At 33.3% G+C, this 72,089-nt stretch overlaps 1 protein-coding gene across 1 annotated transcript; it reads left to right on the top strand.

Annotated features, from left to right (window-relative positions):
- The first annotated feature begins 15,344 nt into the window (after window positions 1–15,344).
- LOC143066469 (uncharacterized) lies at window positions 15,345–37,584 on the top strand. The gene is made up of 6 exons (XM_076239386.1): window positions 15,345–15,392; window positions 23,728–23,778; window positions 25,636–25,686; window positions 28,209–28,259; window positions 29,278–29,355; window positions 36,643–37,584. Exon 6 carries the CDS (start codon window positions 36,717–36,719, stop codon window positions 37,197–37,199), a length of 483 nt encoding a protein of 160 aa, XP_076095501.1. The 5' UTR covers window positions 15,345–15,392; window positions 23,728–23,778; window positions 25,636–25,686; window positions 28,209–28,259; window positions 29,278–29,355; window positions 36,643–36,716; the 3' UTR covers window positions 37,200–37,584.
- Window positions 37,585–72,089: the final 34,505 nt, after the last annotated feature.

Raw genomic sequence — 72,089 nt, 5'->3', positions numbered from 1 at the left:
AAATTCGACCGAGTCTGTCACGACTGCGTCCCGATTCTACCGAATGTAATCCGACAGAGATCAGATAGTGACAAGACAGTGAACCGACGCTGACGGAAGTTATCCGTTCGAAAACTGTCGGCATAATCGGGATGATCAGGTACTGTCGGAACGTAATCCTATCACGGTCCGCTCTATCGTATTGCAAACGGCTTTGTCTGGTCTCAGTCGTATTGTATTCTGTTATTGTCGGGACTTCTCCAGATCATTCCCGTTCCACAGGACACCGTCCTGAATACACAGAACATTGTTAGGAATTCGATCCGATACAGCAGAATCTGTCACGACATAGGCACGATTGTAATCCGACTAGACAAAATCGGCTGAGTTTCCCCGAATGTTACGGGACGCACCTAACTGTCGGGGTGCTTTGCCGAACCATTCGGACCCTTCCCGACCAGTAGGAATCTGTTACGAACTAAAACGACTGCGTTCAGACAATGATAGGACATTCCAGATAATTGAGGATACTAATCCGACTTTTTCACTTTTCGTGTCGTATCGCTGTCTGATCTCAAACGGGAGCAATAATCGGCAATGTGTGAACCCCGCATTAATCAAAATGTGAATATGAAAATGAAGGGGCAGTTGTTTTGCATTCACACCTGAAACTGTAAAAGGAAGAGGTAGAAATTAACTATTTATTGGTTACTTTTGATTTTGAAATATTTTATCGACAGGCATCTTCATTAATTGACCTACAATTAGAAATAATGATGCTTTGAACATCCAAGAAATTTGTTCATGACTCAGACACTTTTTACTGCAGTGAAATGTAGGACTAATTACCTACGAATGTCAAATTCATGGGAATTTATTTTCTACCCTTTTTTGTATGCAATCGGATATGACGTATTATTATTAGTCGGTATTAAAATATTGTTAAGTTATGAAACAAAATAGGTTTGATTGATATACAGAAAATCCCATGCATTATAACAACTAACATCCGCTAATAACCAATGCTTTTATAGATTGGTCAGGAAGTTCTTGACAAAACAACAAATCATCAGTTACATCCTGGTAGTTAGATATTCTGGACATTTTCTATTATTAAATTGAGGTTAATGCACACGGAACAAATCATGAAATACTTTTAACACTTTGTACTTGATCTTGAATTCAAATTGACAGTACTCACAAAAACTATAACAAATGACAAATGCACATTGTCAATACTATTTTTGAGGTTTTTCAATATAAATAAATATTGTAAATTTAAGTATCTCTTTGATGATGTTACAGACGCCATAAGTTGGTTGACAATTTTATAACATAAATGTGAGAGACAGCCACGGATAATTTTCAATTAAGCCGTCTTTACAAAAAATGTATTCTCGGCTGTGATATCATCGAACGAGAATTATGACCAAATTTATTATCATGAGGAACATGAAGGATGACGAATCTTGATCAGGATCTTCCTACTCTCAGAAAGGCACCTGAGCTCACCCCTGGTTTTTGTTTGGATTTGTGTTGCTTAATCTTTAGTGCTATATGTTATGTTATTACAGAAGAAAGGCGAAAGATACCAAAAGAACATTCAAACTCACCAGTCGAAAATAAAACTCACAACGCCATGGCTTAAAAAGTTAAAAGACCATATGACAATCAGATTGAGTAACACGAGCCACCCAAAAATATTGCGGTGTTCGCATGATCCTCAGAAGAGTAAACGAATCCTACTCTACATGTGGCAATTGTCGTTTTACTCTGTAATACGTCTAATTAGGTATAGACTGTTGTTCGTTTTGCTTTGTATATTTTCATTTTGTTTTGTCATGGTTTTGTCGGTCTCTTTTCGACTTACTAGTTTAGACTGTTGCTTTGGTATCTACCTCTATTTTTATACAAACATACTAGTACCTTTTTGATTTTCTCTCACACTGTAATTCTGCTTTTTTCGCAAATTTAGTTTTATTCACGCATCGATGTACATATAACGGAATCTGATAAGACTGTCGTACAAGTGAAACGTTTAGCACCAGTTTCAATTCACCATTTTTTTTACATTTGAAAATGCCTGTACCAAGACAAGAATATGATAGTTGTTGTCCATACATTTTTTTATGTCTTTTGTCATTTGATTTTGACATGTGATTAGGGACTTTACGATCGAATTTTCCTTGGAGTGCAGTATTTGTGATTTTACGTTTTAGATTTACACATGACAAATGAATATATGGGTTCGTCTAATGGGTTGGTCATTGGCCTATAAATTTGTTTTGTTATTTGTTTTATCCATGAAATGTTATGAATTATGTTGAATGCAATATACACATTTTGTGAGAAGAGATACTTTCATGATCCTCGATGCATTTACATTAATTTTATGCCGACAGTTGTAAATTATAAGATTGAAGCGCATTTTATTTTTAGTAGTTGTTCTTATATTGTCGTTAACTCATCAATGATCATTGTGCTTAATGTTACAAACATATCGAATAAAATTGTGTTTACCTTTTGAAATATATCAAAAAACTTGATTTAATCAAAATACGTTTTTTTTTTTTGGTTTACAGAAAATTCTGCTGTGCCCACTTTTATGAAAATACTGAGAAGAAATGTATAGGTGAGAAAACATGATACACATATAAATACTAGAAAGTTAGTACATATATAGCCGTTTCGACCAAAAGGTTTAAGGCATTATTGAAATGTGATACAATTATTTCAAGTTGAAGTAATGGATCTTTATTTGTATTGCAAACTGATCAAGAGCCCGTTTTAACTAGTCCATTCTCCAAAACATTTTATCAATTTCGTATAATAGTTTAAAAAACATTTTTAACTCGGTCAGTGTGTTTGTGAAAATATAGCAGCTTATTAATGGTCGTGTTTTTAAGCCGAGGTTTGCCGATTGTCACATTTGTAAACAATAAACAAAGCATCATGGATATTAAGACAAGCACGTGTATAACATGTACAACAAGGTATAGTTTTTTGAGGATCTAAAATTCCAAAAAATTCCATAAATTATAATCCTGGTACCTTTGATAACTATTTACACCACTGGGTCGATGCCACTGCTGGTGGACGTTTCGTCCCCGAGGGTATCACCAGCCCAGTAGTCAACACTTCTGTGTTGACATGAATATCAATAATGTGGTCATTTTTATAAATTTCCTGTTTACAAAAGTTTGAATTTTCGAAAAACTAAGGATTTTCTTATCCCAGGCATAGATTACCTTAGCCGTATTTGGCACAACTTTTTGGAATTTTAGATCCTCAATGCTCTTTAACTTTGTCCTTGTTTGGCTTTATAAATATTTTGATATGAGCGTCACTGATGAGTCTTATGTAGACGAAACGCGCGTCTGGCGTACTAAATTATAATCCTGGTACCTTTGATAACTATTTACACCACTGGGTCGATGCCACTGCTGGTGGACGTTTCGTCCCCGAGGGTATCACCAGCCCAGTAGTCAACACTTCTGTGTTGACATGAATATCAATAATGTGGTCATTTTTATAAATTTCCTGTTTACAAAAGTTTGAATTTTCGAAAAACTAAGGATTTTCTTATCCCAGGCATAGATTACCTTAGCCGTATTTGGCACAACTTTTTGGAATTTTAGATCCTCAATGCTCTTTAACTTTGTACTTGTTTGGCTTTATAAATATTTTGATATGAGCGTCACTGATGAGTCTTATGTAGACGAAACGCGCGTCTGGCGTACTAAATTATAATCCTGGTACCTTTGATAACTATTTACACCACTGGGTCGATGCCACTGCTGGTGGACGTTTCGTCCCCAAGGGTATCACCAGCCCAGTAGTCAACACTTCTGTGTTGACATGAATATCAATAATGTGGTCATTTTTATAAATTTCCTGTTTACAAAAGTTTGAATTTTTCGAAAAACTAAGGATTTTCTTATCCCAGGCATAGATTACCTTAGCCGTATTTGGCACAACTTTTTGGAATTTTAGATCCTCAATGCTCTTCAACTTTGTACTTGTTTGGCTTTATAAATATTTTGATATGAGCGTCACTGATGAGTCATATGTAGACGAAACGCGCGTCTGGCGTACTAAATTATAATCCTGGTACCTTTGATAACTATTTATCGCGATGACGGAGCGGTGTTTACTTTTGTTGATTTTTTCTGCTAATTTGGTTTTCCCCTTTGTAATTGTGTATTGTGAGCACTGGATTTTTTCGAAAAAATGTCACGCTGAGTTAACTGCAACGATCGATCTCTTTTTTTTTTTAAATATAGAACATAAGTAGTGTTTATAATGACTTTACTATAATACATTTTTTAAATCAACAGTTTGAAATATCAAAGCTGAGCAGGTTAAGGTTGGTGAGGGACCCGCTCCCTTTACGGGGAAACATAGTTGATTATTCAGGGAATACTGGAGCGGCCATCTTATAGCAGTCAGTACCCCTCTCTTTAATGACAATTTATGATTCTGCCACAGCCTTGTGACATAATACCATGATTCTAATAAAGAATTCAACAGCTCATGTATTTACGTTTATTTGACATCACAGTAATATACTTAATGACTCACATAACATATGCTTTATTTCCATTGACCAGGAAGTCGTTTTAATGCAATAATGCATCCGGATGAATTTTAGTCAATGCTAAAATATATAATAGTGCATATTGGGGTGTTTAGTGATACTTCATGTAGGGAATTTTATCTTATGATTTTACCTTCGTATTATTGTGTACACCTTTTGGATTTGAAGTTGATATGCAATGTCAGACCTTCAATTTGTATATTCAATATGTAAGGTGTATATTCCGTAACTCCAGATAGCTGGCCATTTCTCTATGACACATTTCTTAGCTATAACAAGGGGTTAAGCCGGTGATAAAATCCTAAGCCAAGCTTTTAAAAGCGTGCTTTTATGTTGTTTAGATGAGCCATTATTGAAGAGTTGTGACGCATTTGATGTCTCAACATCCTCAGAATAAGATACTTTGGATGAGTACGATTCATGTTTGTATGCCCTTGAAACGCAGTTCCCAAATTGTTGAACTGAATTGCAGCACGCACGAGTATATATACAAAAACATACATGAATTTGATAATTGAAAAATCACTCAAAATGCAATTCATAGTGTTTAAGGAATTTATTTAACTTTTGTTTGAAACTCACGAGAAAGACAAATGACACATGATATTGCAGCCACCTAAGAAAACAGATTGCAGCAATGATTGTCGGTAGTTTCAATCTTTGAATTAAACGGCAGTATCTACTAGTATATCAAATGAATTATTAGGGTTGAAAAGAAGTTGATTATTCGCAATGACTTTGTATTGTAGAGTGCAATATTGGATATACTTCCGAATATGGTTCAGCGTGTTTTAAATGCCCACAACCGTTCTATGGATTCCACTGTGCTCACAAATGCAGTTGTAATGATGATCAAATGTGAGTAAAGGGTTATACTCATAAAAGAGTAACTTCAAAGGAGAGGGTACATTTGTCATATTTTGAAAGTTTGTCAGCAACAATAAAACAACTGGTATAAATTGAACATTGGGAATGGCCAATGACCTTTCCTGCATGTATATCTTCAATAATACATGATATCATGGTAATATGCAAAACCATTGCATTATCAGAATGATAAACGACGGATGCTTTTTTTTTTGTATTTCTGTACATAAAACGTCGTAATATTGTTTGAAAATAATAATAGCTACTGCTTTACTTTTTATATTGTCAGTAAACGATCAGAATCAATTTTTACATCAGCTTTCTTCGTTTACAGATGTGCAAATGATTTATATTATTGATGACTCTAGGACACATGTAGCAAGCCTTGAGCCAAAAGATAAATTTTGAAAATGTTTTATATTTCCAACATTATTTTCTACTGTATATATATGCAAGTTTGACGTCTAATGTCCAAGAGAATGTTTTAAATGGAAACACTTATATGTTAAGTTCTAAGAATAAATCAAAATCTGATAACATTTTCTATTAACGCACAAGTCCACAATATGTGCTGCAGTGACAGAAAGAACGTTCTATTTATTAAGATTTTGGTAAGGCAACCTAATGTCAAGGTAATCCGATCATAACTTATTTTTTTACACAAAACTCAGTCTATGGAAGAAACGTATCGATAAAAAAAAATTCTTATATCAATGAGCGATATTGTCTAATATCAATTGTAAATATGCAGACATTCCATGCGGAAAATGTTGTTTTCGGCAACGCAAAATTATGAAAATACTAACTTTAAAACTTATTGTTCAAATATAAACAACAATTGAGTCTAGACATACATTCAGAAGTTAGTTAGAAGCTAAAGTTTATGTCTGTGAAAAATTTGAAGTGCTGTGTTTTTCTTATATACATAAATAAACAATGCGGTACTTTTAAAATATCAATGCGATACTTTCAAAATATCAATGCGATACTTTTAAAATATCATAGCGGTGTTTTTGTAATATCTATAATAGTAATTATTAGTATTAATATTTGACTGCTTTTTCCAAATTTTGACAATTTTACCTCTTATGTCTGTTTTGTTCATGCATCGTTGTAAATATGACAGAATTTGATGATACTGTCATACACGTGACAGGTTTAGCGCAATATAACCAGGTTCAATCCACCATTTTCAAAATTTGAAAACGCCAGTACCGATGGGGTTTAATAAACAATGTCGTAATCAAATAGCTAAGTATCAAAATCATTGTTCACATATATATAACATTTAGCAAATTTATAATGAACGCACCCAAATAATATATATCAGATATGCTCGTAACGCATGCATGGAAGACTTTCTTTATTGAAAACAATGAAACTAACTTTTGACACAGATGAATCATACTGTACTCGTTCAGATTGATTCGACAAAATTTGGCCTGTGCTTTTTTGAATCTCCTTTTTGTATACAAATTAGACTGTTGGTTTTCCTGTTAGAGTGGTTTAACACTAGTTATTTTTTGGTTCCTATATAGCGTGGTGTTCGCTGAGAGTCAAGGCTCCGTGTTTAAGGCCCTACTTTGATCTATAATGGTTTACTTAAAACAAACTATTACTTTGATGGAAAGTTCTCTCATTCGAACTCATACACCATCTTCTTAATATATCTATAAATCTTATATCAGATAAACCCCTTATAAATAACTGCTTTCCTGTCCTTCAAAACGTCATTTGGGTGCTGAATCTTTTGTTAAGTGCACACTTCTAAAGCTTTAAAGGCAACGACAGTTATGATGGTACAAGAACAATTACGTCAATAAAAATACCAAATAAACAGCACTGAACGATCTAAATGTATAAATATAGAAAAAATATTTACACATTTTTTACGTAAACAGACATTTACATCTTATTCATTTGTTTTCTAAACATTTTTTTTTTAGTATTCATTGAAGAAATGAATTTATAACAAGCGATACGGATTGTTATTTATACGATCGATTACTAGTCAAAAACGCAAGTCAGATTTCTGTGGTAACAAAGCAACGGAATGCCCTCACGGTCATCGCGATGTAAAAGAGCGTCCAGGCGGCGAGCTGATTATGTTCATAGTGATATCGATTTACCAACGGGGAAAGTCTTTGATATTAAAAAGGAACTGTTTTCCTTCTCAATATTTTTTCTATGTTAATAATAAATACATTTTCTGTTTGACAAGATTTTTGATTTTCGTTGTATCTGAAGTTGTTCAATTTATAGTCTGAGGCTACTCAGTTGGTATCTTCAAAGTTCGAAACATCAGCATTTGTACATTTTAATTTGTTTGGAATATTTATTTTACCATTTGAATATTTATTGTTATTTGGAGCTGTATTTGATTGGACTGTTTGAAAGAATGTTTTTTTAGATAATGATATGTATGGTCCACAACGAAGTTGTCGGTGCCATATAGCTTTATCCTTGTTAGAAATTCCGTAATTTCGAAATTCCGTCATTCTGAAATTCCGTAATTTAGAAATTCCGTCATTCCGTATCAAACCATTATACGGGGTTTTTTTTTAAACGCCTTCATATATTGGGCTGATTTTTGTTATGTGAGTTGACCATGTTGAGTTACAGATCAAGTTTAAGTTTTGTTCTGCTTGGCTAATTTTTGCTCAAATTACGGGCTACGGACTTTGATAAATTGTTGAAAATCTCAGTTATACAGACTTTTTTCCAAATGCTTTCAGATATTGGACTGATTTTTTTTTGAACGTGAACTAACTATGATGATTTGCAGATGAAATTTAAAATTGTTTTGCTCCGCTAATTTTGGCCAAAATTAAGGGTTAACAACTTCGAAAATTGTTGAAAATCACAGTTATACTGGCTCTTTTTCTATACACCTCTAGATTTTGAGCTGATTTTTGACATGTGAGACTACCATCATGTTTGTGTCCACATTTGTTATTGAAATTGCAGATTTTTCAACATTTTAAGACAGGACAATTCGTGTCGCTTTGACATATCTAGTTTTTGTCTGTTTCGATATTACCCATGTGGATAGGCTATAGCAGTGTGACCTCAAAGGCAGATCCAGCCGTTTTCAAAAGGGGTTCCAAACCTAGGATGAGGGGGTGGGGTCTAACCATATGTCCCAATTCAAATAGATATAGGAAGATGTAGTGTGAGTGCCAATGAGACAACTCTCCATCCAAGTAACAATTTAAAAAGTAAACCATTATAGGTTAAAGTACGGCCTTCAACACGGAGCCTTGGCTCACACCGAACAACAAGCTATAAAGAGCATTGATCGGCCACTGGACCTATATTAGAATCTAATAGGTTGGTAGTCTATTTACAACCGCATTTAAATTCCACCATTGCATTATCACTTCAATCAGAATTAGTCGGTTAAACCATGTGATTGAAAACAATAGACTGAACAGGTTGTTAACACTTTCAAATATCAATAGGGTCAAGCAACATTTTTAAAATGATAAGATCGTGTAAGCGTTAATTTTGTTACAGATACGAAATTTTAGTGATATTGATCCTCAAACATTAAGCCGGTCATGAACTAAGTTTGTGAATTATGTTTGCGGTTCTTTTGACATGCATTGTGATGTGTCATCGTATTAACTTTATATTAGAAAACTATAGCAGTTATATTAGAAAAGAATCGCATTCATAAAATTTTGATATTAAAAAAATATCGCTATGATATAAGACAAACATCGCATTGATATTTTAAAATATAGCAGTATCTTTGACTTATAGGCGATTTTGGCTTATCCAACAATTGAATTCATCTCAATTGCATTCTACATAATTTGCTACATGACATTCATTGAATTTGTACATCTACAAATGATAAATCGTGCATTTATGTCTCATTTATTCAACAATTAAATTTTCTCGTTTAAATACACCTTGCTTGGTATAACTTGAAATAATTCATAGAAATTATACAGCAGACGTAGGTCTTGTTAAATGTCAGCCTGTTTTAAGAAAAGAATCATTACTTTATACCGAGAAATCTTCGTTCCTTCATAAAAATGTAAACATTCGTCTGAGATTTCCCACAATGCAACTCGTTGATATAAGACAATATCGCGCATTGATATAAGAAAAGATTTTATCGTATCGCTCCTTCCATAGACTGAAACTGGTATTTATAAAAGGTACAAGAATTAAAAAAAACACCATCAAACTAACGTCAAAAGGGAATCAAAAGACTCCAATTGACGTCAGGTAATTTAATCTGATTGACGGTAAGAAAACATGGCGGACATAACATGGACAAAAAAATCATTTGAAATTTGATCAGGTAAATCGTCTTAACCACTGAATTTAATTATTCCTATCGATTGAACCAACATACTACAATCATAAATAAAAGTATTGAAAAACTCAAATCCTGTATTTCATTCAGACAAAATAAACAAAACAGAAAAAACAAAACGGAAAAGTTAAAAGAGATGCGATAGATATAAAAGAGACATTCAAACTTCGAAAATAAACTAACAAAGACATTGCTAAAAAAGGAAAAGACAAACAGACAAATAACAATACAAAATTACAACACAGGACACTAAAGTTGAGAAAACACGAATCTTATCAAGATCCGGGGCTGAACTCGGGTTCTCAGGAAGACTATACCACTTAGCTTTATTTTTATATTATAGACAGTATTAAGTTCTCCTTTAGAAGGGGCTGTCTTTGCTTCTTTGGCAAGCGACTCTAGGTTTATTGCCTTATCTGCTTTCCCGTTACGTTTGACTTCTTTGTCTTTGACTGAATATTCTTTTCTTAGAGAAGATTGAATTCGTTCTGATGTTGAGCTATTTAGTTTTGTCTTTATGTCTTTCCTCTGCTGAGTGCTATTCTAGGTGTTATCAGTTATCCATTTCTTTCTTTCACGTTTTCTGAGTACTATACTGTTTACTGTTTCTTGACGTTTCTTTAACCACACTTTTGATTTTACTCCACCCCTGTTTTAAGCTGTCTACGGTACTTGGCTCACTGCCTTGTCGATCTTCTAACACTTGAACTCTGTTTCTATGTCCGATCTTAAATATCTTAATAATTTCAGTTTGTTTTATAACAAGGGCATTATCTCCACAAAAATCAACCAAGTAATTTTCCATTTTTGTTTATAGTGCCAAGTCCATGTCTACCCATTACTCTATCTATCTAAGTTGTCATTTCCTACATCATTCATGTGTCCTAAGACAATAAAGATGCCGTAGTGTTTTGTAAGTTAAACTTTGAAATTTCTCATAAAAGGTTTTCTTTAGTTTTATCATCAGTATAATTTGTTGATGCATATCATTATATCATTGTCATCTTTGTATATTTGGAATGGAAATTTGCAACAGACCTGTGCACTATATCTTTCTAAAATAAATTACACAGATATATTTAGAAATACACTATGAGTGCATTTGGTTAAAGATAACTGTTCATATACATGCTCTCTTAATTCATAATAACCATGATTGAAACACATTAGTATTATTGTATCATATTAAAAAGTCAATTCCATTCCTTAACTAACGAAAAATTTAAGCATATGGCATATAATTGATATCGCTCTAGCCACATGTTTTAAAATAAACCGGTAAGATAAATTCGTTGCCTTGAGTGCTAATGACTTAATACGAAATATATTGGGTCATCGTCAGTAAATTCCATATAGAACTTTCCTTGGAGTTCGGTATTTTTGTAATTTTATTTTTGTGCTTCCTCTCCTACCAAATGAATACAACTCTTCTCGTCTACGGTTATATATTATAAGTAAGACCTTCAATCTCTTATCGTTCCCTCTCTGTGTTTTTATTTCTCTGTATTGGATAACTGTTCCTAATTTGCAATTTACAAAAAAAATATCGAAGGGATCTTGAACTTAGGTGTCTGATTATAAATAGATCGTACCAACTGAAAGAATGACTACTTCCTCCTCCCTGCCAGCTGCATAGCCATATTTCAACACCTTTTTATTATTGTTAACTGCTTTTCTAGCATTCTCTGCTGGTACGAAATGTTAGAGCTTTTTTGAAGACTGTTTTAGAAGAATCCATTTGGCATTTATTTCACGAATAGTCTTACTTTAAAAATTGATTTAAGTATTGTGATTTCTAGCATATTGATTTGTTCATGACTGACTAGCGTTTTTTTATTTCTTTTAAATATTTTTGTGTGTGAAAAGAGTCGATGTAATTTAGCATTATGAAATGTTTTTCCGTGACTAACTATAACGTATTTTCAATTAATTCATGGGATGTTGGATTTTGTACTGATTATTCATTTTGGTCTAAAATACATGATTTTTTTAATTAGTTGTCATTAGATTTGATATACCTTTCAGTAACACTGAGTACCCTCAGTATTCTAGTTTTTCTTTTGTGTTTCTGGTTTTGTATCGATCTTATGAGTTCAACACTTTTCAACTGATTTTATTATAAAACTGTGTAACTCCGCATCACTCTGTATGTACCTGTTCCAAGTCAGGAGCTAGTTATTTTGTATATATTTGTTAATCGTTTATATTTTGTTAATAGATGTGGTCGTAAGTTTTTTTGATATAATTGTTTATTTTTGCCATTTTAGAGGCTTTTATTGTTTGCTGTTCGGTATGAGTTTTGAATTATTAAAAGTTCGTACTATAATGACATGACAATTAAGTTTAACCGACGATTGAGGTCAGAAGATAAATTAATTTGACTGAATATGTGTTCAAAAGACTTAACAGAGATGCTAAACCCATAACTGTTTTGGACTTTTCTGACCTTACGCTATTGAATGATGCAAACTTAACATGACACCGAGTCTTACTTCGTCATTTGCAAATCCTTCTTATCGAACATTGTTGAATTGTGTATGTTGATGTCTTCTTTGGCACATTTTGTTTTAACAGACGGTGGACGTTCAGGGTCAACAAACACTACAAAAAAATCTAAAAAGAAAATTATGATTTTTAAGTTATTAAGGATAATGGGTTTATGTTTGGATTTTTTTTCAGATGCGACCATCAAATCGGTTGTTTGATACTAAAACATACATTTTCTTCGAGAAATGAAGAAGGTAATTACTCATATATTGACCCTCAGAAAGTCTGTCACACATGTATCTTTAATATTATTCGTCTTTGCGTTATTTCAATTTATGAATTTTCATACCCCGCTTCAAAGGATGTCAAAGATATATGCAATTTCAGTCGCAGGAATTGTTAGCTTCTTGCATACCGAATACTTCTATCTATCGTGTATGTTGGTGTCATATCATACATTAAAAGCCCAACATATATCGCTAGCCTGTATTTGTATACTATAGAGATATTGCTTTAAAGCTCCGCTCACTGCCGGGCTATTTTCTTGTATTGCTGTTGACAAGTGATTTTATAATGTGAATTGCAATTGTATTCCAATGACGTATTGCCCATTTTTGTTAATGTTCAAGTCTCCGATTCGCAACCAACTTTCTTCTAATAGACATAAACAGCAGGATTACCTACGTTTTCTGTGTAAATAACAACCATGTCAAAATCAATAATCAATGAATGTACGGATAGTTAAAATTTCTGAAGCAATGGACACATCAAACATTTTAGTCTTAAATCGGGCAATGTCTTGTTATTTCTTTTTACTATTGAAATTAGTTGTTACATGAATGTTATAATAAGTAATAATTATTATAATAAGTTTTTTTTTCTATCATTTTGATTAAATCATCTTTAATTCACCTGGTCATCTCTTGGAACTCGTCGTCTGTTGTCGTTCGTTTACTTTTGCAAACAGAATCTTCTCCTCCAAAACTAGGTAGATATCAGCTGTGAACAGAAAAAATGATCAGCACGATTTACAAATAAGTGAAATAAGCGAATTCGTAAGGAGACTTGTTTTTGCTTATCATGAAAACCATTATTATATTTTACAGTAGATAAAAACAGCAAAATATTTTCAGGGATGCTTGATATTTAAATAAGTCAACATAGCGGAAATCAACTTCAAATAGGAATAATTGCTCCCAAATGACAATTTTGTTTTGCGTTTTAGCTTATCTTGCAAACAAAACAAAAAAGAGACACAAAAATACAAAATATTACAAACGGAACGAGATATAAAATAGGAGCAAAAGATACTAGATTGACATTCAAACTCATAGATCAAAAGTAAACTGACAAAAAGCCATGGCTACATAAAAAAGACAGACAGACAAACAATAGTACCCAAACACAACATACAACATAGAAAAAAAAAGAAACGAAAATCCAACCAAAATCTGGGAGTGATCTCAGATGCTCCGGAAGAGTAAGCAGATCCTGATCCACATTTCGCACTCGTCGTGTTGCTAATATTATTACAAATCCGGGAAATAGTCCAATTCGGTATGTCACATTTGTGAAAAAGGAACGGGATTGTAGTAACGACATGTAGAACATATCCGATAGTATCCTTGGAATGGTTGTTCCATACGGTCAACCAACTCAAATGTAGCTCAGGATAACAGTTCTAACTTCGAACGATGAACTTCTATATTTCAGAAGTTGATATTTCACATACATTGCTTCAGAGTAGTGTGTCATTTTCTGGTAAGTACACAAACATAATAGAAAATTTGGTAAGACATCATCTGAAAGGAATGATTAATTATCAAAGATACCAGGCTTATAATTTAATACCCAAGACGTCAGTGACGCTTACATTAGATTACCTTAGCCGTATTTGACACAACGTTTTGGAATTTTGGGTCCTCAGTGCTCTTCAACTTTATACTTGTTTGGCTTTTTAACTATTTTGATCCTAGCGTCACCGATGAATCCTATGTAGACGAAACGATCGTCTACATAGGACCCAAAATTATGAATCCAATATGAAATATGGTCTTTTGAAATACTATATAGATATAGGAAGATGTGGTATGAGTGCCAATGAAACAACTCTCCATCTAAATAACAATATATAAAAGTATACCACTATAGGTCAAGGTACTATAACTGTTTACTCGCGTAGATATATTGACCATGTGAGACTTAGAGAGCTTCTAACTTTGAAATTAAGATTAAGACTTTGATCTTTTTTTTAGACTAATTCTATCAAAGAATCAGATTTTCCACCCTGGCTATATGCAACCATTCTTAATATTAGATTGAAATATCGTCTGATAGAAATAACCTACAATGCTTTTCAATATCAAAATGATAGCATTCGCTATAAAGGATTTGCTTTTAGAAACCATATGGCATATTTGGTTAGAAATTAAAGAAAAGGTAAAACATGTTTACAAAATCTATGACAATTTAAACGGGACGATTTTAGTTTTTTTTTTATTAATTTCCCCACCTTAGATAAACTCATCATAGATACCAGGAATAAATTTTGTATATACGCCAGACGCACATTTCGTCTACAAAAGACTCATCAGTGACGCTCGAAACCAAAAAAGTTAAAAAGGCCAAATATAGTACGAAGATGAAAAGCATTGAGGACCAAAATTCCTAAAAGATTTGCCAAATCCAGCTAAAGTATTATATGCCTGAGGTAGAAAACCCTTAGTATTTCAAAAATTCAAAATTTTGTAAACAGTTAACTTATAAATATAACCATATCAATGATAATTCGTGTCCGCACAAAAAGTGCTGACTACTGGGCTGGTGATACCCTCGGAGAAATAAATCTCCACCAGCAGTGGCATCGACCCAATAGTTGTAAATAGCAGCAATATACCATCCAAAATGTCATCTGATTATTTTAGGCGTTTCGTTTAAATGAAGAGACGATAAATAAGTTCCGTAATAATATGTGTGGAGGCCAAACAAAAGACGTTGCGAATAATAAGGAAACTATAATATTACGAAAAAAATCCAGTTCACAAAAACTGTTCTAACTTTAAATGATGTACTGATATATTTCAGAAGTTGCTAATGCACATACTTTGACTCAGAGTAAGGTGTCAGTAACTGGTAAGTACACCAATATAACAGAAAATTTGGTACGATATAGTCTGTGAGGAATTATCCATGGAGTACTAACTCACGTGTTTCTGTTGTAATTTTGATCATTGTACTTTAGCTTATAACGTTCAATAAATACAATTAAAATGTTTCACTCAAACCATGCAAGTACGGTACACTTATTTTATTGACATTTCACATTAAACAATGACATATACTGATCATTTTGGGATTTGGGACACTACAGTATGTGCAACTGTTTCTCCTTAGGCGGTAATGGTAACGTTTTCTGTAGCTCAGTCAATATCGTATGTATAAAGGCTCGTTTCGAAGCTGAGACATTTTCACATATGTGGTTAAATTTACGCGAGGTTGGAAGTGAGATTCATTTTCCCGAAAATTAGCAAACCCCGGAAATCCCTGTGATGCGGCTATTCGTGGTAAAAAATCCCTTTTGCACACAATAAATTCTTTGAAAATTTAATACTTTCAATACATTTGATAACTCCATATTCTTTAAACTTTTATTTTATGGTCCTCTTCTTTCCAAATCAACACAAATGGTTAAGCTTGTTAAAAATACAAATATGTTCAAAATCACAACACAGAGATTTTTTGTTTACACACAACTTTTGTGTTCCTCAATTTAAAGCGCATTAGTGATACTAACCCATTTGATAATCTGAGACAAATTACATTTACCGATCTATTGTTGTATGACATCTAACAACAACTTCAGGTTGGCATAGTTTGTCAAGGGCGAAATGGCGTGAACCAAAGTATCTAAGCATTATGAGGTCCTGATCATCAATTCAAACTGAGATTTTTCGGATTCGTGTTGGTTTATATTTTTTTCATTTTTTTAAAGTGTTAATAAAATTGAGAAAGGAAATGGGGAATGTGTTAAAGCAACAACAACACGACCACAGAGCAGATAACAGCTGAAGGCCACCAATGGGTCTTCAATAATGTTTTGTGACTCTGGTTATACACAAAAACATCGCCTAGCATCATAGATAAATTGATACACAAGGAGGTTGCCTTATTTTTACGGACGCCATCACGAGTTGGTTGACCGTTATTGTATAACCGTTTCACAAATAATATTGGATATGTTCCTAACGTCGTAACTACAATCCCCTTCCCTTTCATGAATTTGACCTACCGAATTAGTCTATTTACCGGAATTGTTATCACATAAGTAATACGACGGGGCCACCGGATCTGCTTTCCCTTCCGGAGCACCTGATATCACCTCTAGTTTTTGATGGGGTTCGCGTTGCTTATTGTTTAGTTTTCTATGTTGTGTCGTGTGTACTATTGTTTGTCTGTTTCTCTTTTTCATTTTTAGCCATGGCGTTGTCAGTTTATTTTCGATTTATGAGTTTGACTGTCCCTTTGGTATCTTTCGTCCCTCTTTTAAACACTTTTAATAGACTGGCCATAACTTGAATCGTGACTAAACTGCTAATTGATTAAATGAAATGTGAAATATATAGAAAGTTATGATGATACAAGTTCAGCTTATTTTAGTCATTCATGCAAAACAATGTATGTAAAGTGTGAACCATGCTTCCAGTTGAGACACATGAAAATTGGGCAAAAAGTAAGAACGGGCCAATAAAACATTTCATAGTCAGCACTGACATGAATTATCATTGATATAGTCATATTTATTTATTAACCAGTCTATGGGAGAAGCGACTTGATAAAAACTTATATCAACGAGCGATGTTGTCTTATATTAACGAGTTGCATTGTGGGAAATTGCAGACGAATGTTAGAATTTGTACGAAGAAAAGCAGATTTCGCGGTATAAAGTAATGACTTTTTTCTTAAAACAGGGTGACATTTAACACGACATACGTCTGGTGTGTAATTTCCATGAATTATTTTATGTAATAACAAGCAAGGTGTATTTAAACGAGAAAACTGAATTGTTGAATAAATGAAACATAAAAACACGATTAATCATTTGTAGATGAACACATTCTATAAATATCATGTAGCAAATTCAGTGGAATGCAATTGAGATTAATTCAATTGTTTGTTAAGCCAAAATCACCTATTAGTCAAAGATACTGCTATATTTTATTATATCAATGCGATATTTGTCTTATATCATAGAGATGATTTTTTAATATAAAAAATTTATGAATGCGATACTTTTCTAATATAACTGCTATAGTTTTCTAATATAAAATGAATACAATGATACGTCACATTGCATGTCAAGAAAACTGCAAACATAATTCACAAACTTAGATCCTGACCGGTTTATTTTTTTAGGATCAATATTACTAAAATTTCGTAACCGTAGCAAAATTAACGCTTACATGAACTTATCTTTTCAAAAATGTTGCTTGACCCTATTGATAGTTGAAAGTTTTAACAAACTGTTTAGTCTATTGTTTTCACTCACATGGTTTAACCGACTAACTAACATGTTTAACCGTACCCCGCCACATTGTTTATGTATGTCCCTGTCCCAAGTTAGGAGTCTGTAATTGAGTTGTTGTCGTTTGTTTATGTATTACATATTTGTTTTTCCTTCATTTTTTTATATATAGATAATGTCGTTAGTTTGAATTGTTTTACGTTGTCTTGAGAAGGAAAACAGTTCTTCTTGAATATCAACGATTTGACTTTCGTTTTTGACTACATAACAGATTGTATAAATACGCAAACATTTCTTAGTGCAAAATAACAATCTGTATCGCTTGTTATAAATTCATTTATTCAATGAGTACTAAAAAAATTGTTTAGAACACAAATGAATAAAATGTAAATGCCATTTGACGTTAGAAATGTTTATATATCTTTTCTATATTTATAAATTTAGATCGTTCAGTTTGAGGACTGGAAAGCAATTATTTATAAGGGGAAATTATAAAGATTTATAGATATAAGAAGATGGTACATGAGTTCGAATGAGACAACTTTCCATCAAAGTAATATTTGTTTAACGTAAACCATTATAGATCAAAGTAGGGCCTTAAACACGGAGACCTGGCTCACAGCGAACACCACACTATATAGGAACAAAAACATTACTAGTGTCAAACCATTCAAACAGGAAAACCAAAGGTCTAATTTGTGTAAAAAAGGAGATTCAAAAGTACAGGTCAGATTTTGTCGAATCAATCTGAACGAGGACGGTATGATTCATCTTTGTCAGAAGTTAGTTTCATTGTTATCAATAAAGAAAGTCTTCCATACGTGCGTTGCGAGCATATCGGATATATATTATTTCGGTGCGTTCATTATGTAATTTGCTAAATGTTATATATTTGAACAATTATTTTGATACTTAGCTATTTGATTACGTCATTGTTTATTAAACCCTTACTTGATTAGTTTTGATTCCAAAACTAATTGAGAAATTTGTAAGATGTTACCAAAAACAATGTGAATTTAAGCAATGGTCTTAAAACTGCTTATTCACATACAATACTACTAAGAATTAAAATCACAAAAATACTGAATTCCGAGGAAAATGTAAAACAGAAAGTCCCTTATCAAATGGTAAAATCAAATGATAAAACACACCAAACGAATGGATAACAACATATTTCAGTACTTGCCTTTTCAAATAATGAAAATGGTGGATTGAACTTGGTTTTATAGCGCTTAACCTCTCACGTGTATGACAGTCTCATCAAATTCTGTCATATTTACAATGATGCGTGAACAAAACAGACATAATAGGTAAAATTGTAAAAATATGGGTACAACAGTCTAATATTAATACTGATATTGATATAATAAAAACACCGCTATGATATTTTAAAAGTATCTCATTGATATAAGAACTAATAGCATTTGTTTATTTGTGTATATAAGAAAAACACAGCACTCAAAATTTAACACGGACATAAACTTTAGCTTCTAACTAACTTTTGAATGTATATTTAGGTTCAATTGTTGTTTATATTTGAACAATAAGTTTTAAAGTTAGTATTATCTTAATTTGTTGTTGCCATAAACAACATTTTCCGTATGGAATGTCTGCATATTTACAATTGATATTAGACAATATCGCTATGTGATATAAGAAATTTTTTTATCGATACGCTTCTAACATAGACTGTTAACTATTTCCAAAAAAAAAAGAATTTTCGAAAATACTAAGGCTTTCCTACCTCAGGAATAGATTACCTTAAATGAGCTGTATTTGGCAAAACTTTAAGGAATTTTGGTACTCAGTGCTCTTAAACTTCGTACTTTATTTTGGCCTTTTTAATTTTTTTAATTCGAGCGTCACTGATAAGTCTTATGAAGACGAAACGCGCGTCTGGCGTAAATTCAAAATTTAATCCTGGGATCTGTAATGAGTTTTTTTTTATTTCGAACCGTTGATAAAAATAACATATGAGTCACTCATCCAGTGTGCAGATTAAAGTATTTCAAATTACTGTACATTTGTGTGTTCAAGGAATTGCTTCAGTGTTTTAAATCGTTGTTAGATTTATTTGTCTGTTCGAATTTTTCACCATTGATATATTTTGATTGTGATACATGCTCGCGCAGTTGTGTTAATATCACGAGACTATACACCACTGTTATCATATATTATAAAGTAATAGACTCATCTACTATGAAACGAGGTTTTACCCACTATTTTCCTTTCAACAAATTTAGAAGTGTCATCAGGCAATCAAAGCTGTTGATTCATGACGTTAATACTACACTGAAGTCCGTGAAAATGAAAGTATACATTTAACAACAGTCAAGACCGTACACTCCACAAAGAGCCATATATAGTTAGATATCATGTCACAACTATCGCTTTGCTTATAGCCTCTTTGCAGGTTCCCACTATGAATTAGTTACCTAAACTACAAAAAAACTCCGACATAATTTTTTTCATCTCGGCCTATATAATTGATCTGTTACTTGAATTTCAGTGCTTCTTAAATGTAACCAAAGAACTGATCGTTAATTTTTGTAATAAAACATATAAAATTTGTGGAATTAACAATTCTTTGAATGTTATAGATAAATTACGTACTTTTGGTGGTACTTTTGATTCGGTTGACAGTTTAGACTTTCCCCTTTTAACACTACACTTCAACACAATCTTGTCAAAACTTGTCCTTTTTAATTTAACGGTCGTCATATAAATCTCATTTAAAATTTGCTGCAACTTAAATTCAGCCTTTTTTCTCAAACGAGAAAGGTAAATATGCTAGATATACTAACTGGAGGTGTGATGAGATGGTTACTTCTATAAATTTGTTTTACCTTCACCACCTTTATGAACGTTTCGGCAATAAAGTTTATCGACAACCTGTAGGTATTCGTATGGGCATTTATAGCAGACTTGTTTCTGGACTGTTGTGAATCACAGTTTTATTACCAAACTCGTCTAAATTTTATTTAATTGATAAATTCAACAACACTTTAATAATCAAGAATTCTATATGCCGAAATTTGTCCACAGCTACTCACTTCAAATAAAGTAAATATTTACAGTAAGTGACCTTTTCAAGAAGGATTTGCTATATATGGATATTTCAAATTTACACCAGAAACTGATGTGATTCCGACAAAAGAGATGATATCTCTTTCTATAAAAAATGATATCTACGCTTAATAAAATATTAAGAATCGAATGCCTGTTTTTTTTATTTGGATGTTAAAGTGTTGACCGAGGCATGCAGATTTGTATGAAACTCGGAAAAAATTAATGTATGACAACAGAGTGTTAAGGATCTGAGCGTAAATCTGAACAATTATTGCCGTTTTATATCACAGTGTCGTTGTTATGTGTGTCAAGTGGAAATTTAAATTATCTCTTAAATTAGAGTAAATAAAAAAAAATGTGAACTCAGATTCGAACTCGATAGCAAAATATTTGAAAAGCCTCATTGTTTTTTATGGCATATGTTGTCAATATTTGAAGCTTAAATTTCATAGTGCAGTTTTATTGCTGCTATCCGATAACAACAATAATAAGAGTGAAAAAGGTTCACCAATTCACCAACATTCCAACTTACTCCATTTTCAGAAAACGAAATCTGTAACAAACATAAACTTTTAGGCACCGCTTTACAAGCAGAGCCAAATACAATGAAAGTCCCAACTATGTATTGGCTTCCGAAGCTACACAAAACCCCTTACAAATATAGATTTATTTCGTCTTCAAGCCATTATTCAACTACTAAATTGTCTATTCTTCTTACCAGCACACTTGGTACAATTAAAAACCTGATAATAAATTGTTCAAATAAGGCCTTCGAAAATAGTGGAATAAATTACTTTTGGAGTGTCAAGAACTCGTTGGAAGTACTTGATAAATTGCATGCTTATATTCGTGATTTTGAATCTGTTCACAGTTTTGATTTTTCTACCCTGTATACCACATTGCCTCACATTCTCATAAAGAAAAAATTCACACACCTAATTAAATGGGCATTCAAAAAATCAGAATGTGAATATATATGTTCAAACTCTTTTAGGTCATTTTTTAGTAGCAATAAACAAAAAAAAACTATGTTAATTGGACATGCTTTGATACTATATATGCCCTTGAATTTTTACTAGATAACATTTTTGTTCGCTTTGGGGATTCCGTATATCGTCAGATTATCGGAATTCCAATGGGGACTAACTGTACACCACTTATTGCGGACCTGTTTTTGTATTGTTATGATTTACAATTTATGACAAAAATAAGCAAAGACCCATCGAAACAACATCTGATAAACAAATTTAATAATACTTTTAGATATTTGGATGATATTTTGGCTCTCAATAATGACGACTTCAGTATGTATATTAATGAAATTTATCCTGTTGAACTTACTTTAAATAAAGCTAATACTAACAATGACCACTGCCCTTTTCTCGATCTATATTACTAATGAAAAGCTGAATACTAAAATTTATGATAAAAGGGATGATTTTTCATTTCCTATCGTTAATTATCCGTTTTTAGATGGTGACGTTCCCTTGTCACCATCTTACGGTGTTTATATATCTCAACTTGTACGATTCGCTCGTGTATGTAACAATGTTTTAGATTTTAACGAGAGAAATTTATGTATTACTGAAAAATTATTACACCAGGGTTTTCGATATCACAAACTAGTCAAAACATTTACTAAATTTTATCATCGGTATAAAGACATCATTCGTAAATATAGCTCAACATGCAGACTTCTAATACGTTAAGGTATTTCACATCCATTTTTTATGGTAATATTCTTTATAAAGCACAAAGGTGTCAGTATTCACCTCAGAAACTTACAAAACCTTTGAATAGACTTATTAAGAAGGGATATAATTACGATACTGTTGCATCGGAACTAAACACATTTATTCTAAAAACAGTTGTTGGCATGACACGGGTTATGTTCTTCTCATATATGTTATGATGGTATGATACTAAACCCCTAACGGGAAGGATTGTGCCTGATGTTCATATGATGAAATCATAATCTTTCAGTCAGTTTAGTTGAAGTCTGGAGCTGGCATGTCAGTTAACTGCTAGTAGTCTGTTGTTATTCATGTATTATTGTCATTTTGTTTATTTTCTTTGGTTACATCTTCTGACATCAGACTCGGATTTCTCTTGACCTGAATTTTAATGTGCGTATTGTTATGCGTTTACTTTACTACATTGGTTAGAGGTATAGGGGGAGGGTTGAGATCTCACAAACATGTTTAACCCCGCCGCATTTTTGCGCCTGTCCCAAGTCAGGAGCCTCTGGCCTTTGTTAGTCTTGTATTATTTTAATTTTAGTTTCTTGTGTACAATTTGGAAATTAGTATGGCGTTCATTATCACTGGACTAGTATATATTTGTTTAGGGGCCAGCTGAAGGACGCCTCCGGGTGCGGGAATTTCTCGCTACATTGAAGACCTGTTGGTGACCCTCTGCTGTTGTTTTTTATTTGGGCGGGTTGTTGTCTCTTTGACACATTCCCCATTTCCATTCTCAATTTTATCTCTTTCTATAATTTATTTATCGGTGCATTTTACATGACCTCATACTTGGCAGCAATTTAAGGTTTACACAAATTCGGATATGAACATTGGTTTAAACAATCGTTCGTGTATATCAAATGCGTAACAACATATGTTTGCTTTTTAGCTTATTATCTTAATAACCAGAATTCAATCTTTAAAAGGCTCGTCCGTGTCGCTCGAAAACAAAAAGTTAAAAAGCCTTTTTTTATCCCATTCTAAAGCATATAAAGTAATAACAATTCCGTCATATAAAACTGAAATGAGAACAAACAAAAGTTGTTCTGAATAACCAGAGTAATATTACACAACGGCTAAATGCAGCTCACAATTACATTCATAACGATGTAAACGATGTATGAATCTATTTCAGAAGATTTTGATATAGGACATACTTTGCCTCAGAGTACTAAGTCATTAATTGGTAGGTACACAAACATAATAACAAAAATATATGAGTAAGTTTAGAAAGAATAACCACGGAATTATAAACTAATGTGATTGTATATTAACTTTAATCTTTATACTTTAAGCTCAGAATTGAAAATAATGTACTGAAATGTACGATTCAAATATTGTCACTACAGAACACTTATTTTAGTTACAACTCAAACTTAGAAAGATAACATCTACTGAAAATGTTCACTTAGTTATTCTTACAACAATTACATTTTCAATTTCTAGTTGTATAAAGCCAAACACCGACTTTATCTCGACAGATTTTGTCTTGGGCGACATGTCGTGGACCCGGACTTTCTTCCTATTTCCAGGTCCCGATAATGAATTCAAATTGACTGTTAAGTGTTCGTGTTGCTTAACTTTTAATTTCGAGTAGACTTTTGAAAGTGTTTTATTTGCTCATGATTTTGGCTGGTTTTATTTTTACATCTTATTTTTTCTTACAGTTTTCTTATCTTTTTTTTTGCCTTGTGTAAGCTTAATTCAAGTGTTTTTTCTCACGGCTGATTATACAAAGTTCTTGTTCATATTGTTTTACAATATGAACGTGTTTGAACAGCGAATAAATCGTATAAAAAGATTTTAACATTGTATGGAAGTCCGTTTAAGTTCAGAAAACTTTACATTTCATTGAAAAGCAATGACTATTTTCTGTCTTTAACTTAGGTTATTCAGAATATGCATTCATTGCGTTTCAAAAAGTAAAAGGGCTTTTAATTGTATACAGAGATATCAACAGATGAGGATTTCGATATCTTTATTGGAAATTGTACCAAATTTGGACCGTTTAGAAAAGGTCAATTTTGATGAAGAAAATAATGCAGTACATACCATGGAATCAGGCACCACATGCCCAAATCATAGGAAATAAATATTTAATAAATGGTGATCGTGACCCCCCTTTTGACGTTAAAAACAAATTCCACTTTCTTGTAAACATGTGAACACTAGTATTATCAAATTGTTTCGACGTTCCGTTTTCATTTTGGAATTAGATTGTAATTGCAATTTATCACGATTAGATCATTCATTTAATTACGCTCATTTCAAATAGTTCGTGCTACCCTGCTTTAATGAAGCTTAATAATTCTATAATAATGAGCAACATTCTTTATTGCACCTGATCAAATGGTACAACAATTATTGGATGTGAAAAACATTTAAATTCTGGTCTTCTATATATGTGTACTTTATCAAAATATATTTAAGAAATTCTAATAATAATTCCATTATTATATTAAATTTGTAAAGACGGTCCTTGTACAGTGATAATTAGGTTTGTTCAAAGATAGCTTCGCTTCACATTATGAGACATGTCTGGAGAACGTACTAAGTCCATCCAAATTAACATCCTAAGACACATTTTAGGACATATCCTAGGAAGCTTTAAATGATATGGCTCGTGAACAGCATGTTATTGACTCCTCATTGAGGCCGAATAAAAAAAAAAACACAAATTATGTTGTATTGAATTCTCAAAAAATTAAAAAAAAACACGATTGTAAAGTCACATTTTGTCATAATCTGTGTGGAAAAGAAGCATACGTCATTCCGAATATTAGTAAGCAGGAAAATATTACACAACCGCTAGATGTAGCTAAAAATACCCGTTTCAACTTCATCTGTTTTACGGTTCGCATGCTGTATATTTCAAACAGTGATAAAACAAAATACAATAAAAAAAAGTATCATCAATCGTTTATATTATTGGTTGAGAACACGTCATAACAGTTCCGAATAACCAGGAAAATGTTATACAATTGTTAAATGAAGCTCACATTTATCGTTTTCACTTAAAATAATGTATATATATATATTTCAGAAGAAGTTGATATTACACATACATTGCCTCAGAGTAATGTGACAGTATCTGGTAGGTACACAAATATAATAGAAAATCTGTAAGGAATAAACCAGGGAATATAAGCTCATGTGTTTCAATGAAAACTTTGATCATTGTAATATAGATGCCACACTGAAAAAGAATCAGACAGTAGTAAAACATGACAAAAACAAACCCATTCACATGGAAATTAATTTATGTTCAAAATGTATAATGGTGTACGAATATTAAATTCGTTTCCTTGTCCGCTTCAAATAATGCATACGATATAATTACACTAAAATGCACTAGAAATTCACAATCAAAGTGAGCTGACTTCGTATTTAGATATAAAAGAGGGACGAAAGATACCAAAGGGACAATCAAACTCGAAAACAAACTGACAACGTCATGGATAAAAATGAAAAAGACAAACAAACAACAGCACACATGACACGTACAACATAGAAAACTAAAGAATAAACAACACGAACCCCACCAAAAAACTAGGGCTGATCTCAGGTGCTCCGGAATGGTAAGCAGATTCTGCTCCACATGCGGCACCCGACTAAACACTTGTGTGTAGAAAAAAAATAGTTTCCTGCTTTCAATCTTTATTCGATTTATGTACATATTTGTTTTTCGTTCATTTTTTTTTTTTGTACATAAATAAGGCCGTTAGTTTTCTCGTTTGAATTGTTTTTCATTTCGGGGTCTTTTGTAGCAGACTTTGCGGTATGGGCTTTGCTCATTGTTAAAGGCCGTATGGTGACCTATATTTGTTAATTTCTGTGTCATTTTGGTCTCCTATAAAGAGTTGTCTCATTGGCAATCATACCACATCTTTTTTTATATATTCTATCAACAATTTTGGAAATATATGTTCTCTTTTGTAAATCTACAGGCTTGGTTCTAATAATAAAATAGTAAGAAATCATAGTAACTTAACATTTATAGCTGTATGTTGACCGGGAAATAGCTATGAGTTTCTTTAAATAATCTTTTATATATAACTAAGATTTTGTACAAAAAGTTAATGAAGTTTGATTTATCCTGTCTTAATACACAATTATTGTTACATTGTCAAATTCTGACATTTAAAATATACTAGGATAAATTTCTACAGCTACAAAAATGTAAGCAGGTAATTGGGTAGCAATTAAAATACGCAAAGTTAATTATTAATTACCAGTACATATAAAAATAAGTTTTCAAAAATGTCATTGAAATTAGTGAAACATGGTTGATTACTTGAATAAAATGCTTGTAGTTGAGCAAAGCAATAATCACAAATTTTTAAAATAGAAATACAAAACCTGTCACAATAATGCTTGAAGTAATAGTGTATGTCTTAGATGCATGATTTTCTATTAGTTGTTAGTGGCTTTGAACTAGCTGTCAGTTACCTGAAAGTACTCTCAGATCTGTTCCTGGTGTCTTTTTGTTGTTCGGATGTACAAGTACCTGGCCAAGTCCACTTGCATTTTTGTCCATCTGATGAATTCAGCCTTTATCAACTGATTTTTATAGTTCGTTTATTGTGTTTTACTGTTCCAGGTTAAGGGTGGGTTGGGATCCCGTCACATTATGTATGTATGTGTCAGTCCCTAGTCAGGAGCTTGTAATTCAGTGGTTGTCGTTTGTTAATGTGTTACATATTTGTTTTTCGTTTATTTTTTGTATATAAATAAGGCCGTTAGTTTTCTCGTTTGAATTGTTTTACATTGTCATTTCGGGGCCTTTTATAGCTGACAGTGCGGTATGGGCTTTGCTCATTGTTGAAGGCGTACGGCCTTGGTGACCTGTAGCTGTTAAATTCTGTGTCATTTTGGTCTTTTGTTGAGAGTTGTCTCATTGGCAATAATACCACATCTTCTTTTATATATGTGTGTGGTTTAGTTAGATGGCAATTAATTGATCTAGTATTTTTTTATTTTACAATGTAGCACACTATTTATCGTAATTTCGTAATCTTTATATATGTGTGTTTCTCCTAAATTTTCTATTCCTTAATTCTATATTCTAAAAAAAAAAAACACAAGCGGCTTTATCATATGATTTCTTGGTAGAATTTGAGCGTTCCAACAACAAATTTTAAAAATGTTTCATCCTTATCTTTCGAATTATTAAAATGAACTGGTCAAGATTCGGGAAGTTCATTAATTTGCCGTCTCTGTTTTGCTTTGTTTACAAATATCATGTGACTTGACCATTTGAATACGTCAGATACTATATTGTTTAAGCAAACTTCTTCATAAAGCCACATGCGTTACATATGATATCGTAATCCAAAAAGAAAGCCCAAAATGGTTACACATCAAATTTGTAATAAATAGTAAATGGAAATGAAAATCGTGCCTCTACTAGTGAATTATTGCTCTTGCTTCGCATGCTGTATATTTCAAACAGTGATAAAACAAAATACAATAAAAAAATTATCATCAATCGTTCATATTATTTTTTTGAGAACAAGTCATAACAGTTTCAAATAACCAGGAAAATGTTATACAACTGTTAAATGAAGCTCCCATTTATCGTTTTGACTTAAAATAATGTATATATATATATTGCAGAAGAAGTTGATATAGCACATACATTACCCCAGAGTAATGTGTCATCATCTGGTAAGTTCCCCAATATTTATAGATTATCGTCGATCATCTCAACGAGATCGATTTTCTCGCTTGAGCTAGTAAAATGTACGTTGCTCAGTCTTTAGTCTACTATGTTGTATGATGTTGTTTGTCCGCTGTTTTTCTCTCATAGCTATGGCGGTGTCAGTTCATTCTCGACAGGGGAGTTTGAATGTCCTCTTTAATGTATTTCGCCTTCTCATTTGCAAAGTCACTTTCTTAATCTAAATACAATGTCGCTAGTTAGCGCTAACCTTTATCAAGACAAAGATATAATCTAAAGATTTTTATTAAATCGTCGATTATGACATATCATAACTTTCAAACATTTCAGTCAAAGTTTTTTTTGTTACTTTGTAAGTGCCATCGGAAATTTTGGAACGGGACGTTTGTCAATGTAGCTCCTATACCCTAAGTGATTCAAATCTATGGTCCATTAATTTGACCTAGCTTGGAGAATTTGGATATACATTTTCACGAGTTTAATCTCCTTCTCGTGCAGATATTTTGATTGAAACCACCAAAGACACCACTAATGTATTGATTATATAAATATTTATATTCAAAAAGAAAAAGGCAGGATAATCAACTTTATAGCCGATGACAATTTATCAGAGTCTTGACTAAAAATGAAAACGACCAAAAACAGAATAGTACACAGAACACAACAGGGAAAAAAAGACAACAAAATACTTACAAAAAAATTAGGATGATCATGTTGGTAAGCAGGCTGTGCTCCGCATGTCAATCCCGTCGCATTGTTCCTATGAGTACAAACTTGATAATAAGTCAAATTTGATGTCACATTCAAAGAATAGAGGACGGAATTTAAGTTATTGTATTTACAATATATTCATCTTCAGTTCAAGAGCCATCATTAGTTGTCTTAGATCGAGGATCAATTTTGCTTAAGAGTGCAACAACATTTATTATTGTCTAAAAACTTTTGATTTATAAACTACAAATACTGAAAATATAAATGACATTATGTTTTAAATTTATTATAAAGGGACTGTTTACATATTGGAAAGAACTGTGACCGTTACAGACAGAAGCCGTACAACTAAACCGTCAGATGAAAATACAGGTATGAATATTTTTGTTGTCGTATAGATTCAAGACAATAACAATCAAAACCAAGGAGTAAACAAAGACTCACAAAACCAAAGGACATTTACATCAACAGTTATAAATAATAATTAAGAAACAACACGATCTCCACTAAAACCGGGAGTGAAATCAGGTGCTCCGGAAGGGTACGCATTTCCTGCACCGTATACGGCACCCGTCGTGTTATTTCTTTGATCAGTTCGGTAATGATGGATGGTTATTATGACTGATGAAGAATATCAGATATGATGTCTGCCTCACTTTTGTCATAATGGCCAATTAGCTCATGATGGCGACCGTAAAATTTCTTGAGTGATGACCTTAATTTGATTGATTCATAGCCCTGCCTTAGCAACCATTAAGAAAGCAGTATTCCTCGTTCAACAAAATCAATGTATTTTGAGCTAGCTCTAGAATAACGTATCAATTGAGACACATATGCTCCATATGCTGGTGCCGCTGGGATGTTGCTTCACATAAATGGAAAGTTGACTAGAGTTGTCTCATTGGGACTCACACCACATCTTCCTATATCTATATATATGAAAATTATAATCATCGCGTTTGTCATAAATTTTGGTATTCAATCTACCATCAGTAGTCATTTCGAGGAAAAAGGTCTAAATATGAAGCAGATTTATCTGTGTCGGTAGTATCTTCAATTTCAAGTTCACATGCATATATTAAATGTAAGTGATCATTGAATCTATTATTATTAAGAGACAGTACACATTAATATACCGAAAGGTGAAATTAAAAGACTGGGCTAATTTCTTTTCTCCTTTCTGTACAAGCCCTTGGGTAAATTCTACTTCATAGGAATATAAAAACAAATCTGCAGGGTAGAGGAGCGCAATTGGTACCCATTGGAATTCAAATAGTCTGTTGGAAGACCAAACCTCAAAATTTAGCAAATATGTTGTCAATTAAAAAGTCCAGCAAGGCAGTGATATCCTCGTCGGTATAGTTTCTCCTTGTATGATTTTTTACAAAGTAAGCTGAAATCCAGCCCAAAACTAGATATTTAAAACGTCTAGTGTCCTTTTGTTCAATTTCGCCATATGTTTGGCCATTCCTACTTGCATTGTTTCATTTTAGTTTGTGTTTTATACAGATGTCCATGATAATAAAACTATGAAAATAGCTGTTAAAAAATTACAAAAATGGTCTCCCTGCCTCATCGAACTTTACTAGCAACATTTGAATAGGTTCATTTGGGTCGTCGGACGTACACGAACTGAATAAACATTCGAAAAGTCCTTTGTCCATGGATTTACGAGTTTTGAACAGCGGTATACTACTTTTGCCTTTATTTATATCCAAATTCCAGCATCGTGTATCACTTTAAATTTGTTTTGGCAACGACTATCTTGATTATCGATATACCGATCTGGTTTCTTTTTCAAGAATCTACGATTATCCATTGTATCTTTATCACTGAATCTTTTATTTTTCATGTCACGAATTTGATAAAATTTGAAATAAAAGAATATCAAAATGATATAAAAAAAAAACAGTTATTATATTTAATTTGACTCATTAATTGCGAAGACTATTCATGTTATAGATATTATAAATAACGTATATTTTAGGGCTTTTCTTATCGTAGAACACATCGAGGGGTGTGAGGATTGAACAAATGAAAGGCCGACCGTAAATTTTTGTGGCTATAAATAAACAAAACTGAAAATTATTTTCTTATAAGTTAAAATGTGCGTCATACATTGTAGATTGAACTTTGAAAAATAATTTCCCCAATTGGCAACACCAAAAAAGTTTGAAGTGTATTAAAGTTTGCATTTTTGTAGCTCCTACTCAGACTGTAAACGTTCCCAGTGTCTGAGCAAAAAGTTGACGAACAAGTGATATGTCAAAGAACGTCTCGTCCTTTTTTTAAAAGTTCATCTGAAGGTATCATAACTTTGTTGATGAATATTCTGTATCAACTTCACGAAAAATACACGATGGTCTTGAAGGACTTGTCAATCGTCTTAATAACGTCTTATATTATTCTTTTATTTGTCTTTATGCATATTACTTTTACTTTTTAGTCTGCATTTTTAGGGGTTATATCCATTAGACTTCACTCTGTACTTATTGTTCCTTATTGTGTTATTAATTTTGGCATACTGTCTATCATTTTTACAAATGTGCTTTGTCTACTAGTATATGCCTTTTTGTGTTTCTTTGATACACTTGACGTGTCTCCGTCATTGTGTGTTTTTTCTATGAATATTATTGTCGGCATGCACCTCAAAGCTATCTAAACCTTCAAACAGACTTATTCGAAAAGGATATAGTTACGATACTGTTGTTTTAAGGATTGCATATTTTGGTATTAATATTGATTCACTCAAATGGTCTTTGCATCGGAAATAAACATATTTATTCTTAAACCAGTTGTTGGCATGACACGGGTAATGTTCTTCTCTTATATTTTCTCATGGTATGATACATAACCATTAACGGGTGGGATCGTACTTGATTGTCATATAATGAAGAGATAATCTTTCAATCAGTTTAAAAATAGCGCTGTCAGTTTATTTTCAATCTATGAGTTCGACTTCCCCTCTGGCATTTTTCGTCCCTCTTTTCCCTCTAATTGAGGTCTGGAGCTGGCATGTCATTTATGCGCCTGTCAAAATTAGGAGCCTCAGACCTTTTTACTCTTGTATGTTTATTTTTAGATTTAGTTCTTTTATAAACTTTGGAGTTTAGTGTGCCGTCCATTTTCACTGAACGACTACTAATTTTATATAAAAAAAAAAAAGCAAACTGAATACCACCTGCTGGTGCGGGATTGGAGATTCATTGATGGCCTGCGGCTGCTCTTTGGCATGTTCCCTATTTAAATAATTCTCAATTTCATTTCCTTTCATTTTATTTCATTTTTATACGACCGCAAAAATTGAATTTTTTTGGTCGTATATTGGTATCACGTTGGCGTCGTCGTCGTCGTCGTCGTCGTCGTCGTCGTCGTCGTCGTCGTCGTCGTCGTCATCATCTTCGTCGTTGTCGTCGTCCAAAGACCTTGGTTTTCGCACTCTAACTTTAGTAAAAGTAAATAGAAATCTATGAAAATTTACACACAAGGTTTATGACCCTAAGTTGGGATTGATTTTGGGTGTTTTGGTCCCAACAGTTTAGGAATTAGGGGCCAAAAAGGGCCCAAAAAAGCATTTTTCTTGGTTTTCGCACCACGAGATTCTATATGGCCGATTAAAATAGGCGGAGAATATATACAAATGGAAATAATTAGATAATAGTGTTAAGGAAATGAATATTCAAACATAAATAGGTACGTCATATCCTAGAAAAATATCTAACGAAACGAACTAGATATAATGACAAGCTTTGCATGGATTATAAAGAACAATTTTTTGGGAAATAAGTGCGACCTGAACCTAGGTCGCAATTCCGAACGTTTTGAAATAGGAAAAATCGTAGCTCTATGGTCCGCAAAAAGTCAAAAAATAACATAAGGACCTAAAAGCTACGATACCGCAGCTACATTAAGGTCCAAAGGGTCCTAAATTAAACTTTGTTTATTTCAACAAAAGTTGAATATATGGGGTTCTTCAATATGTTGAATCTAACCATGTAATATTTTTAATATTTGGGCCCGGTTATCAAATTGGTCCACATTGAGGTCTAAAGGGTCTAAAATTGAACATTATTTGATTTCATCAAAAATTGAATTCTTGGGGTTCTATGATATGCTGAATCTAACCATGTATTTAGATTTTGGATATTGTATCATAATAGGTAAAATTATGTCCAATTTAATTTTTTTTTAAAGTTTTTAAGTTTAACTTCTTAGACCACATTCATTCTGTGTCAGAAACCTATGTTGTGTCAACTATTTAATCACAATCCAAATTCAGAGCTGTATCAAGCTTAAATGTTGTGTCCATACTTGCCCCAACTGTTCAGGGTTCGACCTCTGCGGTCGTATACAGCTGCACCCTGCGGAGCATCTGGTTACTAATGTGCTTTGTCAACATGCCATTTGTTGTTTCTTTGATACATATCGGGTGGCTTTGTACTAATACATCTCATCATTATGATATTGTGCTATTGTAAATTCTTGTATTCTTGTCTTTTATTTTTGCAAAGTGCTTTGTCTATATGCCTTTTTGTGTTTCTTTGAAAAATATGACGTGGCTCTGTATTTATATATCCTGTACTGTAACTGTATTATCTGATAATTGTTGAATTCTTGTCTTTCATTTGTGCTTAAATGCTTTTCGGGCTTCTTTGTTACATATTTGATTCTTTGTTACATATTTGATTTTTTTGTAGTGATAAATATTATAACATAATGTGGACTGATGAACCTCTAATTTGGACATGTTTACCTGTTATCTCTGTTTGGTTTGTTTACACATCGTTGTCAATGTAGTGGAATTTGATCAGCTGTCATATAAGTGAGAGATTTAGCTAGTTATAAAAACAGGTTAAATCCATAGTTTTCTACATAAGTAAAAATGCTTGTACAAAGTCCGGGATATGACAAATGTTATCCCTTCGTTTGATATGAATGAGCTTTTGATTTTGCCATTCGATTATAGACTTTTCATTTGAATTTTCTACGGAGTTCAGTATTTTTGTGATTTTACTTTTCACTAGAAATTAAAAAAGAAAATATAACTTTACCAGAAGCTACGATGATCTAAACTGCAAATCTACAAATCTCGACTACGACTTAGAGTGTAACCTTAAAATTTGGGGATTGTTATTTGTCGATGAAACGGAAGGAAGACTTAATGAATGTGTGTGCGGCCATAGATCAAACATCAACTGAAATTCAAATGACTTGTTTACTAGCATTTCAATGTTTAAATCCTTTCTATGTAAATTTGCATTATCAAATAAACTAGAACAGACCCACGAAATCGTGGGCATTAGAGGTTGTGGGATTTTGTGTCGGTAGAATGCCAGTAAAAGATTTCATATCTGGAGAATTTGAGAAAAGGTACTTGGAAACAGTTTAAGTCCTCTCCCTTGTTTCCAATGTTCGTTATTTTTTTGTGTGTGTTAAATTCCATTATTTTCACTGCTATATTATTTGGAGAGTCTCTATTTTATTAATTATTAATAATTATTGTCCTTTCCTCGAGTACTCTAGTGATATCAAAAGTCATATAGGTACATGGAGACAGGACAATATTTCTAAGTCCTCTATTTTTTTCAAAGTCCGTTATTATTAAATGCAGAAAAACACAAAAACAAAATTGTCCTTACCCCGTCCAAGAACTTATGAAAATTATGTGTAAGTTAAAACCGAAGTATAATAGTAGTGGTTCTTACGATATAGATACCACGATATGGACAACGCTCTGATTGGCTTCTTTATTTTTCATTTTTGTTATCTATCATACGATTAGTTCTCCATGTTAAGACCGGAAGTCATGTGTGACATGAAAGTCGGTTTGATGACGGAAGCAATATTCGGACGCCTTAATTTTCGTTTTTCTCCCAAAATAACCAAAACTGAATAGTCATAAGAATGGATGACAAATGCGATTATGCATGGTACCTATAGGACACAGAGGCATGATGATACCATCACCAGTTGGTTGACCATTATGAAATAAACATTTGTAATAGCATGAGCAACAAATAATTTCTGGTGGAAGAAAGAGAAGCGACACACAAAATGAGGTCTTCTCGTTTAATAGTATAGATATGCCACAGGACTAACAATACTCATCTATCTTATAACACCTCTCCGTAGACAAAAAGAAGAATATTGGGTTCGACTATCAGAAACTGCGCATGGTCTAATTTTTAACATATAGAATTCTACATTTCCTGATTGCAGCTCATGATTAATCCGGATGGACAAGTTTAAACTGGTGACCTAAAATTGTCAATAACACTTCTCGTCGGAATGTGATATCCGAAACCCCGAAACATCATGAGCCTAAATCAATCAATTGAACACACGACTTCAAAAAGCAAACCTGGTGGATCCAGTCGAGGACTATGCCAGGCAATGGATGAAACTGAAGAAAAAAGTCCTAATTATTCATTCCGAATGAATTTAGGTTGTTGATGCAAATAAAAAAATTAAACAAAAAATTTAATGTGTCTATGAGTACACCATGTACACATGCTCTGCAAATTCTTACAGTCCAAAATATTTCAAACAACTTTCTTTCCTTCTTTTGTTGTCCCTACAGATGAAGCCCGAGGCAGTGTTATTTTCTTCTACTTTTTACTTAAATAAACTCATTATAGATACCAGGGTTAAATATATATACGCCAGAAGCGAGTTCGTCTACAAAAGACTCATAAAAAATGTTTAAAAGGCAAAATATAGTAAGAAGTTCTAGAGCATTGAGGACCAAAAATCCCTAAAAGTTTTGCAAAATACAGCTAAAGTAATCTATTCCTGAGATAGAAAAAAAGTAAAATCACAAAAATATTGAACTCAGAGGAAAAACAATTCGGAAAGTCTATAATCACATGGCAAAATCAAATAACAAAACGCATCAAAAACCAGTTGACAAGAACTGTCATATTCCTGACTTGGAACAGGCATTTTTAATGTAGAAAATGGTGGATTGAACCTGGTTTTATAGCTAGCTAAACCTCTCACTTGTATGACAGTCGCATCAAATTCCATTATAGTGTTGCCGATGCGTGAACAAAACAAACAGACACAATAGGTAAAAAGGTAAAAAAAATAGGGGTACAGCAGTCAACATTGTGTTATCATTTAAATCACTATAAAAACAACAAATGTCACGAAAAGGCATACATCAAATTTAACATCCTCATTCTGTTTTTAGCCTTAGTATTTAAAACATTCAAAGTTTTGTTAACAGTTAACTTATTATTATGAACTTATCAATGATATCTCAAATCAACACAAAAGTGCTTTCTACTGGGATGGTGATACCCTTGGGAAAATATATCTCCGCCAGCAGTGGCATCGACCAACTACATGTATATAAGTTTCCTTACAAACAACGTCATATTGCTTGGTCTTCCAAAAATATGATGCTGACTAAGAATTTGCTGCCAGTTTTATTGACTGCTCATGTGGTTCAATGATAGCTGTTGAAATTATTCTTTCAAATGGATTCAATAGATTTCCATGAATGTGGACAGCCTTTCTGATTTCCTTTAATAATGAAGGATGAAATTCAAATCTGTAAGAATTGTTTCCAGACAAAAATTAATTTCACATTGCTTAAAAGTTAACTCAGACATCACCTTATCAATTTTGCTGAAAATGTTTTATTTACTTCTCCAGGAAAAGAAGATGCCGACAAGGTCGTATTCTATGCTTCCTCTGTTGGGTTGATAGTATTGGCGTTTTTTATTGGAATGTTACTTAAAGGTGTTCAGAACAAATATTGTTCTGGACAAAACGTATCTGAAGAGAAAAATGACGAAATACAGCATTCAGCAGAAGAATTACAAGAAATATACAGTTATGAAGCAATTGATGAACTACAGATTACAGATCAAAACCAAGGGTCTATTCCTCCTAGATTGCCAGTCCCAAGAAGTTTTGTACAACATAAAAATGATCACAGAGATTTAAAGGCTGACCAGAATGGTATTCGAAAAGAAAATCATCGATATTTGAATCCTTATCAACCAATACAAGAAGCAAACATTTATGAGCATGAGTATATGCCGATAAATGCTGAAGTCACCACAAATAAAACAGATGATGACCAATTACATCCATACAACTTTCTGTTGAAACATGATATGTCTGAGGATCATGAGTACAAATGTTTGGGAAACACAAGCACCAAATCTGAACTCTCTGAAAGTAATGAATTTCAGTCTATTGTGTGAAACCAAAAAGACTTAATTGGTTTTGAACAAGTTTATACCATGTAAATATGTTTTTTTTTATAATCGTAAATTTTATGATGTAAATATTGTATATTTTGACAGGAGTTATATTTTTTATGTAAATAATTTTCTACTCAACAATTCCATCTGTAGAAGTTGATATCTTCAACAATATAATAACTCATTAATAATTTGATCTAATCTTGTCCTAGTTTCTTAAAGGATCCAACTTTTTTTTAAATTAAGAACTTGTGATATTTGGATGAGAATAACGTGGATTCATAAAGTGTTTTAAAATGATTCTATTATATATTAAATCATTGATCACTATTGTAAATTAATAAAATGTTATCTTTACTTGAAAGTTGATTAAAAGTTAGTGATGCGTGCAACTGTATTTTCTTTAAAGCTTCGCAAAGGTGCAACATTCATTCTTCAACAAAAGAATACATATCAAGAATGTTAGTTTTGTAAGATAAATACAAAATTGGTGAGAAATTGTGTTGGACTTGAAGACAACTGTCAAAAATCTGAATGAACGAATCGATTTATGGTATTAAACACACAAATTAAATGATAATTATCCGGAACTCATCTCAAACAAAACCCATATCTATATGCATTGATGAAATGGTAGGCTACTCTTAAATGATCACAACGTAGAATTATTTGTTCTCTTATTCAATGAGATATTTTGTGAATTAACCTTTTCAACTTAAAAGTTTTTTTACAATGAATTAACCTATTTATTTTATTATTGTTCTTAAAAATACACTGTTGTAAGTGATGGTATAACAAATATTTAAAACAAATTCCTCTAAAGTTTTGTGAAAAGAAAGTTTCATTTTATGTATCGAAATGAGTAACAAGTGATTATTTCAATCCCCACTGAAAGGCCTCTGATAGACTGAGTGAGCATAAAATTATAGCCGCTGACAAACAAATTACAACTAACTAACGTTTAACCGTCGACAACACTGTTATAAAATTCATTCTAGCTGTTTTTTGAATGTTGGTACATTACCTTTCCATAGAAAAAAAGAAGACTCTTGGGTTTAATTTCAGCTTTTTCCTGGATATTCACCAGTGAATAAACTCATCATAGATACCAGGAATAAATTTAGTATATACGCCAGACGCGCGTTTCGTCTACATAAGACTCATCAATGACGCTCGAATCCAAAAAAGTTAAAAAGGCCAAATAAAGTACGAAGTTGAACCCACCCTCATTTATAATTTTCTGGCTGTAAATTGATCAACTTATATAAAGCAGACTTTACCCTCTGCTATACTTGTGTATTTCGACTGTATCAAAATAGATGCGATCATTAAAGTCATCACACTTTGCATTATTCAGTGAGTAAACATATATCTGTGGATTTAAATGAAAGAGAGTCCTTAATGTATCTTTTCTAAATTGAAAAATTAATGTATCTTGGATTCTAAAGAAACTCATTTGCTGTGGAAATTAAAACGTGTGACTAACACTGAAAAGGATTATATTTAGATTGTGCAGTATAAATATTGAACTTCTTCCAAGCAGAAATCTTTGTGTGTTGATTCATTTAATACAATTCTAAAATATTTTGATAAATCAATAAACCCTAATAAATATCATTCTTTTCAAGGTAACTTTCAAAGGTATAGACCTTTGAGAATCAAGATAAGATAAGATAAGATAAGATAAGAAATTTTATTTCAAGTCGGGTTACATTAAATACAAACATAAGCTCTGTAGAGCTTTTTGCCGACATTAATAACAATAACAACACACATATTAAGATACATAAAACACACATATGAGACATACAAATTATGATAGCTATATTGCTAGTAAAAAGTTCATAAATAAAAAGCATAGCACATGCAAGCAAAGCACTAAAACTGAAACATAAGCACATGCAAAGCAGAATGAAATAAATAAAGCAAACTAATTTCTATAAGCTACATGGAACAAACATTTAACACAAAATAAAATAAAGGTATTAAGATCTGCAGGAGCCACACCTGCATGAGTTGCCATTCCAGTTGTTGATCATACTTTTAAACTGGTTTAGGTTTGTCTGTGCACGGATCGTGTCAGGCAACTCATTCCATAGTGTAGCTCCAGCATATCTTAATGAATGAAGGCCAAAATTTGTGGTTCTCACCTGTGGAATTTCAACAGTTTGTTGTTTTCTAAAAGTATAAGATACATTTTTAAAATTAATGATATCATGGAGATACACCGGTGATTCTTTATGTAATATTTTAAAAGTTTCTATTGCCATCATTCTTAGGCGTCTTATTTTTAAAGAAGGTAAACCAGATTTTAACAACAGAGTTTCATAATCACTATCAAAATCTTCATATATGAACCTCAAGGCACGTTCTTGTATTTTTTCCATCTTTTTAGTATTACCCTCCCCACAAAAAAGCCAAACCACAGGACAATAATTGAAATTAGACATAATATATGAATGATAAATAGTTAACCTTCCCAATTTAGATAGATGTTTTCCAATTCTTTTAAAAACATTTAACTGCCTTGATGCTTTTTTACAAATATCAGAGATATGAGTTTTAAACTTGAGTTGATAATCTATTGTCACCCCCAGGAGTTTTACCTCAGTGTCACATAAAATTTCATTCCCGTCCAAATTGAATTTAATATTCCCACTTTTTGATTTATTCCCAACATCAATAGCCTGAAATTTATCTGGATTAGCTTTCATTTTGTTATTAGCAAACCAATCAATTAAAACAGCACTTTCCTTTTCCAAAGATTTAACTAATCCATTTAGGTCTGGTCCTGAGTGTGACAATGTATTATCGTCTGCATAATTATACAGTTCATTTTCTTTCACAAAATTGAAAATGTCGTTTAGAAAAATATTAAAAAGCACAGGACCCAAAATCGAGCCCTGCGGTACACCTTTATAGATATTTTGCCAGGTACTAAAATATGCACCGACTTTTACACACTGTTTCCTATTTGATAAATAATTATCAATTAAATTAAGTGCCTCATTTGACAGGCCATATGCCTTCAATTTTAAAAGAAGTAAATTATGGGGTAAGCAGTCAAAGGTCATAATATCGTAAACAATCGCAATACTTATGTTGATTATAATACTGAACCATTTACCGTTACAGACCTTCTAAAATTCAAACTGACCACACGCACGATACACGCACGCACGATACACGCACGGTGAATGCACGGTACACGCACGGTACACGCACGATGAGCGATGAGCGTTACACGGAGGATTAACGCAAAATGAATGATGAATGATGAACGCACGATACACGCACGATGCACGATGAATGATAAATACACGATACACGCACGTTGAATGATTCATTGACGACTGAACAACGAACGCTTTTTACACGATTCTCAAAGCTATTTTATTTAGAATAGTATTTAAAATTGATATGCATTTTCATTAAAGGCAATACCTGTAGCTGTTTTGCCGATACCACCATAATAGATAATATGCTATTTTGCCAGCTCAGATTCAAATAACTTAATTAAAGTCGGCTATTTTATAGGCACCGGAAATATTTATGAACTTGGACAGAAGCTCATAACAATCAAAATATAGTGTCTTGATTTTGTTCAGCCTCACCCTGAGAGTTCAAGTTTACGGCAAACGAAGGCGAGACATTGTGTTCCGCGAAACTCTTACTAATTTTATTTCATACAGTTAAAAATCGAAATTTTATTTTTATGCATACAATGTCCGACGCATTATATCTACAGAGAGTGACTGGTTCTAGAAATTATTTTAACTAACATGTTTGATATAATTGATTGCAATAAATGAATGATCTATGTATTTTTACATGTTATATATTTTTTTCACTTTGACGGATACATTTTATAAACGATTATATATGTATATATCTAAAAAAAATATTGTAAGCTGTTTTCGTTTTCACTACAAGCATAGCAGAAATTATTTGATTCTTTTATGTTAACATTCACTGCAAATTTTTGTAGTTCTGTACATATATACTTATCAACAGGACATATTAGGTTATAATTTCACCAATAAATGAGTAGTTGAACAATCTTTAGAACGTGTCGGTTTTTCCTTGATATTGCCGAAAATCAGTGATCCGACTGACACAAGCGAACTGACATAACACCTGATTAAACAATCATAATTTCTTTTTTTTAAGTTACAAAGTTCCTTATATTATCCATTGTTATCAGAATCGTATGTGTTAATTGAGAGCAAAAGATATCATTTTGTCAGAAAAAATTTGATTCGTACAAATTAATTGGAACTACCTAAGAAAATGACATTTACTAAATAATTAGAAAATTAACATTTGTAATACCAAATACTTCATTATATTCTTCTGAAACGACTTTTCGTCCTGAATATGCATGAAATGTTTGCCACTGGACGTTTAAACAACCACTGAATAATCAATTAATCAAATTTTGCTCTCAGTAAAAATGACTTCAACAATATTTTTAAGACACAATTGGTGTCTGTTGTTTGTTTGTACAGTAAACATACTGAATGTGTTTATATTCCTTTCCAATTTCAAGTATGTAAGAAAATTCATACATATTTTCAAACATCTTAGCTGACATTTCAAATTTCTAGGAGGTGAGATTCACGGGGTTTTACCTAAAACTCTTTGGGAAAATGCAATTTTTAATTCCAATTTGAAACCTAACGGTAATAGATATCCCAAGGTTTTTTTTAAATGCATGTCTAATTTGATAAGGAGATTTGAAAAATCTATCTCAATGGTAGTTGAAATTATTCAGTGCAATCATTTTGTGTCCGTCGTTGTCTTTCATACATATCAATGAATTGGTGTATCCACTGTTTGCTGTTCGTAATCTATTGTTTATGGCAGTCAGGCCTCGCGATTGATTCCAAAATTTAAGCTCCCACATAGGTAAATTTATGATCATTTACAGGGGAGGGGCTATTTTTCTCGATGCAAACAATATTTTCCTTCCTGAAAAAAAAAACCCTTAACAATTTTCTATATGTTTTCATTAAATCATAAACCGATGCATATTAAATGATTTTTTTTAAATTTAATAACATATTTTGATGGTAAATATATCTAAATGTCTGGGTAATTTTCCTCTCTAAATAATTTTTTTTTTTTCATTTTTTAAGGTAATAGTGTTATCAGTTATGTAATTTGACACGTGTCTTATAGTTCAGTGATTTTCGGAAAAATTAACGAAAACCGGCACAGGCATTGTTCAATTATTATCAGTGATCTTTTATTGATTAAATTGAAAATATGCATTTAATATCAATCTCAATTTAGATAAGAAATTTGTTTACACTGCACATCACTCTTTTAGTCCTTAGTAGCATATTATAACATATTAATGCACTTATGAGCCCTTAGAGTGTTTAGACGCACCATTTTCTGCTCTTTGGTTGGATTGTTGTCTCTTTGACACATTCTCCATTTCAATCCTCCATTTTATTCAATTAGTTGTGATTCTCTTTATCTCTGTTTTATGTTTTTGCAGACAAAAACAATTCGCAGAATTAATCTAAAATAGCAGACATTAAACTCTTTCTTTTAAAAACTTTTAGCATTTTAACATTTTTTCGAGATTTAACCATTAGCTTAAGAGCATATTTCCCTTCTTTTTAGAAATTTGGCTTGATACCGTATGGAGATTTTTGTTCCAACTATTATGAAGAAATTAACGACTTTTGTAACTAGATAAATATTCAACAAAAAAATACCGTTTTTTCTTAAATCAATTTCTTTTAACAAAACAAGTGTGGACACAGATGAGTGTGGATAGTAAGTTTGGATGTTTGACAGTGTCTTATGACAAAAGGAGTTCTATGTTTTTCCTATATGGTGTTATTAACTGTGTTGCATGATGACAACCAATCTGAGCATTAGGAGTGTTATTTATTAAAAAAAAATTATGTCCAAGGCATGTAGGAGACAGTAATTACATTAGTTACCAAATTATTATGATATAATATGTTCTACATCTTTGATTTTGGATACATTTTGTAGCTAGGAGAGCAACACATAATAGCTAGGTTTTTTTTCACGTGTTTTTTTTTCTAAATGGGACATGATATCTAGTTTTGAGAACATGATATAAGGAGTCTGTAATTCAGTGGTTGTCGTTTGTGTTTATGTGACAGTGTTACATATTAGTTTTTTTGTTTATTTTTTTGATAAAAAATAAGGCCATTAGTTTTCTCGCTTGAATTGTTTTACATTGTCATTTCGGGGCCTTTTATAGCTGATAATGCGGTATTGACTTTGCTGGTTTATCCCTGTACAGTGACATGTAGTTCTTAATTTCTGTGTCGATTTGGTCTCTTGTGGAGAATTGTCTCATTGGCAATCATACCACCTCTTTTTTATTTTTTATATGTATTTGCTTACTATTGGTATGGTTCTATTTATATTACTTTGTGGTGGATCATCGGTATCATTAGTTAAAATTTTGTTAAAATGTTCAATTGTTCCTCAGATTAGAATACATTTATTGGTTTTTAGTAATGACAATGCCTGACATGATGCTTGGGGATAGATGAGCTAGGAAGTAAACTTCTGTGCTGATCTATATCAATTCTTTGATTATATCTCCTCCAAAGCTGGTTGAAGTAAAGAAAATTTTGACTAAAATGAAAATGATTTCATCAAAAGGACTTTTGTGAGCATGCTTCAAAGACTCATAACTGCTCCAAAAGTAATCTGATAGAATTTCAAGCATGTCAAGCCAATATTATCAACATCTACTTAATTAGTCTTAATATGTCTAAATATTTAAAAAGTCATGGTATTCAAAAGGTAATGCAAAGTTATTCCTTTTCATTTTTTGTATGTTATATGGATACAAATATAAGTGATACATGTACTGTAACAATGTTAATTCACACAAATTAAGAAATAAACAAATGAATGGACCAGATGCTCCACAGGGCGCAATTTTATATATGACTGCAGAGGTCGAACCCTGAACGATTGGGGCTAGTATGGACACAACATTCAAGCTGGAAACAGCTCTGAATTTGGATTGTGATTAAATAGTTGACTAATCTTAGGTTTCTGACACAAAACGAATTTGGTCTAATGAACTTAAAATATTTGTTTTGCTTTGGAGCAATTCACTATGCTGTTGAATATTTAAAATCCTTTTAAAAAAAAAATATTTGAAGAAATTTTCTTTTTAATTTCATAAATGAGAAAAATTGACCCCCCCCCTCCCCAAATTTGTTTTCACCTCCCCCTTTTCCTTATTCAAAAATGATCTCAATTCAAATTTCTAATGGAGTTTGCAACAATAACTACTCATTTAAATACATCATAAAATATTAAAATATAAAATGTCATACAGTCTTGGTTAAAATTAATAATAATTAATACATGTAGTAACTTCTAAAAAAATAAATGGGAAATGTGTCCAAAGGGACAAAGATGATGCCCCCGCTATCATATAACGTTATAAAGGGACATAAATCAAGAACTGTAAAAGTGAAGCTGCCAAATATTAAACTTAAACTAAGTTTAGAGGTAATAAGCCTTATATGCACATTTCATTTAATTTAGTGGAGACAAACTTACATGTAAGTTATAAGAGATCAGAAAATAAAAAATTCTTCAATCTTTCCATTTGTAAAAGGGCATAACCCTAGAATGATAATCAAAGTGCTTGTAATCACTGAATGGTAATTAATGACTGCTTTAATTTATCAGTTGGTAGTAAAGTGAACATTGCATTGTATATTGTATAAATAGCATTGATTTAAGTTGATTTAACTACTATTCTGAACAAAGAAAGATAACTCTAATTTTCAAAGAAGATATCATAAAGCATTGGTTTTAGGTTATTCAATAACCATTCTGGACGTTTTGGCCCTTAATTCCTAGAATGTTTGCCCCATAACCCACAAAATATATCCCTACCTTTTACTTATGGTATGAAACATTGTGGTACAATTTCAGAACAATTGAAATACTTATACACAACTTTTTGTACCGATTAAGGCTTGTTTTGGGCACCTTTGTACCCCTTATTCCTAAACCTTAGGGACCATAACCCCCAAAGTCAATCCTAAGCTTCCTTTTGTGGTTATAAACATTGTGTTATAATTTTATTGATTTCTATTTACTTATACTAAAGTTATTATCCGGAAACCATCTGTCTTCGCACAGGATACCAATTTACGACCGCATTTTGTGGTTGTATAAAAATGTCGAACATGTACAATGAAATATGATTTTAGAAATCAATTAGACTAGATAGGCCTTATAATTTTTTTTTTAAATAATTGAAGGACCATTTACACTCAGGACCGAGTCATCAGTAGGCAGTACAGATGTATTAAAACAACCTAGCATCATATTGCTAGTAGCGGGAGTAGCATTGTCGGGTAAATGTGTTCTTTTTTTTTTATATAAAATGTTTGGTTCAAATCAAAATAGAATGCTTTAATCTCCCCAATACTTACATTGTACATAGAGGTGATACTACTTTGACAAATCCTTGTCCATGAGAGTTGTCTGTCAAATCTTTATTTCACAAAGAATGAATTGCATAACAGTGAACTGAGCTCAAAGCAAAGTACTTTAATAATACACTTAGACAAAGAGCTAAATCCAGTGATATACTTTGTACTACAGGTCCTTCATGAACATCCATCCACCAAAACCATATCTCAATAACATTCCATACTACATGGTTGGATTCAGAAGTCCTGAAAAAGACATGATTTGTTTTTTATCGTATTTTAAGTATATATGCACAGGTTATAACTTTCTTGTGGTATAATCATTCAGTATCTAGCAACTATCAATTTGCTTCATGCACATATAGATATAGGTTGAGTGCCCCTCTGTCGGAAATAAGAACACACCTCCGCCTAATTTTAGTCAACTGACGAAGAAACATTCAAAACTATAAAATGTTATCTAAGACTTGTCAGTGTCTATTTAATTACCATTGCCACTGAATAAGATTCAATATCTACAACCAATGAAAATCAATACCCCTCTAATAGACTAGCATTGATATCCCAGTTTTCTAAAATGGTAGCTAGGTGGAACTAAAAAATTTGAAACAATAGATCTTATTATAAATATTTCAAATGCATGTTAATTTAATAATATTATTTCTCCAAAATTCACCATAATTTTCCTTTTTTTGTTTTCTGTTCGAGACCGTATATGACCTCTATGGAGCCTTTTCAACTTATAAAAGGGGGGAATCATTTCCATAGAATAAAACTTTTCTGAAAGAATTGATTCCATTTATTTTCAATAAATAATAAATATTGAAGTCCATCTCAGGCATCTAGGAACATGCTCAACATTATTTCTATACATGTATTAATATATTCCAAAAATGTGGACAAACTTACATTAAATATTTTACTTCAATGACTTTAATTAGTGGAGGAGATCAAATTAAAAAGTTGCAATGGTTAAATACTCCAGTGGCAGTCTTTCCAGCTAAAATCTTGCGTGTAGAATGTGATATACCATTTTTGGGTCTATAAACTGTCCTTTATCATGTTTATATTTAGGTCATTTTGATACAGCAAAGTAAAAAAAAGATGTTAACTGTGATCTGGTAATTGAGTTTTTTTTTTTGCAAAATAAACCCACTAAAACTTAACTTTAAATGCAAAAGATACAATTGCTATAGATAAAATTGAGAATGGAAATGGGGAATGTATCAAAGAGACAACAACCCGACCATAGAAAAAAACAACATATATAGAGAATAGTCCATGATTATACATGATATTAAAGAATTCATGAAATTTACACCTATTCTGTCAGTTGAATGGACTACATTATAGAATGAGATAAGTTATAGAGTGTAAAAAACATAAAGGTTTTTTCCAACAGGTGTGGTGTAAATCAAATCAGTTGTATTTTATGGCTGACATATTTATGAATACATTTGTACATGTATGTAGATCATTGGCTTTTCAACGCATTGATATTTTTCAATACCGATTATCTATTGTTCTATTGTTGGTATTTTTCAGCTTCCTAAAACAGTTTTCACACAACATGAACGCAAGCTTGAAAGGGTGTCCTCACACATTTTGACATGGCTGCAAAAATTTTGGTTGACATATGTGTCCTCTTCTCATCAGTTACTGTGCTATTAAGAATGCATTCTGGCGTCACAATTTCATTTGAAAAGGCGAAGTACAAATTCAAATGACATACGAAAACATATGATCTGACCATATACAAATGTACATGTACATGTATGAGGGTAGTAATGGGGTACCTTATTGAAGTATTCTTGCCAAATGAAAACAACGGTAATTTTTAGACATGACGATAAAATGTACACTTTTTTTCAGAAGATAAAAAAATCAGCTGAATTTTGACAAATCACGCTATATGTTTTCCAAAAATAACAGTAATGATAATTATTTGAGAATCTGTCAAATCACCTTCAGAATATTTTCACTAATCACAGCAAGTTAAATTTAAACTAATTTGAAGCTAACGGTAGCGGAGAATGACTGTTTGACACCTGACAGTAAATTTAAGGGCATTACCACCCTCATGTATGTACATATTATCAGCTTTTCTTCATATAAGCCAGTGAGCCGCAATGAACTTACTGGCGAGCGAGTGTAGCTAATGAGCTAATGTGAATCAAATTGTGTCCTCAGTGGGGGATATATTAAGGGATCTATAAGAAGAAAACCTGATTATCTGTTTATCATTCTATTTTGCACACATGTATAAATTATCAGCTTACCTGCACATGATTATCATAAAATATTTGCTAGTGAACCGCAATGAACATTTTTAGCAAGTGAGCCCAGCTAATGAGCTAAAATGAATCAAACTGTGTGCTCATGCAATCAGAGTTGGTGATATTTTAAGGTATCTTTACCAAGAAAACCTGCAAATCTCAGTGGTGGATCCAGAACTTTTCATAAAGGGGTGGGGGTTCTGACTGACCAGAGGGTTGCCCTCTCCCGTCATGGTTCAATGATTTCCTACGTGTATATAATCAACTTAATTTCCCCCACCCCCTTGGTCTGTCTATGCATCTGTCTATAGTCCTGCGAAATAGTACTAATACTGTTTTTTTCCCCTCCCTTATTTGGCCCTAGACAGTTGCTTATCTGTTTATCTTTCTATCACTGGCATTTTTAGACTAGAGATTTCATGCGTTCAAACCCATGTTCTATTGACCCTTTCGGTGTGTGTCTTTTTTTTTTTTTTTAAATTTCTCAATCTGGATGTAGGGATTTGATATTTTTTTAATTTGGGACTTCAGGATTTCATGTTTTTTAAGTTAGGATTTCGTGATCAGGACAACTCCAATCCCACTCTTAAATAATGACTTATTTAGACTGACCTTCTAATTCTATAAAAAAAAATGCAACTCAGAACAGGAAAAATGACACTAAGTCTGATTTACTTCGACTATTGATCAGCTAATATGCAAAGCTAAAAACAGACACATAAATAACATAAAATAGTGATTGAAAGATTGATTGCACTTTAAATGTACAATTCAGACACGTGTTACATGAGGAGCAAGTTTGTTTACAAATAATTATGTAAGTGAAGGCGCACTGACGTCACAATTTGCATTGATCTTGCAATACACGACAGTTCACTTATACAGAACCCATTATCATGCAAACATGTAACGTGAATGTGGTTGGTTATCAAATAGATTTTGACACGAATAGGTCGGGTTGACATTTCTGTTATCGCGGATAATATTGAGATAAATGGGATTAAACTGACCGTCAAAAATGTCTAGAGACACACATCTCCAGAACCTTATGATTAATAAGCCATACTTACCAAAATTACTCTCTTTTAATAAACCTTACGTAAGTAAAATTTCACAATGATTACGATACATTGTAAGTAATTTTGATGATGGCGATGAAGCTGGTTAAATTGGCGCTCAAAATATTCTTACTCCTACTGCTTTACTGTACGTAATAAAATTTGTGTAGAATAAAATTTGACTAAAGTTTAGAATAAAAAAAAAAGGGAATATGCAGAAGCATGACAATATATTACTGATAGTGTGTATATATTTCTGTAAACGAAGTTGCCTGTATACTTCACTAAGGATTACATTTGAGCGCAAGGAGATCTCTATTTGTGGATTGGTTTATTAATTAATACCTTTGAACCCGGGGTCAAAGTTTAAGATGTTAACATATTAACAGAAAATTTTAGCAGTTGCCTTTACCATTGACATGATTGAGGCCATCTATTTTTATTGCTGGGTTTCACATATTTAAATCGAAATTATAGACAAAATTGGAATGTTAGCAGAATCAAAACAGAAAATAAATGAACAATTGATTATTTTCAGCAATACATACATTGGATTGAGGGTCTATGTATACACATTATTTGTAAAACTCTCCTTATTCCTGTGAAGCGTGTGCTTTACATCAAGGCTTGCTATGCTTTACGCCACAGTACTTCAACCAATCAGGGAATGTTTATTTTGGGGCATTCGACCTATTTTTACTCAGAATTTGGCACATTTTAAACGAAATTATAGAAAATGGAATATTGTTAGTACATATGAAATGGAAAAAGATGAATACTTTTAGCTAAAGATGATTTGGATGGGGGTTCTGTGTTTTCACATTATTTGTACAACTCTCCTTACTGATGCCATATTTAGGAATTTCCGTGACCTAAATGGTTCGCAAAGATTAATATTTTTATATATACATGTAGTACAATATGAAAATTGCAGTTAAGATGATAAAATCACAAATCAGCCGTTACTGTAAATGGACTGACTTTTGAGCAAATTTAAAGGAAAATGACAGGGAAGGGGCCAAATAGTGTTCAAAGGGAGCAAATGCCCTTTAATTTGGTATGCAGGTTTCAAAAATAGAGAGAGAATTAGAGAGAAAGTTGAGTCATCTTTTCAGACTTCAGTTAAATAATGACTTATGAAGTTATGTAGACTTACCTTCTAATTCTAAAAAACACACACACACTACTCAGAACTATGTCTAATTCACTTTGACTACTGATATGCAAACCTAAAAACAAACAGAGAAATATATCATAAAATAGTGATTGAAAGATTCATAACACTTTGAAAGGATAATTCACACGTGTTACACAGTTGGAAGGCAAACGCCTGAATCTGGCAGATAGAGGTCAATTTGTCGACAAAAAAAGAACCCGTATGTAAAATGTTTACGCCCACAAACAGCGCCACCTATAATTTTTTCTGCGGCATCTTTGAGAACGATGTCCCATTCTGTAGTAAATTAAAACATTAAATTAACTAAAACATAGAAAAGTAAGTGTAAAACACAAATTGAAAGATATATTTGCAGATGACTGTTTATGCATGATACGCTGGCAATGTGCGCAATGTCCTTTAATCCAAGACTAAAAATTAGTTTGTTTCCTACGTCAAGATGGCGGATTTCAATGTTTACATTTTTTCACCTATTTATAATCTGACACAAATTCGTATCCAATCATTTATTAGCAATTTTATTATTGATCTTTGAAGATCATCCAATTAAATTTGCCGTTAGAAAGTGGCTACACGTTACCAGCCGTCGTTACAAAGTAGCCATGTGTTTTGTGGGGATACCTTGGGAATGTTGTGTATTCAAAAGTTACGGTAAAAATCAATGTTGTCTTCCTTATATTTCCATGCATACACAATTTATAACAGCAAATCCATTCTTAACAGACTCCATAAGGTAAACGGACATATTTAACTGTCTGCTTGAGCAAAAATTCGTGTAAATAAGTCTGATGGGTCGTTTTGAATTCAAGCACAGCAGACAAACACGTGGTAGATTGTTTATGTTTGACAGTGTGTTTACCTGAATTGCACGTTGATGTTACTATATACTTACCAATAACCTTTATCGTGTTATACTTTGAAGAGTTATATAAAAATCTTACCCAAGAAATACGTCTAGGTAGGTGCAGGAACTTCCTTTACTTGGTCCTTAACTAGTGAGGGTGTAATGATACATTACAGCATTTTTTGCATTTGATATTTCATGTACATGTACATTTTATGTACACAAAGAACAACAAAGTAAATGAACGTACATAGGTTTAATTCCCACCCTAGGTATACATTTTGACTCTCATAACAGGTTGGAACAAATAGAACAGATAGCAATTGACAATAATGTAATGCTAAAATGCTAATTGATGGGGTTAAATCATCAACATCATTTTTTCTAGTATACAGCAGCTCCTCTAAGGATTAGTAAGGGCATACTTTACTAAATGTCCAGTGGCTATAAGTCCTGTCTTTTTTGCCTCTGATATTTACTTATTTATATTATAATTTCTAATGTTCTCTTGTGCATGTAGTAATGCCCGCGTCACACTGTCCCGATTTTTACGCCGATGGCAACACGATTATGGAAATGTTCAAAATCGGGACTGATCGTATCCAGATCGGGCTATTCGTAGTGCCATCTTTAACCATCGTAGAACCATCGGCCACTTTTTCTAGCCTTCGGGGACATCTTCGGGAAGGGTTCTAAATTTTTTAACATGTTACAAAATCCCCGAAGGTGCGTTCGATGTTCAGGGTTCGTATTGAGTTCGAATCACCATCCTCACCATCGTAATGTCACCGGGAATGCTTCTTTGAACATCGTATTGCATTCGTGTTTCCATCGTTTCCATCGGGCAGTTTTGACATTACGATGTCTACACGAATGAATCACGAAGTAACCCGAAGGTATTACGATGGCAACACGACTTCGTGAAGACCTCGTAATCCCGTCGTGTTGCCATCGAATAAAAGTACGAAGGCGACAATATGGAACTACGACGGCAATAAATCCAGCTAAATGTAAGTTAATTTTCGCGCTAAAACACATTTAAAGTGCCATGCGCGATATTCACTGGTCAGTCTAATACGACAGTTAAGAAAGACGTTCACAAAACATGGAGCTTATTTCATATGCTTCTATGAGAACAAGAAAGGCGACAGCGTTGTTTCTATTAATTGAAATGGAACAAGAAGAGCAGCTTTTACAGGCTCAGGATTTACTTTTACAAGTAAAATATTATTTTTTGTCAATTTTTCATATCAAGTAACATAATGAAAATCATAAACGCGACTCGTACACCAACACTGCAGGAAACTAACTTTTTCTTCATTATTCTGATTTTTTATGTATCGTCTGAGTTGTTGTCCCACGAATGTTTACTACATAAACATTTTGTTTTCTATATGTCATGTTTTGCCGCATTTGTTGCTTTCTCCACATCCTTCCTTTGTCTGTATTATTATGATATTCTCCTGGAAAGAGCTCTTTTTGAATAAAAGGGATCAACGAACCCATTGCCTTACCTTTAAGATAGATAAGTAAACATGGGAATAATTATGGGCGATTATTCAGACTAGTGCACACATTTTACAGTTCAAACAAGGCAATGCCAAGCGTGGCACCCCCTCGTATGTAACATATTGGGGACAAATATGGACACTATATTTGTATATGACACATGCAGAAAATGGTAAATTGAATATGCATATTTGATACATAAACTATTTTTTTAGAAATTAAACAAAACAATCAGTAACTGGAAATACCTTTAATATTGTCTCCTGTGTATTATGCTATTTCAAGGAGAAAAAACAGGTCCATCTGCATGACCTTGACCTTTGGCCTTGAACGTAAAAAATGTCAGATCATTACAAGGAGGAACAATATACCAAATGTGGTTAAAATCTTTTGAAGCATATTGGTTTTAGAGTGTCCACAAGGGTGATATTACCTTGTATTACAACTGCCACTGTGACCTTGACTTTTGAACTTTAAAGTCAATAGCGCTTAAGATATTCTTAACGAGTAACACCATACCAAGTTGTGAGCATTTTGGTTCTTGAGTGTCCATAACAATTTTATCTACACGCAACTTATATGCAGTAGGCGAGGGGATAATAAACTAAGTTTTATAAGAATTAAACATAATACAAATGCATCGTAAGCTGTACACGACGTCTTTTAGACATCGTATGGCCATCGCGCCATCATCGTAAACTATCGTGTAGCCTTCGTAATCCATCGTGTAGCCTTCGGCTGAGATATGAAGGTTAAATACCCGTCTTCGGTTAACCTTCGTATGTCCATCTTTTGCTATCGTATATAATTTCGGCACCATCGTATAGACTTCGTTATTCATCGTACTTGCTTCGGTCACTTTTTGGTATTTTAACGAGATCGGGACCAACTTCGTACGAACTTACAATTTTCGCATTCGGGTGTCCATCGTATATAAAAATCGGGACAGTGTGACGAGGGCATTAGGCAAAAGCTATTGTTACTCTTATTTTCCTCATTTGCCTTAAAACAATGGAATGTATTGATTGTTGATGTATGTAAAGTGACTTGTAATTTAACTGTCACTGCTAACAGAGACTTGGACTCTGGTGATAAGTTTCCAGAATGTTATCTCATTGGCAACTATAACATAAATGCCAGTTTCCCCTTTATAAGTTTTAAGAAAAGAATTTAATGATAATATAATAATAAGTTGTAAAAAAATTGAAAAGTTAAGCACAAGTGCCAAATCTAATTGGCTTTTCATTCAAGAGAACCTAGAGGCATTGAAAAGTGTTGAAAAATAAATGTTTTGAACTCAGAAAACTATCAATATATAGAGTACAGATATTGTTTTAATTGGGCCTTTGGGAATATTTGCCTGTTAATTGAAGATATAATTGTTATATGCCTTTTCAAATATATGTGTGGCTCTGATCTGGCTGTGGTTTAAAATCTAAGAATGGAGTTGGTTATCTCCATATTTATCTGATTTATATCAACATCATTGTTCCATTATATATACATATATATAAATCATTGTAATACATGTACATTACTTTGCTCTTCATATGCCCTTTAATTGGAATAAAATATCTTGTCTTATACCACATTTCTTTATTTTAGTACTGACAGGTTAACTTTTAAAAGCATTTAAAGTAAGTGAGTTGATGACAAGCTTAGTCAATGATTGTAAATCCAGATAATATCATGAGTTTTTTTTATATAGTAAATAATGTTATTAAACTGGTTATCTCAATTAAAAGAACTGACATTCCACTTTGAATTTATTTCTGATATCAGAATAATAAATTTCTTTTTGTTGTCCTTTTTCAAAAAAATTCTGAACATACTGTATTTAAGTCAGTTTTGTTTTTGTCTGAGACTACTATAACATGGGAGGTGACCACAATCTCTATGTTATACATTGAAGTAGTCTCAGGTTTTTGTAGTCCAATTGACTATGCATTTTAGAGCAGGTAAATGTGAATTTGGATTAAATTTGAAGTTGATTCAGTATATCTAATGACATAATACCACTATTTTATTTCAACAAAGCATTTTCAAATTTTATTTTATACTGGTCAGCTTAGGTTATTATCCAATCAATAATTTAATTGAAAGGACAGTTGGTTGCAGGACTTTTAAATTCAAATATAAGAAAGAAGAAGAAATATAAAGCAAAACTTGAAATATTACATATAATAGGAATTATGAGAACTGCATGATATCAGATTGCAATACAGCTTTTGTTCAGTTATCTTTGTGTTGATTATTATGTTTTAAATCCCTTTCTGGTTCTTTGGATGTTCAGATTTTTTTCTCTTGATTAAGGCAAGCAACAGAACTTGTACAACTTATGTAGTTTCTTATCTCAGGGTGAATCCAGAAAATTTTAAACATAAGTGGTAGTATTCTCAACCAAGGATAAAAAGGAGGGTTCCAACTATATGCATGATCCCATTCAAATGCACTAATCTTCCATAAAAAGAGGAGGTTCCAATCACCAGACTTCCTGAGATCTGCAATTGTATCTTAAAGCAGCTATAATAAAACAAAAATTGTGCATGTACTTCTGGCCACAGCAGATTGATTTTATTTTCAATCTATGATCATCTATGGTAATGGTCACAATTTTGAAGACTATATTTCCTTTTTTTTCCATATTCTACTGTAACACAGGTTCTTTGACAAATGACTGATAAACCCATCTTGTATCCTTCTATCTACCAAAATGGTGTTTGAGAATATATATATACAATAAGTTCAAGTTTCAGAGAAAAAGTCAGTCTGTTATAAAATGTAGGTAATTGTCTTCTTTGGAAGTGTTCAAAAACCTGTAAGAACTTGAAAAAAATGTCATATTCAACCTTTCCATGACTATTTTAATGTTACAACAGCAGAGGAGCATGGAATATTGAAAGGTATTCAAGAACTCTTCGAAATAGATCTGCAATCATTAATTTTACTCAAATTTACTGTTGTGAACTTGCAATATCCTACGATGCGCGTACCGAGTTATCTCCCTTTGATCTCCGCTTCCCAACGAATAAACTGACACAATTGCGTATCCGGGGTTTTTGTGATCTGATATTGTTATATGAGGAGCAAAAAACGGTTTTACTTCATATTTTATACCCCTCAACACGTTACCAAACTTATTTAAGGATTTATTAAGGATTTTCCGTGGACCTATGCAAATTTTCAGAAAAAAAGTTTCACTTCAGTCGTGAATTTATAACATTTTAACAATACTTTTTTATTATAATTATATAAAATAAGAAAGCTTATTCAATCTAGAATTGAACACTTTGGTTTTTATTAATGTACGAGTACAAATAAGACGATACGAGTCTAAAAACCACGAGACATGCACGTTTACCAAAAAATCGTAAACTCTGACCTTTTATCACGTGACCAATGTCTTGAACTTAGAAGCCATTAAATCGTTTGCCGTTCAACTGACACGGGGAGCATGTTTGTTTACAAATAATGATGTCACGTGATCGCGCAGACCTCACATGTTGCATCGCCCTTACAATCCACTATTACATGACCCATTATCATGCAAACATGCAACGTGAATGTGATTGGTTATCAAATAATACAGAAATAATGAATGTACATTTTTTGAAGAAATTAGTTCATCCAATAGATGCGATTTTCACTTTTGACACAAATAGGTCGGGTTGACATTTCTGTCATCGGGGATAATATTGAGATAAATTAGATAAAACCGACCGTCAAAAAGGTCTAGAGAAGCACATCAGTAGAACCTTAACATTAATAAGTAAAACTTACCAAAATTTCTCTAATTAATGAACTATATAACTGAAATTTCACAAAGATAACGGTATTAAAGTAATTTTGATGATGGTGATGATGCTGGTTAAATTGGCGCGAAATAATATTCTTACTCCTATTGCTTTACGTAAAAAAAAATGTATAGAATTGAATTTGACTAAAGTTGAGCATAAAAAAACGTGAATATGCAAAAGCCTGGTAATATATTAATGATAAAGTGTGTATAAATTTCCGTAAACGAATTTACCCGTATACTTCACTAAGAATTACATTTGAGCGCAAGGAGATGATCTTTATTTGTGAATCGGTTTATATAACCCCGGTTGAACTCAGGGTCGTATTAACGGAATTTTTTGCGTTGCTTCTAAATCATTGAGGCCATCTATTTTTATTACGGGTTTCCACGTCTTTAAATCGGAATTATAGAAAAAATGGAATGTTGTTAGCAGAATCAAAACAGAAATGATGAACACTGCAACATTTTCAGCAAAACAGAAATAGGATGGAGGATCTGTGTATTCACATTATTTGTAAAACTCTCCTTATTCCTGTGAAGCGTGTGCTTTACAATGAGGCTTTCTATGCTTATCATCGACGCCACAGTACTTCAACCAATCAGACAACGTTTATTTGGGGCATTCGACCTATTTTAACTCAGATTTTGGAATTTTTTAATCGAAATTATAGAAAAATGGAATGTTGTTAGTACATATAAAATAGAAAAAGATGAATACTATTAGCTAAAGCAAGTTTGGATGGGGTTCTGTGTATTTACATTGTTTGTACAACTCTCCTTACTGATGCCATATTTTGGAATTTCCGTGACCTAAATGGTTCGCGAAAATTAATATTTTTATATATAGTATAGTAAATAGAATTGTTACACAAATGTAGGAAGAACCCAATTTTGTAACGAGGATATAAATTCCTTATCTCTTTGCCGAAATCTGCATATCTTTATATTTTGAAACATAAAATGTTAAGGGTGTCTGCTCAAAGGACAGAAATGTCCAAGAAACCGAAATATTAAGGAAATGTCGAATAATTCAAACCCATTTGTCTTTTAAATTAAGCACATGAAGATATAATTTTTAGCACATATACATTTGTACACATGTACAAATTGATTTTGTAAAAAAATCACTGTCGGTCTAAAACTGTATCGCATGCCCATAATTGTCCTAAAGTTTTAAATGTCAGATCATGAGGGTCTGAATGGGGATTCAGTATTTCTGTATTCTATATTTTTAGGCAATTTGTTTTATAATTCGTTTTACCTTTTGCCGATCATTCTTTATTCCATATATTCTAGTACCTCATCATTTTCTTTTCTATTTGTCTGGTTATTTATTGTATTCTTTATTTTTTTGTCTATAATTTCCTTCTATAAACCCCCATGCACACCCTCATGTATAATGGAAGACGATAAACATTTAGTATACATACCACTCGTTGTCACTTTCACCTGACATACAATGTGCATTACGTTTGCGCGCATTACCATTACATTTGCGCGCAAAAATCATTACGTTTGCGCGCAGCTTTTGATTACAATTGCGCGCATTTTTTTGACAGGTAAACTCAGGTAAAATACAGGTAATAATACTTATTTGATTATAATTTGGTCAATTATTAACAAGTATAAGTTCTCATTCCGTTAGTGTTAGTCCCCAGCTCACCAACGATGAGGTTAACATGCCGAAACTCCATGTTAATGCCTTGGTGTAACTTTACAAACTAACTTAAATTATTTACTAATTTTAAAAACGATCACTATTCGTTGAAACACTTTTCACTCTGAAATATTCGCAATGAAGTTAGATGTATGTCTTAAGCTATACGAGTTTATAATGATCACTTTATAATTTGTTTTAGAATTTAATATGAAAATATATAATTTGAATTAAGAAATATTTTCCAAATTAATAATTGATAGTCATATTTATTATGAAAATTAAAAAAAATATAGTCAATTATAATTAATTTAATTTTTTATTTATATTTTTACCTGAGTTTACCTGTAAAATGAATGCGCGCAAATGTAATCAAAAGCTGCGCGCAAACGTAAAACATTTTAATCCCCAAATGCGCGCAAACGTAGTGCGCCCCAAATCACATATTGTTATTACGGCCCGTTATTTCCACCTGGACACAGGACTTATATAATATATATATATATATATTACGTAATAATAACGGATATAGTAAATTCAGTAGAATATAACATGTATCAACGCACTGACTACTCAAATGTATTTTGAACTGACAATTATGGCACGCCTGAACCACTTTTATAGATAATCCTAGATTATCTTAGATAAACCAGGATTTTCTCAGATAAACTAGGATTATCTCACTTTTTTTACATTAAGCTCAGATAAACCGGGATTATCTCGATTTTTTCCAGATAATGTGGGTTTATCTCAGAATTTTCAGATAAACCGGGATTTTCTCCAGATAATGAATTTTCTATATTTTCTCAGATAAACTAGAATTTTCTCGAATTTGAATTAAGCTGAGATAATCCTAGTTTATCTGAGATAAACCGGGATTATCTGAGATAAACCGGGATTATCTGAGAAAATCCGGGATTATCTGAAAATTCTGAGAAAATTGATTATCTGAAAAAAAGTAGCCAATAGAAAGTCACGACACATTGGAAGATAATTTCATGGTCATAAGGGATAAGATATAGAGACCATGGTGCATCTATACAGACAAAATAATGAAAGATAAGACTCTTACGGGAAACGTTTTAGAACGTTTAATTTTTCTAAATTTTATAAAAAATAACAATTGATTTATTTAGGATGTACATGTATTACAGGTATATCGATATTAATGAAGATCAGAGGGAAGTAATCTTGAGAGTTTCTTTTAAGAGAATTTGAATGTAATATCCGTATTTTTCCTTTTGAAGATATAGACAATAACTGTTATGGGCGTCAAGTTGGTTACCTATTCCCTATTCCCTATTCGTTACCTATTCCCTATTCCCTATTCGTTGCCTATTCGTTACCTATTCCCTATTCCCTATTCGTTACCTATTCGTTACCTATTCCCTATTCCCTATTCGTTACCTATTCGTTACCTATTCCCTATTCCCTATTCGTTACCTATTCGTTACTATTTTGATTTTTAATATCCTTCCCCCTTTTTAATTATGGCATGGAATAGTTTAATATGGCTGCCGTTACCATGGAAACGGCACAATTGTGAAAAAAAATGAGTTTTTGGTTTTTGGTGAACTGTTTGGATATGCTTCAACTTAGAATCATCATATTTTAAAACAATGTAGGTGCCCACTATATACAGGTGTTGGATGATTTTGGCGATCATTGGAACTACTATGTTGCCATGGAAACTACACCAAAATTTTCAAAATTCTAAAAATGCTCAAAACTTCATGAAACTTCACAGTAATGATGAGCAACATTGGAGTTGGAATTTCCAAATTAGGTCTTGTTACCATGGAAACAATGCAAAAAGGTCAAAAATTTCAAAAATAAGAATTTTCCGCAAACTGGATGAAACTTTACAGGAATGGTAACTGGCATAGGCAGAGTTGGATTTTGAAGTTAGAATTTTCAAAATGGCCGCCGTAACCATGGAAACAGCAAAAATATCAAAAATTCAAAATGTTCAAACTTAATGAAACTTTGCAAAAATGTTACTAGACATCTGTAGATGCTCTCTTTGACTTTGGAATTGTCAAAATGGCTGCCGCTCACCTGGTAATAGGGGGAAGGGGTGCCTTCCGTTATTGCTAGCAATTACAAATCTAGTTGTTAATAGTCTTACATATGGTAATAGTTCTGAATTGGTTGAGGTAAAATGATCTTTTTATGACCTATTTATATGTGTTTGTGCTCAACCGATCCTTTTACTTCATGTTCGATACGCATTTGTTCCTTACTTGTTTTTTATACGTTCTGCCTTTTAACTGCTTTATGTCCGTATGTTTGAAGATGGATCTTGGTTCGACGGGATGAAATCACCGTGTTAGCGCTTGCGTAAAAACGAAGATGTGGTATGATTGCCAATGAGACAACACTCCACATTAGACCAAAATGACACAGAAATTATCAACTATAGTTCACTGTACGGCCTTCAACAATGAGCATAGCCCAAACCGTGTAGTCACCTATAAAAGGCCCAGACATGACAACCTCATACAATTCAAACAACAAAACTGACGGCCGTATTTCATATACAAAAAAATAAACGGAAATATGTAACACAAAAACAAACGATAACTACTTAATTTCAGGCTCTTGTCTAGGGACAGGCACATACTTACATTATGTGGTAGAGTTAAACATGTAAGCAGGGTGTACATCGTTTCGGAGCATGCTATTACCATGTTTAATTCGTTCCATCACTCGTTTATAATTCGCTTATAATACGTGTATCTTACGTTGCACCTTTTAAAACATGATTTTCAATTGTTTTGTTGTCTCTGGTGGAAGATTTGGGCTCTTAGAGGTGATATAACTCTATAAGTGCATTTGTATCCGTTCCAGCGGTCGGATAATACCCTGTTAAATATTCGTTACTAATTCGCTTTTAAAAAGTTTGTTGTACGTTGCACCTTTTAGAAAAGGATTTCCAATTGTGTTCATATCTCTGGTGGTAATAATGTGTTCTTACAGATGAAATACCCCTTGAAGCGCATATGTACTCGTTCCAGCGATCGGTTAATACCCTGTTACCTATTCGTTACCTATTCGTTACCTATTCACTTATAGTACGTTTGTTATACGTTGCACCTTTTAGAAAAGGATTTTCAATTAAATTCATATCTCTGGTGGTAACAATGTGTTCTTAGAGATGAAATGACCCCATTAGAGCGCATGTACCCGTTCCAGCGCTCGGTAAATAACCTGTTACCTATTCGTTACCTATTCGCTTTTAATGCGCGGGGTATACGCTGCACCTTGAAATAAATCGTTTTTTAATTGTGTTCAGGTCTCTGGTGGTAAGAATGTGTTCTTAGAGATGAAATGACCCTATTAGCGCGCATGTACCCATTCCAGCGCTCGGTTAATACCCTGTTACCTATTCGTTACCTATTCGCTTATAATACATTTTTTTATACGTTGCACCTGTTAGAAAAGGATTTTCAATTATGTCCAGGTCTCAGACGGTAACAATATGTTCTTAAAGATGAAATGACCCCATTAGAGCGCATGTACCCGTTCCAGCGCTCGGTAAATAACCTGTTACCTATTCGTTACTTATTCGCTTTTAATGCGCGGGGTATACGGTGCACCTTGAAATAAATCGTTTTTTTAATTGTGTTCAGGTCTCTGGTGGTAAGAATGTGTTCTTAGAGATGAAATTACCCTATTAGCGCGCATGTACCCGTTCCAGGGCTCGGTTAATACCCTGTTACCTATTCGTTACCTATTCGTTACCTTTTCGCTTATAATACATTTTTTTATACGTTGCACCTGTTAGAAAAGGATTTTCAATTATGTCCAGGTCTCAGACGGTAACAATGTGTTCTTAGAGATGGAATGACCCCATTAGAGCGCATGTACCCGTTCCAGCGCTCGGTAAATAACCTGTTACCTATTCGTTACCTATTCGCTTTTAATGCGCGGGGTATACGGTGCACCTTGAAATAAATCGTTTTTTAATTGTGTTCAGGTCTCTGGTGGTAAGAATGTGTTCTTAGAGATGAAATGACCCTATTAGCGCGCATGTACCCGTTCCAGCGCTCGGTTAATACCCTGTTACCTATTCGTTACCTATTCGTTACCTATTCGCTTATAATACATTTTTTTATACGTTGCACCTGTTAGAAAAGGATTTTCAATTATGTCCAGGTCTCAGACGGTAACAATGTGTTCTTAGAGATGGAATGACCCCATTAGAGCGCATGTACCCGTTCCAGCGCTCGGTAAATAACCTGTTACCTATTCGTTACCTATTCGCTTTTAATGCGCGGGGTATACGCTGCACCTTGAAATAAATCGTTTTTTAATTGTGTTCAGGTCTCTGGTGGTAAGAATGTGTTCTTAGAGATGAAATGACCCTATTAGCGCGCATGTACCCGTTCCAGCGCTCGGTTAATACCCTGTTACCTATTCGTTACCTATTCGTTACCTATTCGCTTATAATACATGTTTTTATACGTTGCACCTGTTAGAAAAGGATTTTCAATTATGTCCAGGTCTCAGACGGTAACAATATGTTCTTAGAGATGAAATGACCCCATTAGAGCGCATGTACCCGTTCCAGCGCTCGGTAAATAACCTGTTACCTATTCGTTACCTATTCGCTTTTAATGCGGGGGGTATACGCTGCACCTTGAAATAAATCGTTTTTTAATTGTGTTCAGGTCTCTGGTGGTAAGAATGTGTTCTTAGAGATGAAATGACCCTATTAGCACGCATGTACCCGTTCCAGCGCTCGGTTAATACCCTGTTACCTATTCGTTACCTATTCGTTACCTATTCGCTTATAATACATTTTCTTATACGTTTCACCTGTTAGAAAAGGATTTTCAATTATGTCCATGTCTCAGGTGGTAACAATGTGTTCTTAGAGATGAAATTACCCTATTAGCGCTCATGTACCCGTTCCAGTGCTCGGTAAATAATCTTGTTACCTATTCGTTACCTATTCGCTTTTAATGCGCGGGGTATACGCTGCAACTTGAAATAAATCGTGTTTTAATTGTGTTCAGGTCTGGTGGTAACAATGTGTTCTTAGAGATGAATGACCCCATTAGAGCGTATGTACCCGTTCCAGCGCTCGGTAAATAACCTGTTACCTATTCGTTACTTAATCGCTTTTAATGCGCGGGGTATACGGTGCACCTTGAAATAAATCGTTTTTTAATTGTGTTCAGGTCTCTGGTGGTAAGAATGTGTTCTTAGAGATGAAATGACCCTATTAGCGCGCATGTACCCGTTCCAGCGCTCGGTTAATACCCTGTTACCTATTCGTTACCTATTCGTTACCTATTCACTTATAGTACGTTTGTTATACGTTGCACCTTTTAGAAAAGGATTTTCAATTAAATTCATATCTCTGGTGGTAACAATGTGTTCTTAGAGATGAAATGACCCCATTAGAGCGCATGTACCCGTTCCAGCGCTCGGTAACAAACGTATTATAAGTGAATAGGTAACGAATAGGTAACAGGGTATTAAACGAGCGCTGGAACGGGTTCATGCGCTGTAATAGGGTCATTTCATCTCTAAGAACACATTGTTACCACCACAGACATGAACACTATTAAAAAACGATTTATTTCAAGGTGCAACGTATACCTCGTGCATTAAAAGCAAATAAGGAACGAATAAGTAGCAGGGTATTAACTGAGCGCTGGAACGAGTACATACGCGCTAATAGGGGTATTTCATCTAAAAGAACACATTATTACCACCAGAGATATGAACTGAATTAAAAATCCTTTTCTAAAAGGTGCAACGTACAACAAAAGTATTATAAGTGAATAGGTAACAGGGTATTTATCGAGCGCTGGAACGGGTACATGCGCGCTAATAGGGTCATTTCATCTCTAAGAACACATTGTTACCACCAGAGACACGGACACCATTGAAAATCCTTTTCTGAAAGGTGCAACGTACAACAAACGTATTATCAGTGAATAGGCAACGAATAGGTAACAGGGTATTTACCGAGCGCTGGAACGGGTACATGCGCGCTAATAGGGTAATTTCATCTCTAAGAACACATTGTTACCACAAAAGACATGGAGACAATTAAAAATCCTTTTCTAAAAGGTGCAATATACAACAAACGTATTATAAGTGAATAGGTAACGAATAGGTAACAGGGTATTAAGCGAGCGCTGGAACGGGTTCATGCGCTCTAATAGGGTCATTTCATCTCTAAGAACACATTGTTACCACCAGAGACATGAACACTATTAAAAAACGATTTATTTCAAGGTGCAACGTATACCTCGTGCATTAAAAGCAAATAAGGAACGAATAGGAAGCAGGGTATTAACTGAGCGCTGGAACGAGTACATACGCGCTAATAGGGGTATTTCATCTAAAAGAACACATTATTACCACCAGAGATATGAACTGAATTAAAAATCCTTTTCTAAAAGATGCAACGTACAACAAACGTAATATAAGTGAATAGGTAACGAATAGGTAACAGGGTATGTATCGAGCGCTGGAACGGGTACATGCACGCTAATAGGGTCATTTCATCTCTAAGAACACATTGTTACCACCAGAGACATGGAGACAATTAAAAATCCTTTTCTAAAAGGTGCAACATACAACAAAAGTATTATAAGTGAATAGGTAGTGAATAGGTAACGAATAGGTAACAGGGTATTTATCGAGCGCTGGAACGGGTACATGCGCGCTAATAGGGTCATTTCATCTCTAAGAACACATTGTTACCACCAGAGACACGGACACCATTGAAAATCCTTTTCTGAAAGGTGCAACGTACAACAAACGTATTATAAGTGAATAGGTAACGAATAGGTAACAGGGTATTTACCGAGCGCTGGAACGGGTACATGCGCGCTAATAGGGTAATTTCATCTCTAAGAACACATTGTTACCACAAAAGACATGGAGACAATTAAAAATCCTTTTCTAAAAGGTGCAACATACAACAAAAGTATTATAAGTGAATAGGTAGCGAATAGGTAACGAATAGGTAACAGGGTATTTATCGAGCGCTGGAACGGGTACATGCGCGCTAATAGGGTCATTTCATCTCTAAGAACACATTGTTACCACCAGAGACATGAACACAATTAAAAAAACGATTTATTTCAAGGTGCAACGTATACCTCGTGCATTAAAAGCAAATAAGGAACGAATAAGTAGCAGGGTATTAACTGAGCGCTGGAACGAGTACATACGCGCTAATAGGGGTATTTCATCTAAAAGAACACATTATTACCACCAGAGATATGAACTGAATTAAAAATCCTTTTCTAAAAGATGCAACGTACAACAAACGGAATATAAGTGAATAGGTAACGAATAGGTAACAGGGTATGTATCGAGCGCTGGAACGGGTACATGCACGCTAATAGGGTCATTTCATCTCTAAGAACACATTGTTACCACCAGAGACATGGAGACAATGAAAAATCCTTTTCTAAAAGGTGCAACATACAACAAACGTATTATAAGTGAATAGGTAACGAATAGGTAACAGGTTATTTACCGAGCGCTGGAACGGGTACATGCTCTCTAATGGGGTCATTTCATCTTTAAGAACATATTGTTACCGTCTGAGACCTGGACATAATTGAAAATCCTTTTCTAACAGGTGCAACGTATAAAAAAATGTATTATAAGCGAATAGGTAACGAATAGGTAACAGGGTATTAACCGAGCGCTGGAACGGGTACATGCGCGCTAATAGGGTCATTTCATCTCTAAGAACACATTCTTACCACCAGAGACCTGAACACAATTAAAAAACGATTTATTTCAAGGTGCAGCGTATACCCCGCGCATTAAAAGCGAATAGGTAACGAAAAGGTAACAGGTTATTTACCGAGCGCTGGAACGGGTACATGCGCTCTAATGGGGTCATTCCATCTCTAAGAACACATTGTTACCGTCTGAGACCTGGACATAATTGAAAATCCTTTTCTAACAGGTGCAACGTATAAAAAAATGTATTATAAGCGAATAGGTAACGAATAGGTAACGAATAGGTAACAGGGTATTAACCGAGCCCTGGAACGGGTACATGCGCTAATAGGGTAATTTCATCTCTAAGAACACATTCTTACCACCAGAGACCTGAACACAATTAAAAAACGATTTATTTCAAGGTGCACCGTATACCCCGCGCATTAAAAGCGAATAAGTAACGAATAGGTAACAGGTTATTTACCGAGCGCTGGAACGGGTACATGCGCTCTAATGGGGTCATTTCATCTTTAAGAACATATTGTTACCGTCTGAGACCTGGACATAATTGAAAATCCTTTTCTAACAGGTGCAACGTATAAAAAAATGTATGATAAGCGAATAGGTAACGAATAGGTAACGAATAGGTAACGAATAGGTAACAGGGTATTAACCGAGCGCTGGAACGGGTACATGCGCGCTAATAGGGTCATTTCATCTCTAAGAACACATTCTTACCACCAGAGACCTGAACACAATTAAAAAAACGATTTATTTCAAGGTGCAGCGTATACCCCGCGCATTAAAAGCGAATAGGTAACGAATAGGTAACAGGTTATTTACCGAGCGCTGGAACGGGTACATGCGCTCTAATGGGGTCATTTCATCTCTAAAAACACATTGTTACCGTCTGAGACCTGGACATAATTGAAAATCCTTTTCTAACAGGTGCAACGTATAAAAAATGTATTATAAGCGAATAGGTAACGAATAGGTAACAGGGTATTAACCGAGCGCTGGAACGGGTACATGCGCGCTAATAGGGTCATTTCATCTCTAAGAACACATTCTTACCACCAGAGACCTGAACACAATTAAAAAACGATTTATTTCAAGGTGCAGCGTATACCCCGCGCATTAAAAGCGAATAGGTAACGAATAGGTAACAGGTTATTTACCGAGCGCTGGAACGGGTACATGCGCTCTAATGGGGTCATTTCATCTTTAAGAACATATTGTTACCGTCTGAGACCTGGACATAATTGAAAATCCTTTTCTAACAGGTGCAACGTATAAAAAATGTATTATAAGCGAATAGGTAACGAATAGGTAACGAATAGGTAACGAATAGGTAACGAATAGGTAACAGGGTATTAACCGAGCGCTGGAACGGGTACATGCGCGCTAATAGGGTCATTTCATCTCTAAGAACACATTCTTACCACCAGAGACCTGAAATCAATTAAAAAACGATTTATTTCAAGGTGCAGCGTATACCCCGCGCATTAAAAGCGAATAGGTAACGAATAGGTAACAGGTTATTTACCGAGCGCTGGAACGGGTACATGCGCTCTAATGGGGTCATTTCATCTCTAAGAACACATTGTTACCACCAGAGATATGAATTTAATTGAAAATCCTTTTCTAAAAGGTGCAACGTATAACAAACGTACTATAAGTGAATAGGTAACGAATAGGTAACGAATAGGTAACAGGGTATTAACCGATCGCTGGAACGAGTACATATGCGCTTCAAGGGGTATTTCATCTGTAAGAACACATTATTACCACCAGAGATATGAACACAATTGGAAATCCTTTTCTAAAAGGTGCAACGTACAACAAACTTTTTAAAAGCGAATTAGTAACGAATATTTAACAGGGTATTATCCGACCGCTGGAACGGATACAAATGCACTTATAGAGTTATATCACCTCTAAGAGCCCAAATCTTCCACCAGAGACAACAAAACAATTGAAAATCATGTTTTAAAAGGTGCAACGTAAGATACACGTATTATAAGCGAATTATAAACGAGTGATGGAACGAATTAAACATGGTAATAGCATGCTCCGAAACGATGTACACCCTGCTTACATGTTTAACTCTACCACATAATGTAAGTATGTGCCTGTCCCTAGACAAGAGCCTGAAATTAAGTAGTTATCGTTTGTTTTTGTGTTACATATTTCCGTTTATTTTTTTGTATATGAAATACGGCCGTCAGTTTTGTTGTTTGAATTGTATGAGGTTGTCATGTCTGGGCCTTTTATAGGTGACTACACGGTTTGGGCTATGCTCATTGTTGAAGGCCGTACAGTGAACTATAGTTGATAATTTCTGTGTCATTTTGGTCTAATGTGGAGTGTTGTCTCATTGGCAATCATACCACATCTTCGTTTTTACGCAAGCGCTAACACGGTGATTTCATCCCGTCGAACCAAGATCCATCTTCAAACATACGGACATAAAGCAGTTAAAAGGTAGAACGTATAAAAAACAAGTAAGGAACAAATGCGTATCGAACATGAAGTAAAAGGATCGGTTGAGCACAAACACATATAAATAGGTCATAAAAAGATCATTTTACCTCAACCAATTCAGAACTATTACCATATGTAAGACTATTAACAACTAGATTTGTAATTGCTAGCAATAACGGAAGGCACCCCTTCCCCCTATTACCAGGTGAGCGGCAGCCATTTTGACAATTCCAAAGTCAAAGAGAGCATCTACAGATGTCTAGTAACATTTTTGCAAAGTTTCATTAAGTTTGAACATTTTGAATTTTTGATATTTTTGCTGTTTCCATGGTTACGGCGGCCATTTTGAAAATTCTAACTTCAAAATCCAACTCTACCTATGCCAGTTACCATTCCTGTAAAGTTTCATCCAGTTTGCGGAAAATTCTTATTTTTGAAATTTTTGACCTTTTTGCATTGTTTCCATGGTAACAAGACCTAATTTGGAAATTCCAACTCCAATGTTGCTCATCATTACTGTGAAGTTTCATGAAGTTTTGAGCATTTTTAGAATTTTGAAAATTTTGGTGTAGTTTCCATGGCAACATAGTAGTTCCAATGATCGCCAAAATCATCCAACACCTGTATATAGTGGGCACCTACGTTGTTTTAAAATATGATGATTCTAAGTTGAAGCATATCCAAACAGTTCTCCAAAAACCAAAAACTCATTTTTTTTCACAATTGTGCCGTTTCCATGGTAACGGCAGCCATATTAAACTATTCCATGCCATAATTAAAAAGGGGGAAGGATATTAAAAATCAAAATAGTAACGAATAGGTAACGAATAGGGAATAGGGAATAGGTAACGAATAGGTAACGAATAGGGAATAGGGAATAGGTAACGAATAGGCAACGAATAGGGAATAGGGAATAGGTAACGAATAGGTAACGAATAGGGAATAGGGAATAGGTAACGAATAGGTAACGAATAGGGAATAGGGAATAGGTAACGAATAGGCAACGAATAGGGAATAGGGAATAGGTAACGAATAGGGAATAGGGAATAGGTAACCAACTTGACGCCCATATAACTGTTTAGTGTCTTTAAATATCAGCTGTATTTGTACGAGGCTAGGAAACAAGGTGTATGCGAGCTTTTAGCGAGCTACTACACCTGTTTCGAGCCGAGTACAAATACAGCTGATATTTAAAGACACTAAACAGTTATTGTCTTTATCCTGCAATTAATTCTGTATATTGTTTGTGTTTTGAAAGACACAAAAACTAACATATTTAGCATTTATTTTCGATTTGTAATCCCTTGAGGCCCGCGTAGTAATATCAAAATCACACATTACGCTGAAGGCGGGTTCGCAAAAAAGAATCCAGAATGGTCAACAATAATACATCGCTCAAGGTGAATAATTATCTATTTTAGCATAACAACTTATTTCAACAGTAAAAACAAATAACAAAACATTGTCAAATTTAAAACAGAAGTGTACGAATTGTCCTACGCTTCAGACTTGACATTCACTAAACATGCATGCTGAAATTGACATGGTTGATTTTGTAACACAATCATACACATTCAAATTTTGAAATCGACAAATGTCATCGTCATTGGAATGCAACTGGAATACACATTCTGAGGTCACACAGGTTCAAACAATACTCAGTCCGGCAGTGGGCGGAGCTTTAAAGCGATATCTGTATAGTATACAGATACAGCATAGCGATATCTGTAGGGCTGTATCTGTATAGTAGGACACCCAATTGCAGGATAAAGTGAAATATGTTACATAAATCTGACATCCGCACAATTAACTAGGACAAATAACTTTAATGTTGAAATAAGTTTAGCACAGATGAAATACACCATTTAGAAGTCCTAAAGGGTTTCCCTTTAGAAAGTTAAAATCTTAATTAAAAAAGATATCACGCTCCATTTTTCTTTCCGTAATAATCTCTATTAAAACAGTGAAATATGGTATCATACATTTTATTGCTTAATGTTACATTTTAGTACTTACATTTTGTATTTTATTAGTAAATTGAAATATAAAGTTTTAAGTGTTTTTTGTTAATTAGATAATCTAATCATGATGATGACAAATGCCCAATACCTGAAATATTTATTACCTTACAACTCTATTATATTGTTTATTAGTTTGTTATTTAACGACACGTGCCCAGTGCATTGTTAACCATTAAACAAACGCTGTTAACACGGGTGTTTGATCGCCACATTTTGCATTGAATTAGATCTATTTATTTGGAACTTGTATCTTTATTTTTGTTCTAAGAAAACCTTTCGTACTCAGTGCAATCAGGAGGTCCTGGGCGGTTTTAAGACTTTCTGGAAAATTATTACTTAAAATATTTTTTTTTACTGTTAAATGAAATACATGTAAATTCATGGAGTGTCAGTGAGTTTTAATTTATTATACAAATGATAGCCCAACTTTGGTAGTCCAGATTGAACACATTGGGCAATCGTATATATGCAATCAGGAACAGATGTATCCACAAAATTAGAATAACATTTTATGTACTTTCCTGCTTTAATAAATCATTTTTAATACACAATACTATTTATAAATCAATGTTTAAAAGTCACCAATTTATGCTAATTAAGATTAAAACTTCATATAACATATTGTAATACTTAATCTTGTAAAAAATTTCATTAATAAATACTTTTTAAACTAAGATTAAAATTGCATGTGTCATTCGGTCATTTCATGTGTCATTCAATCATTTCATGTGTCATTCAATCATTCGTGTTACGTATCTCTAGTACTTATCTATGGATAAGAGCTAACACTACCAAAACAAATTCACTAGAATTAATCGAAAAATTCTAGAAAAAACTACCTCTAAGCTTATACTCTCATTACCAACTTATGTAGCAGATGTTACTATCATCATCCTAAACGGAATACTTCCAATAGCCCAACTTCATATTAGACTATTGAACTATAATAACTCAAATATCGATATTGTTAAAGACTTTAATTATTTAGGGGTATATTTTTCAAGAACTGGGAGTTTTAAAACGGGCAAACTTCATTTGGCAGAAAAGGCTACTAACGCAATGTACGATGTCTTACGAAAAGGAAGAAAACATAACCTTTCTATTAGCTGTCAACTTGATACGGAAGCCGATAAGGGCCATTCAAAAAAAAAAATTATGTCGTAATTACGACATAGCATGTCGTAATTTCGACATAACATGTCGTTATTACGACATCGCTATGTCGTAATTTCGACATAACATGTCGTTATAACGACATCCCTATGTCGTTATTTCGACATAACATGTCGTAATAACGACATCACTATGTCGTTTTAACGACATAGCTATGTCGTAATAACGACATCGCTATGTATATAAAATAATGTGTATTATGATTGCCAAGACACTAAATGACACAGAAATTAACAACTATATGTTATCATAATGCCCCCAATAGTTAGAAAAGCCCCCGCATAGTCAGCTATAAAAGAGGGACGAAAGATACCAGAGGGAGAGGCCCCGGAATGCTGTGTGGCATACAGTGTTAACATTAATTAATTATTAGCTCCCTTGGTAAAACTCCAAATTTCATATTTAAAGTATTTCATTGTTGATTAATTTACATGATGCTTAATAAGTATATATTTGTTAATTGCATATCTTTTGCTATTTGAATTCATTGGTTAAAGATATTTATTCATATTGTAAAGTTTAATATTTGTATCGTTGGTCAACTTCTTTGGTTACCTTCTGTGAGAAACTTATATAATTTATAGATCCTATTTAAGTCCTTCCAGATACCGACCGTGGAAGTGATGCAGAGTCAGTCAAGGTCTTATAAACCTTCTACTTGTTCGAAAAAATATGTGTGGAATTATATGAGGATTGACATACAGTCCTACCTATAAACAA

This window comes from Mytilus galloprovincialis, chromosome 3 (genome assembly GCF_965363235.1).
Source record: "Mytilus galloprovincialis chromosome 3, xbMytGall1.hap1.1, whole genome shotgun sequence".
NCBI lineage: Eukaryota > Metazoa > Mollusca > Bivalvia > Mytilida > Mytilidae > Mytilus > Mytilus galloprovincialis.
Note: the sequence above shows the minus strand (reverse complement) of the source record. Positions and strands in the feature narration are given on the sequence as shown.

What these genes read in the sequence shown, in the direction of transcription:
- LOC143066469 (XM_076239386.1), top strand. Translation starts at nt 36,717, where the DNA reads ATGTTACTTAAAGGTGTTCAGAACAAATATTGTTCTGGACAAAACGTA.